The following is a 72,089-nucleotide window of genomic DNA, read 5'->3' as shown; positions in this document are numbered from 1 at the left end:
AGCGCGCTTTCTGACTTTGAATGTATCTTCTTAGGAATGAGTTGTGTGGTCAAATTAATGCTCATATGGGCTTCAGGAGGTCATCCTGAACAAAATACATGTTGAAGTGTGTGAATAAGTCCTTTGGTTTAGGTGTGACACTCAATTTGAGTTTTATTGCTTTAAATGCATTTTCAGCCCGAGCTGAGCACGTTTTGTGAGTTTGAATGTATCTTCATAGGAATGAGTTGTGTGGTCAAATTAATGCTCATTTAGGCTTCAGGTGGTCATCCTGAACTAAATACATGTTGAAGTGTGTGCATAAGTCCTTTGGTTTAGGCGTGACACTCAATTTGAGTTTTTATTGCTTTAAATCCATTTTCAGCCCGAGCTGAGCGCGCTTTCTGACTTTGAATGTATCTTCATAGGAATGAGTTGTGTGGTCAAATTATTGCTCAAATAGGCTTCAGGAGGTCATCCTGAACAAAATACATGTTGAAGTGTGTGCATAAGTCCTTTGGTTCAGGCGTGACACTCAATTTGAGTTTTTATTGCTTTAAATGCATTTTCAGCCCGAGCTGAGCACGTTTTGTGAGTTTGAATGTATCTTCATAGGAATGAGTTGTGTAGTCAAATTAATGCTCATATGGGCTTCAGGAGGTCATCCTGAACAAAATACATGTTGAAGTGTGTGCATAAGTCCTTTGGTTTAGGTGTGACACTCAATTTGAGTATTTATTGCTTTAAATGCATTTTCAGCCCAAGCTGAGCACGTTTTGTGAGTTTGAATGTATCTTCATAGGAATGAGTTGTGTGGTCAAATTAATGCTCATATGGGCTTCAGGAGGTCATCCTGAACAAAATACATGTTGAAGTGTGTGAATAAGTCCTTTGGTTTAGGTGTGACACTCAATTTGAGTTTTATTGCTTTAAATGCATTTTCAGCCCGAGCTGAGCACGTTTTGTGAGTTTGAATGTATCTTCATAGGAATGAGTTGTGTGGTCAAATTAATGCTCATTTAGGCTTCAGGTGGTCATCCTGAACTAAATACATGTTGAAGTGTGTGCATAAGTCCTTTGGTTTAGGCGTGACACTCAATTTGAGTTTTTATTGCTTTAAATCCATTTTCAGCCCGAGCTGAGCGCGCTTTCTGACTTTGAATGTATCTTCATAGGAATGAGTTGTGTGGTCAAATTATTGCTCAAATAGGCTTCAGGAGGTCATCCTGAACAAAATACATGTTGAAGTGTGTGCATAAGTCCTTTGGTTCAGGCGTGACACTCAATTTGAGTTTTTATTGCTTTAAATGCATTTTCAGCCCGAGCTGAGCACGTTTTGTGAGTTTGAATGTATCTTCATAGGAATGAGTTGTGTAGTCAAATTAATGCTCATATGGGCTTCAGGAGGTCATCCTGAACAAAATACATGTTGAAGTGTGTGCATAAGTCCTTTGGTTTAGGTGTGACACTCAATTTGAGTTTTTATTGCTTTAAATGCATTTTCAGCCCAAGCTGAGCACGTTTTGTGAGTTTGAATGTATCTTCATAGGAATGAGTTGTGTGGTCAAATTAATGCTCATTTAGGCTTCAGGTGGTCATCCTGAACTAAATACCTGTTGAAGTGTGTGCATAAGTCCTTTGGTTTAGGCGTGACACTCAATTTGAGTTTTTATTGCTTTAAATGCATTTTCAGCCCGAGCTGAGCACGTTTTGAGAGTTTGAATGTATCTTCATAGGAATGAGTTGTGTGGTCAAATTAATGCTCATTTAGGCTTCAGGTGGTCATCCTGAACTAAATACATGTTGAAGTGTGTGCATAAGTCCTTTGGTTTAGGCGTGACACTCAATTTGAGTTTTTATTGCTTTAAATGCATTTTCAGCCCGAGCTGAGCACGTTTTGTGAGTTTGAATGTATCTTCATAGGAATGAGTTGTGTGGTCAAATTAATGCTTATTTAGGCCTCAGGAGGTCATCCTGAACAAAATACATGTTAAAGTGTGTGCATAAGTCCTTTTGTTTAGGCGTGACACTCAATTTGAGTTTTTATTGCTTTAAATGCATTTTCAGCCCGAGCTGAGCACGTTTTGTGAGTTTGAATGTATCTTCATAGAATGAGTTGTGTGGTCAAATTAATGCTTATTTGGGCTTCAGGAGGTCATCCTGAACAAAATACACGGAGTGTGTGAATAAGTCATTTGGTTTAGGTGTGACACTCAATTTGAGTTTTTATTGCTTTAAATGCATTTTCAGCCCGAGCTGAGCACATTTTGAGAGTTTGAATGTATCTTCATAGGAATGAGTTGTGTGGTCAAATTAATGCTCATTTAGGCTTCAGGTGGTCATCCTGAACAAAATACATGTTGAAGTGTGTGCATAAGTCCTGTTTTCTGAGTTTGAAGTATCTTAATAGGAATGAGTTGTGTGGTCAAAATAATCCTCATTCAGGTGGTCATCCTGAACAAAATACATGTTGAAGTGTGTGCATAAGTCCTTTGGTTTAGGCGTGACACTCAATTTGAGTTTTTATTGCTTTAAATGCATTTTCAGCCCGAGCTGAGCACGTTTTGAGAGTTTGAATGTATCTTCATAGGAATGAGTTGTGTAGTCAAATTAATGCTCATATGGGCTTCAGGAAGTCATCCTGAACAAAATACATGTTGAAGTGTGTGCATAAGTCCTTTGGTTTAGGCGTGACACTCAATTTGAGTTTTTATTGCTTTAAATGCATTTTCAGCCCGAGCTGAGCGCGCTTTCTGACTTTGAATGTATCTTCATAGGAATGAGTTGTGTGGTCAAATTAATGCTAATTTAGGCTTCAGGAGGTCATCCTGAACAAAATACATGTTGAAGTGTGTGCATAAGTTCTTTGGTTTTAGCGTGACACTCAATTTGAGGTTTTATTGCTTATATGCATTTTCAGCCCGAGCTGAGCACGTTTTGTGAGTTTGAATGTATCTTGATAGGAATCAGTTGTGTGGTCAAATTAATGCTCATATAGGCTTCAGGATGACCTCCTGAACAAAATACATGTTAAAGTGTGCGCATAAGTCCTTTGGTTTAGGCGTGACACTCAATTTGAGTTTTTATTGCTTTAAATGCATTTTCAGCCCGAGCTGAGGACGTTTTGTGAGTTTGAATGTATCTTCATAGGAATGAGTTGTGTGGTCAAATTAATGCTCATATAGGCTTCAGGATGACCTCCTGAACTAAATACATGTTGAAGTGTGTGCATAAGTCCTTTGGTTTAGGCGTGACACTCAATTTGAGTTTTTATTTCTTTAAATGCATTTTCAGCCCGAGCTGAGCACGTTTTGTGAGTTTGAATGTATCTTCATAGGAATGAGTTGTGTGGTCAAATTAATGCTTATTTTGGCTTCAGGAGGTCATCCTGAACAAAATACATGTTGAAGTGTGTGCATAAGTCCTTTGGTTTAGGCGTGACACTCAATTTGAGTTTTTATTGTTTTAAATGCATTTTCAGCCCGGGCTGAGCGCGCTTTCTGACTTTGAATGTATCTTCTTAGGAATGAGTTGTGTGGTCAAATTAATGCTCATATGGGCTTCAGGAGGTCATCCTGAACAAAATACATGTTGAAGTGTGTGCATAAGTCCTTTGGTTCAGGCGTGACACTCAATTTGAGTTTTTATTGCTTTAAATGCATTTTCAGCCCGAGCTGAGCACGTTTTGTGAGTTTGAATGTATCTTCATAGGAATGAGTTGTGTAGTCAAATTAATGCTCATATGGGCTTCAGGAGGTCATCCTGAACAAAATACATGTTGAAGTGTGTGCATAAGTCCTTTGGTTTAGGTGTGACACTCAATTTGAGTTTTTATTGCTTTAAATGCATTTTCAGCCCAAGCTGAGCACGTTTTGTGAGTTTGAATGTATCTTCATAGGAATGAGTTGTGTGGTCAAATTAATGCTCATTTAGGCTTCAGGTGGTCATCCTGAACTAAATACCTGTTGAAGTGTGTGCATAAGTCCTTTGGTTTAGGCGTGACACTCAATTCGAGATTTTATTGCTTTAAATGCCTTTTCAGCCCGAGCTGAGCACGTTTTGAGAGTTTGAATGTATCTTCATAGGAATGAGTTGTGTGGTCAAATTAATGCTCATTTAGGCTTCAGGTGGTCATCCTGAACAAAATACATGTTGAAGTGTGTGCATAAGTCCTTTGGTTTAGGTGTGACACTCAATTTGAGTTTTTATTTCTTTAAATGCATTTTCAGCCCGAGCTGAGCACGTTTTGTGAGTTTGAATGTATCTTCATAGGAATGAGTTGTGTGGTCAAATTAATGCTCATTTAGGCTTCAGGTGGTCATCCTGAACTAAATACATGTTGAAGTGTGTGCATAAGTCCTTTGGTTTAGGCGTGACACTCAATTTGAGTTTTTATTGCTTTAAATGCATTTTCAGCCCGAGCTGAGCACGTTTTGTGAGTTTGAATGTATCTTGATAGGAATCAGTTGTGTGGTCAAATTAATGCTCATATAGGCTTCAGGATGACCTCCTGAACAAAATACATGTTAAAGTGTGCGCATAAGTCCTTTGGTTTAGGCGTGACACTCAATTTGAGTTTTTATTGCGAAATGCATTTTCAGGCAGAGATGAGCAAGTTTTCTGAGTTTGAAGTATCTTAATAGGAATGAGTTGTGTGGTCAAAATAATCCTCATTCAGGTGGTCATCCTGAACAAAATACATGTTGAAGTGTGTGCATAAGTCCTTTGGTTTAGGCGTGACACTCAATTTGAGTTTTTATTGCTTTAAATGCATTTTCAGCCCGAGCTGAGCACGTTTTGTGAGTTTGAATGTATCTTCATAGGAATGAGTTGTGTGGTCAAATTAATGCTTATTTAGGCCTCAGGAGGTCATCCTGAACAAAATACATGTTAAAGTGTGTGCATAAGTCCTTTTGTTTAGGCGTGACACTCAATTTGAGTTTTTATTGCTTTAAATGCATTTTCAGCCCGAGCTGAGCGCGCTTTCTGACTTTGAATGTATCTTCATAGGAATGAGTTGTGTGGTCAAATTAATGCTAATTTAGGCTTCAGGAGGTCATCCTGAACAAAATACATGTTGAAGTGTGTGCATAAGTTCTTTGGTTTTAGCGTGACACTCAATTTGAGGTTTTATTGCTTATATGCATTTTCAGCCCGAGCTGAGCACGTTTTGTGAGTTTGAATGTATCTTGATAGGAATCAGTTGTGTGGTCAAATTAATGCTCATATAGGCTTCAGGATGACCTCCTGAACAAAATACATGTTAAAGTGTGCGCATAAGTCCTTTGGTTTAGGCGTGACACTCAATTTGAGTTTTTATTGCTTTAAATGCATTTTCAGCCCGAGCTGAGGACGTTTTGTGAGTTTGAATGTATCTTCATAGGAATGAGTTGTGTGGTCAAATTAATGCTCATATAGGCTTCAGGATGACCTCCTGAACTAAATACATGTTGAAGTGTGTGCATAAGTCCTTTGGTTTAGGCGTGACACTCAATTTGAGTTTTTATTTCTTTAAATGCATTTTCAGCCCGAGCTGAGCACGTTTTGTGAGTTTGAATGTATCTTCATAGGAATGAGTTGTGTGGTCAAATTAATGCTTATTTTGGCTTCAGGAGGTCATCCTGAACAAAATACATGTTGAAGTGTGTGCATAAGTCCTTTGGTTTAGGCGTGACACTCAATTTGAGTTTTTATTGTTTTAAATGCATTTTCAGCCCGGGCTGAGCGCGCTTTCTGACTTTGAATGTATCTTCTTAGGAATGAGTTGTGTGGTCAAATTAATGCTCATATGGGCTTCAGGAGGTCATCCTGAACAAAATACATGTTGAAGTGTGTGCATAAGTCCTTTGGTTCAGGCGTGACACTCAATTTGAGTTTTTATTGCTTTAAATGCATTTTCAGCCCGAGCTGAGCACGTTTTGTGAGTTTGAATGTATCTTCATAGGAATGAGTTGTGTAGTCAAATTAATGCTCATATGGGCTTCAGGAGGTCATCCTGAACAAAATACATGTTGAAGTGTGTGCATAAGTCCTTTGGTTTAGGTGTGACACTCAATTTGAGTTTTTATTGCTTTAAATGCATTTTCAGCCCAAGCTGAGCACGTTTTGTGAGTTTGAATGTATCTTCATAGGAATGAGTTGTGTGGTCAAATTAATGCTCATTTAGGCTTCAGGTGGTCATCCTGAACTAAATACCTGTTGAAGTGTGTGCATAAGTCCTTTGGTTTAGGCGTGACACTCAATTCGAGATTTTATTGCTTTAAATGCCTTTTCAGCCCGAGCTGAGCACGTTTTGAGAGTTTGAATGTATCTTCATAGGAATGAGTTGTGTGGTCAAATTAATGCTCATTTAGGCTTCAGGTGGTCATCCTGAACAAAATACATGTTGAAGTGTGTGCATAAGTCCTTTGGTTTAGGTGTGACACTCAATTTGAGTTTTTATTTCTTTAAATGCATTTTCAGCCCGAGCTGAGCACGTTTTGTGAGTTTGAATGTATCTTCATAGGAATGAGTTGTGTGGTCAAATTAATGCTCATTTAGGCTTCAGGTGGTCATCCTGAACTAAATACATGTTGAAGTGTGTGCATAAGTCCTTTGGTTTAGGCGTGACACTCAATTTGAGTTTTTATTGCTTTAAATGCATTTTCAGCCCGAGCTGAGCACGTTTTGTGAGTTTGAATGTATCTTGATAGGAATCAGTTGTGTGGTCAAATTAATGCTCATATAGGCTTCAGGATGACCTCCTGAACAAAATACATGTTAAAGTGTGCGCATAAGTCCTTTGGTTTAGGCGTGACACTCAATTTGAGTTTTTATTGCGAAATGCATTTTCAGGCAGAGATGAGCAAGTTTTCTGAGTTTGAAGTATCTTAATAGGAATGAGTTGTGTGGTCAAAATAATCCTCATTCAGGTGGTCATCCTGAACAAAATACATGTTGAAGTGTGTGCATAAGTCCTTTGGTTTAGGCGTGACACTCAATTTGAGTTTTTATTGCTTTAAATGCATTTTCAGCCCGAGCTGAGCACGTTTTGTGAGTTTGAATGTATCTTCATAGGAATGAGTTGTGTGGTCAAATTAATGCTTATTTAGGCCTCAGGAGGTCATCCTGAACAAAATACATGTTAAAGTGTGTGCATAAGTCCTTTTGTTTAGGCGTGACACTCAATTTGAGTTTTTATTGCTTTAAATGCATTTTCAGCCCGAGCTGAGCACGTTTTGTGAGTTTGAATGTATCTTCATAGAATGAGTTGTGTGGTCAAATTAATGCTTATTTGGGCTTCAGGAGGTCATCCTGAACAAAATACACGTTGGAGTGTGTGAATAAGTCCTTTGGTTTAGGTGTGACACTCAATTTGAGTTTTATTGCTTTAAATGCATTTTCAGCCCGAGCTGAGCACGTTTTGTGAGTTTGAATGTATCTTCATAGGAATTAGTTGTGTGGTCAAATTAATGCTCATTTAGGCTTCAGGTGGTCATCCTGAACAAAATACATGTTGAAGTGTGTGCATAAGTCCTTTGGTTTAGGCGTGACACTCAATTTGAGTTTTTATTGCTTTAAATGCATTTTCAGCCCGAGCTGAGCACATTTTGAGAGTTTGAATGTATCTTCATAGGAATGAGTTGTGTGGTCAAATTAATGCTCATATGGGCTTCAGGAGGTAATCCTGAACTAAATACATGTGTCACGCCTAAAAAAGGACTTATCACAATAAGTCCTTTTTTAGGCGTGACACTCAATTTGAGTTTTTATTGCTTTAAATGCATTTTCAGCCCGAGCTGAGCACGTTTTGTGAGTTTGAATGTATCTTCATAGGAATGAGTTGTGTAGTCAAATTAATGCCCATATGGGCTTCAGGAAGTCATCCTGAACAAAATACATGTTGAAGTGTGTGCATAAGTCATTTGGTTTAGGTGTGACACTCAATTTAAGTTTTTATTTCTTTAAATGCATTTTCAGCCCGAGCTGAGCACGTTTTGTGAGTTTGAATGTATCTTGATAGGAATGAGTTGTGTGGTCAAATTAATGCTTATTTAGGCTTCAGGAGGTCATCCTGAACAAAATACATGTTGAAGTGTGTGCATAAGTCCTTTGGTTTAGGTGTGACACTCAATTTGAGTTTTATTGCTTTAAATGCATTTTCAGCCCGAGCTGAGCACGTTTTGTGAGTTTGAATGTATCTTTATAGGAATGAGTTGTGTGGTCAAATTAATGCTCATTTAGGCTTCAGGTGGTTATCCTGAACTAAATACATGTTGAAGTGTGTGCATAAGTCCTTTGGTTTAGGCGTGACACTCAATTTGAGTTTTTATTGCTTTAAATGCATTTTCCGCCCGAGCTGAGCGCGCTTTCTGACTTTGAATGTATCTTCATAGGAATGAGTTGTGTGGTCAAATTAATGCTCATATGGGCTTCAGGAGGTAATCCTGAACTAAATACATGATGAAGTGTGTGCATAAGTCCTTTTTTAGGCGTGACACTCAATTTGAGTTTTTATTGCTTTAAATGCATTTTCAGCCCGAGCTGAGCACGTTTTGTGAGTTTGAATGTATCTTCATAGAATGAGTTGTGTGGTCAAATTAATGCTTATTTGGGCTTCAGGAGGTCATCCTGAACAAAATACACGTTGGAGTGTGTGCATAAGTCCTTTGGTTTAGGTGTGACACTCAATTTGAGTTTTTATTGCTTTAAATGCATTTTCAGCCCGAACTGAGCACGTTTTGTGAGTTTGAATGTATCTTCATAGGAATGAGTTGTGTGGTCAAATTAATGCTCATTTAGGCTTCAGGTGGTCATCCTGAACTAAATACATGTTGAAGTGTGTGCATAAGTCCTTTGGTTTAGGCGTGACACTCAATTTGAGTTTTTATTGCTTTAAATGCATTTTCAGCCCGAGCTGAGCGCGCTTTCTGACTTTGAATGTATCTTCATAGGAATGAGTTGTGTGGTCAAATTATTGCTCAAATAGGCTTCAGGAGGTCATCCTGAACAAAATACATGTTGAAGTGTGTGCATAAGTCCTTTGGTTCAGGCGTGACACTCAATTTGAGTTTTTATTGCTTTAAATACATTTTCAGCCCGAGCTGAGCACGTTTTGTGAGTTTGAATGTATCTTCATAGGAATGAGTTGTGTGGTCAAATTAATGCTCATTTAGGCTTCAGGTGGTCATCCTGAACAAAATACATGTTGAAGTGTGTGCATAAGTCCTTTGGTTTAGGCGTGACACTCAATTTGAGTTTTTATTGCTTTAAATGCATTTTCAGCCCGAGCTGAGCACTTTTTGAGAGTTTGAATGTATCTTCATAGGAATGAGTTGTGTAGTCAAATTAATGCTCATATGGGCTTCAGGAAGTCATCCTGAACAAAATACATGTTGAAGTGTGTGCATAAGTCCTTTGGTTTAGGTGTGACACTCAATTTGAGGTTTTATTTCTTTAAATGCATTTTCAGCCCGAGCTGAGCACGTTTTGTGAGTTTGAATGTATCTTGATAGGAATGAGTTGTGTGGTCAAATTAATGCTCATATAGGCTTCAGGATGACCTCCTGAACTAAATACATGTTGAAGTGTGTGCATAAGTCCTTTGGTTTAGGCGTGACACTCAATTTGAGTTTTTATTGCTTTAAATGCATTTTCAGCCCGAGCTGAGGACGTTTTGTGAGTTTGAATGTATCTTCATAGGAATGAGTTGTCTGGTCAAATTAATTCTCATATGGACTTCAGGAGGTCATCCTGAACAAAATACATGTTGAAGTGTGTGCATAAGTCCTTTGGTTTAGGTGTGACACTCAATTTGAGTTTTTATTGCTTTAAATGCATTTTCAGCCCGAGCTGAGCACTTTTTGAGAGTTTGAATGTATCTTCATAGGAATGAGTTGTGTAGTCAAATTAATGCTCATATGGGCTTCAGGAAGTCATCCTGAACAAAATACATGTTGAAGTGTGTGCATAAGTCCTTTGGTTTAGGTGTGACACTCAATTTGAGTTTTTATTGCTTTAAATGCATTTTCAGCCCGAGCTGAGCATGTTTTGTGAGTTTGAATGTATCTTCAAAGGAATCAGTTGTGTGGTCAAATTAATGCTCATATAGGCTTCAGGATGACCTCCTGAACTAAATACATGTTGAAGTGTGTGCATAAGTCCTTTGGTTTAGGCGTGACACTCAATTTGAGTTTTTTTTACTTTAAATGCATTTTCAGCCCGAGCTGAGCACGTTTTGTGAGTTTGAATGTATCTTCATAGGAATGAGTTGTGTGGTCAAATTAATGCTCATTTAGGCGTCAGGTGGTCATCCTGAACAAAATACATGTTGAAGTGTGTGCATAAGTCCTTTGGTTTAGGCGTGACACTCAATTTGAGTTTTTATTGCTTTAAATGCATTTTCAGCACGAGCTGAGCACGTTTTGTGAGTTTGAATGTATCTTCATAGGAATGAGTTGTGTGGTCAAATTAATGCTCATTTAGGCTTCAGGTGGTCATCCTGAACAAAATACATGTTGAAGTGTGTGCATAAGTCCTTTGGTTTAGGCGTGACACTCAATTTGAGTTTTTATTGCTTTAAATGCATTTTCAGCCCGAGCTGAGCGCGCTTTCATACTTTGAATGTATCTTCATAGGAATGAGTTGTGTGGTCAAATTATTGCTCATTTAGGCTTCAGGAGGTCATCCTGAACAAAATACATGTTGAAGTGTGTGCATAAGTCCTTTGGTTTAGGTGTGACACTCAATTTGAGTTTTTATTGCTTTAAATGCATTTTCAGCCCGAGCTGAGCACGTTTTGTGAGTTTGAATGTATCTCCATAGGAATGAGTTGTGTGGTCAAATTAATGCTCATGTGGGCTTCAGGAGGTCATCCTGAACAAAATACATGTTGAAGTGTGTGCATAAGTCCTTTGGTTTAGGTGTGACACTCAATTTGAGTTGTTATTGCTTTAAATGCATTTTCAGCCCGAGCTGAGCACGTTTTGTGAGTTTGAATGTATCTTCATAGGAATGAGTTGTGTGGTCAAATTAATGCTCATTTAGGCTTCAGGTGGTCATCCTGAACTAAATACATGTTGAATGTGTGCATAAGTCCTTTGGTTTAGGCGTGACACTCAATTTGAGTTTTTATTGCTTTAAATGCTTTTTCAGCCCGAGCTGAGCGCGCTTTCTGACTTTGAATGTATCTTCATAGGAATGAGTTGTGTGGTCAAATTAATGCTCATTTAGGCTTCAGGTGGTCATCCTGAACAAAATACATGTTGAAGTGTGTGCATAAGTCCTTTGGTTTAGGCGTGACACTCAATTTGAGTTTTTATTGCTTTAAATGCATTTTCAGCCCGAACTGAGCACGTTTTGTGAGTTTGAATGTATCTTCATAGGAATGAGTTGTGTGGTCAAATTAATGCTCCTTTAGGCTTCAGGTGGTCATCCTGAACAAAATACATGTTGAAGTGTGTGCATAAGTCCTTTGGTTTAGGCGTGACACTCAATTTGAGTTTTTATTGCTTTAAATGCATTTCAGCCCGAGCTGAGCGCACTTTCTGACTTTGAATGTATATCTTCATAGGAATGAGTTGTGTAGTCAAATTATTGCTCATTTAGGCTTCAGGAGGTCATCCTGAACAAAATACATGTTGAAGTGTGTGCATAAGTCTTTTGGTTTAGGCGTGACACTCAGTTTGAGTTTTTATTGCTTTAATTGCATTTTCAGCCCGAGCTGAGCATGTTTTGTGAGTTTGAATGTATCTTCATAGGAATCAGTTGTGTGGTCAAATTAATGCTAATTTGGCTTCAGGATGACCTCCTGAACTAAATACATGTTGAAGTGTGTGCATAAGTCCTTTGGTTTAGGCGTGACACTCAATTTGAGTTTTTTTTACTTTAAATGCATTTTCAGCCCGAGCTGAGCACGTTTTGTGAGTTTGAATGTATCTTCATAGGAATGAGTTGTGTGGTCAAATTAATGCTCATTTAGGCGTCAGGTGGTCATCCTGAACAAAATACATGTTGAAGTGTGTGCATAAGTCCTTTGGTTTAGGCGTGACACTCAATTTGAGTTTTTATTGCTTTAAATGCATTTTCAGCACGAGCTGAGCACGTTTTGTGAGTTTGAATGTATCTTCATAGGAATGAGTTGTGTGGTCAAATTAATGCTCATTTAGGCTTCAGGTGGTCATCCTGAACAAAATACATGTTGAAGTGTGTGCATAAGTCCTTTGGTTTAGGCGTGACACTCAATTTGAGTTTTTATTGCTTTAAATGCATTTTCAGCCCGAGCTGAGCGCGCTTTCATACTTTGAATGTATCTTCATAGGAATGAGTTGTGTGGTCAAATTAATGCTCATATGGGCTTCAGGAGGTAATCCTGAACTAAATACATGATGAAGTGTGTGCATAAGTCCTTTTTTAGGCGTGACACTCAATTTGAGTTTTTATTGCTTTAAATGCATTTTCAGCCCGAGCTGAGCACGTTTTGTGAGTTTGAATGTATCTTCATAGAATGAGTTGTGTGGTCAAATTAATGCTTATTTGGGCTTCAGGAGGTCATCCTGAACAAAATACACGTTGGAGTGTGTGCATAAGTCCTTTGGTTTAGGTGTGACACTCAATTTGAGTTTTTATTGCTTTAAATGCATTTTCAGCCCGAACTGAGCACGTTTTGTGAGTTTGAATGTATCTTCATAGGAATGAGTTGTGTGGTCAAATTAATGCTCATTTAGGCTTCAGGTGGTCATCCTGAACTAAATACATGTTGAAGTGTGTGCATAAGTCCTTTGGTTTAGGCGTGACACTCAATTTGAGTTTTTATTGCTTTAAATGCATTTTCAGCCCGAGCTGAGCGCGCTTTCTGACTTTGAATGTATCTTCATAGGAATGAGTTGTGTGGTCAAATTATTGCTCAAATAGGCTTCAGGAGGTCATCCTGAACAAAATACATGTTGAAGTGTGTGCATAAGTCCTTTGGTTCAGGCGTGACACTCAATTTGAGTTTTTATTGCTTTAAATACATTTTCAGCCCGAGCTGAGCACGTTTTGTGAGTTTGAATGTATCTTCATAGGAATGAGTTGTGTGGTCAAATTAATGCTCATTTAGGCTTCAGGTGGTCATCCTGAACAAAATACATGTTGAAGTGTGTGCATAAGTCCTTTGGTTTAGGCGTGACACTCAATTTGAGTTTTTATTGCTTTAAATGCATTTTCAGCCCGAGCTGAGCACTTTTTGAGAGTTTGAATGTATCTTCATAGGAATGAGTTGTGTAGTCAAATTAATGCTCATATGGGCTTCAGGAAGTCATCCTGAACAAAATACATGTTGAAGTGTGTGCATAAGTCCTTTGGTTTAGGTGTGACACTCAATTTGAGGTTTTATTTCTTTAAATGCATTTTCAGCCCGAGCTGAGCACGTTTTGTGAGTTTGAATGTATCTTGATAGGAATGAGTTGTGCGGTCAAATTAATGCTCATATAGGCTTCAGGATGACCTCCTGAACTAAATACATGTTGAAGTGTGTGCATAAGTCCTTTGGTTTAGGCGTGACACTCAATTTGAGTTTTTATTGCTTTAAATGCATTTTCAGCCCGAGCTGAGGACGTTTTGTGAGTTTGAATGTATCTTCATAGGAATGAGTTGTCTGGTCAAATTAATTCTCATATGGACTTCAGGAGGTCATCCTGAACAAAATACATGTTGAAGTGTGTGCATAAGTCCTTTGGTTTAGGTGTGACACTCAATTTGAGTTTTTATTGCTTTAAATGCATTTTCAGCCCGAGCTGAGCACTTTTTGAGAGTTTGAATGTATCTTCATAGGAATGAGTTGTGTAGTCAAATTAATGCTCATATGGGCTTCAGGAAGTCATCCTGAACAAAATACATGTTGAAGTGTGTGCATAAGTCCTTTGGTTTAGGTGTGACACTCAATTTGAGTTTTTATTGCTTTAAATGCATTTTCAGCCCGAGCTGAGCATGTTTTGTGAGTTTGAATGTATCTTCATAGGAATCAGTTGTGTGGTCAAATTAATGCTCATATAGGCTTCAGGATGACCTCCTGAACTAAATACATGTTGAAGTGTGTGCATAAGTCCTTTGGTTTAGGCGTGACACTCAATTTGAGTTTTTTTTACTTTAAATGCATTTTCAGCCCGAGCTGAGCACGTTTTGTGAGTTTGAATGTATCTTCATAGGAATGAGTTGTGTGGTCAAATTAATGCTCATTTAGGCATCAGGTGGTCATCCTGAACAAAATACATGTTGAAGTGTGTGCATAAGTCCTTTGGTTTAGGCGTGACACTCAATTTGAGTTTTTATTGCTTTAAATGCATTTTCAGCACGAGCTGAGCACGTTTTGTGAGTTTGAATGTATCTTCATAGGAATGAGTTGTGTGGTCAAATTAATGCTCATTTAGGCTTCAGGTGGTCATCCTGAACAAAATACATGTTGAAGTGTGTGCATAAGTCCTTTGGTTTAGGCGTGACACTCAATTTGAGTTTTTATTGCTTTAAATGCATTTTCAGCCCGAGCTGAGCGCGCTTTCATACTTTGAATGTATCTTCATAGGAATGAGTTGTGTGGTCAAATTATTGCTCATTTAGGCTTCAGGAGGTCATCCTGAACAAAATACATGTTGAAGTGTGTGCATAAGTCCTTTGGTTTAGGTGTGACACTCAATTTGAGTTTTTATTGCTTTAAATGCATTTTCAGCCCGAGCTGAGCACGTTTTGTGAGTTTGAATGTATCTCCATAGGAATGAGTTGTGTGGTCAAATTAATGCTCATGTGGGCTTCAGGAGGTCATCCTGAACAAAATACATGTTGAAGTGTGTGCATAAGTCCTTTGGTTTAGGTGTGACACTCAATTTGAGTTGTTATTGCTTTAAATGCATTTTCAGCCCGAGCTGAGCACGTTTTGTGAGTTTGAATGTATCTTCATAGGAATGAGTTGTGTGGTCAAATTAATGCTCATTTAGGCTTCAGGTGGTCATCCTGAACTAAATACATGTTGAATGTGTGCATAAGTCCTTTGGTTTAGGCGTGACACTCAATTTGAGTTTTTATTGCTTTAAATGCTTTTTCAGCCCGAGCTGAGCGCGCTTTCTGACTTTGAATGTATCTTCATAGGAATGAGTTGTGTGGTCAAATTAATGCTCATTTAGGCTTCAGGTGGTCATCCTGAACAAAATACATGTTGAAGTGTGTGCATAAGTCCTTTGGTTTAGGCGTGACACTCAATTTGAGTTTTTATTGCTTTAAATGCATTTTCAGCCCGAACTGAGCACGTTTTGTGAGTTTGAATGTATCTTCATAGGAATGAGTTGTGTGGTCAAATTAATGCTCCTTTAGGCTTCAGGTGGTCATCCTGAACAAAATACATGTTGAAGTGTGTGCATAAGTCCTTTGGTTTAGGCGTGACACTCAATTTGAGTTTTTATTGCTTTAAATGCATTTCAGCCCGAGCTGAGCGCGCTTTCTGACTTTGAATGTATATCTTCATAGGAATGAGTTGTGTAGTCAAATTATTGCTCATTTAGGCTTCAGGAGGTCATCCTGAACAAAATACATGTTGAAGTGTGTGCATAAGTCTTTTGGTTTAGGCGTGACACTCAATTTGAGTTTTTATTGCTTTAAATGCATTTCAGCCCGAGCTGAGCACGCTTTCTGACTTTGAATGTATATCTTCATAGGAATGAGTTGTGTAGTCAAATTATTGCTCATTTAGGCTTCAGGAGGTCATCCTGAACAAAATACATGTTGAAGTGTGTGCATAAGTCTTTTGGTTTAGGCGTGACACTCAGTTTGAGTTTTTATTGCTTTAATTGCATTTTCAGCCCGAGCTGAGCATGTTTTGTGAGTTTGAATGTATCTTCATAGGAATCAGTTGTGTGGTCAAATTAATGCTAATTTGGCTTCAGGATGACCTCCTGAACTAAATACATGTTGAAGTGTGTGCATAAGTCCTTTGGTTTAGGCGTGACACTCAATTTGAGTTTTTTTTACTTTAAATGCATTTTCAGCCCGAGCTGAGCACGTTTTGTGAGTTTGAATGTATCTTCATAGGAATGAGTTGTGTGGTCAAATTAATGCTCATTTAGGCGTCAGGTGGTCATCCTGAACAAAATACATGTTGAAGTGTGTGCATAAGTCCTTTGGTTTAGGCGTGACACTCAATTTGAGTTTTTATTGCTTTAAATGCATTTTCAGCACGAGCTGAGCACGTTTTGTGAGTTTGAATGTATCTTCATAGGAATGAGTTGTGTGGTCAAATTAATGCTCATTTAGGCTTCAGGTGGTCATCCTGAACAAAATACATGTTGAAGTGTGTGCATAAGTCCTTTGGTTTAGGCGTGACACTCAATTTGAGTTTTTATTGCTTTAAATGCATTTTCAGCCCGAGCTGAGCGCGCTTTCATACTTTGAATGTATCTTCATAGGAATGAGTTGTGTGGTCAAATTATTGCTCATTTAGGCTTCAGGAGGTCATCCTGAACAAAATACATGTTGAAGTGTGTGCATAAGTCCTTTGGTTTAGGTGTGACCCTCAATTTGAGTTTTTATTGCTTTAAATGCATTTTCAGCCCGAGCTGAGCACGTTTTGTGAGTTTGAATGTATCTTCATAGGAATGAGTTGTGTGGTCAAATTAATGCTCATGTGGGCTTCAGGAGGTCATCCTGAACAAAATACATGTTGATGTGTGTGCATAAGTCCTTTGGTTTAGGTGTGACACTCAATTTGAGTTGTTATTGCTTTAAATGCATTTTCAGCCCGAGCTGAGCACGTTTTGTGAGTTTGAATGTATCTTCATAAGAATGAGTTGTGTGGTCAAATTAATGCTCATTTAGGCTTCAGGTGGTCATCCTGAACTAAATACATGTTGAATGTGTGCATAAGTCCTTTGGTTTAGGCGTGACACTCAATTTGAGTTTTTATTGCTTTAAATGCTTTTTCAGCCCGAGCTGAGCGCGCTTTCTGACTTTGAATGTATCTTCATAGGAATGAGTTGTGTGGTCAAATTAATGCTCATTTAGGCTTCAGGTGGTCATCCTGAACAAAATACATGTTGAAGTGTGTGCATAAGTCCTTTGGTTTAGGCGTGACACTCAATTTGAGTTTTTATTGCTTTAAATGCATTTTCAGCCCGAGTTGAGCACGTTTTGTGAGTTTGAATGTATCTTCATAGGAATGAGTTGTTTGGTCAAATTAATGCTCATTTAGGCTTCAGGTGGTCATCCTGAACAAAATACATGTTGAAGTGTGTGCATAAGTCCTTTGGTTTAGGCGTGACACTCAATTTGAGTTTTTATTGCTTTAAATGCATTTTCAGCCCGAGCTGAGCACGTTTTGTGAGTTTGAATGTATCTTCATAGGAATGAGTTGTGTGGTCAAATTAATGCTCATATGGGCTTCAGGAGGTCATCCTGAACAAAATACATGTTGAAGTGTGTGCATAAGTCCTTTGGTTTAGGCGTGACACTCAATTTGAGTTCTTATTGCTTTAAATGCATTTTCAGCCCGAGCTGAGCACGTTTTGTGAGTTTGAATGTATCTTCATAGGAATGAGTTGTGTGGTCAAATTAATGCTCATTTAGGCTTCAGGTGGTCATCCTGAACTAAATACCTGTTGAAGTGTGTGCATAAGTCCTTTGGTTTAGGCGTGACACTCAATTTGAGTTTTTATTGCTTTAAATGCTTTTTCAGCCCGAGCTGAGCGCGCTTTCTGACTTTGAATGTATCTTCATAGGAATGAGTTGTGTGGTCAAATTATTGCTCATTTAGGCGTCAGGTGGTCATCCTGAACAAAATACATGTTGAAGTGTGTGCATAAGTCCTTTGGTTTAGGCGTGACACTCAATTTGAGTTTTTATTGCTTTAAATGCATTTTCAGCCCGAGCTGAGCACGTTTTGTGAGTTTGAATGTATCTTCATAGGAATGAGTTGTGTGGTCAAATTAATGCTCATATGGGCTTCAGGAGGTCATCCTGAACAAAATACATGTTGAAGTGTGTGCATAAGTCCTTTGGTTTAGGCGTGACACTCAATTTGAGTTTTTATTGCTTTAAATGCATTTTCAGCCCGAGCTGAGCACGTTTTGTGAGTTTGAATGTATCTTCATAGGAATGAGTTGTTCAGTCAAATTAATGCTCATATGGGCTTCAGGAGGTCATCCTGAACAAAATACATGTTGAAGTGTGTGCATAAGTCCTTTGGTTTAGGCGTGACACTCAATTTGAGTTTTTATTGCTTTAAATGCATTTTCAGCCCGAGCTGAGCACGTTTTGTGAGTTTGAATGTATCTTCATAGGAATGAGTTGTGTGGTCAAATTAATGCTCATATGGGCTTCAGGAGGTCATCCTGAACAAAATACATGTTGAAGTGTGTGCATAAGTCCTTTGGTTTAGGCGTGACACTCAATTTGAGTTTTTATTGCTTTAAATGCATTTTCAGCCCGAGCTGAGCACGTTTTGTGAGTTTGAATGTATCTTCATAGGAATGAGTTGTGTGGTCAAATGAATGCTCATTTAGGCTTCAGGTGGTCATCCTGAACTAAATACCTGTTGAAGTGTGTGCATAAGTCCTTTGGTTTAGGCGTGACAATCAATTTGAGTTTTTATTGCTTTAAATGCTTTTTCAGCCCGAGCTGAGCGCGCTTTCTGACTTTGAATGTATCTTCATAGGAATGAGTTGTGTGGTCAAATTAATGCTCATTTAGGCTTCAGGTGGTCATCCTGAACAAAATACATGTTGAAGTGTGTGCATAAGTCCTTTGGTTTAGGCGTGAGACTCAATTTGAGTTTTTATTGCTTTAAATGCATTTTCAGCCCGAGCTGAGCACGTTTTGTGAGTTTGAATGTATCTTCATAGGAATGAGTTGTGTGGTCAAATTAATGCTCATATGTGCTTCAGGAGGTCATCCTGAACAAAATACATGTTGAAGTGTGTGCATAAGTCCTTTGGTTTAGGCGTGACACTCAATTTGAGTTTTTATTGCTTTAAATGCATTTTCAGCCCGAGCTGAGCACGTTTTGTGAGTTTGAATGTATCTTCATAGGAATGAGTTGTGTGGTCAAATTAATGCTCATATGGGCTTCAGGAGGTCATCCTGAACAAAATACATGTTGAAAATGTGTGCATAAGTCCTTTGGTTTAGGCGTGACACTCAATTTGAGTTTTTATTGCTTTAAATGCATTTTCAGCCCGAGCTGAGCACGTTTTGTGAGTTTGAATGTATCTTCATAGGAATGAGTTGTGTGGTCAAATTAATGCTCATTTAGGCTTCAGGTGGTCATCCTGAACTAAATACCTGTTGAAGTGTGTGCATAAGTCCTTTGGTTTAGGCGTGACAATCAATTTGAGTTTTTATTGCTTTAAATGCTTTTTCAGCCCGAGCTGAGCGCGCTTTCTGACTTTGAATGTATCTTCATAGGAATGAGTTGTGTGGTCAAATTATTGCTCATTTAGGCGTCAGGTGGTCATCCTGAACAAAATACATGTTGAAGTGTGTGCATAAGTCCTTTGGTTTAGGCGTGACACTCAATTTGAGTTTTTATTGCTTTAAATGCATTTTCAGCCCGAGCTGAGCACGTTTTGTGAGTTTGAATGTATCTTCATAGAAATGAGTTGTGTGGTCAAATTAATGCTCATTTAGGCTTCAGGTGGTCATCCTAAACTAAATACATGTTGAAGTGTGTGCATAAGTCCTTTGGTTTAGGCGTGACACTCAATTTGAGTTTTTATTGCTTTAAATGCATTTTCAGCCCGAGCTGAGCACGTTTTGTGAGTTTGAATGTATCTTCATAGGAATGAGTTGTTTGGTCAAATTAATGCTCATATGGGCTTCAGGAGGTCATCTTGAACAAAATACATGTTGAAGTGTGTGCAAAAGTCCTTTGGTTTAGGTGTGACACTCAATTTGAGTTTTTATTGCTTTAATTGCATTTTCAGCCCGAGCTGAGCACGTTTTGTGAGTTTGAATGTATCTTCATAGGAATGAGTTGTGTGGTCAAATTAATGCTCATTTAGGCTTCAGGTGGTCATCCTGAACTAAATACATGTTGAATATGTGCATAAGTCCTTTGGTTTAGGCGTGACACTCAATTTGAGTTTTTATTGCTTTAAATGCTTTTTCAGCCCGAGCTGAGCGCGCTTTCTGACTTTGAATGTATCTTCATAGGAATGAGTTGTGTGGTCAAATTATTGCTCATTTAGGCTTCAGGAGGTCATCCTGAACAAAATACATGTTGAAGTGTGTGCATAAGTCCTTTGCTTTAGGCGTGACACTCAGTTTGAGTTTTTATTGCTTTAAATGCATTTTCAGCCCGAGCTGAGCATGTTTTGTGAGTTTGAATGTATCTTCATAGGAATGAGTTGTGTGGTCAAATTAATGCTCATTTAGGCTTCAGATGGTCATCCTGAACAAAATGCATGTTGAACTGTGTGCATAAGTCCTTTGGTTTAGGTGTGACACTCAATTTGAGTTTTTATTCCGAATCGCATTTTCAGGCAGAGCTGAGCAAGTTTTCTGAGTTTGAAGTATCTTCATAGGAATTCAGTTGTGTGGTCAAAGCAATGCTAATTTAGGCTTCGGGAGGTCATCCTGAACAAAATACATGTTGAAGTGAGTGCATAAGTCCTTTGGTTTAGGCGTGCCACTCAATTTGAGGTTTTATTGCTTTGAATGCATTTTCAGCCCGAGCTGAGCACGTTTTGTGAGTTTGATTGTATCTTCTTAGGAATGAGTTGTGTGGTCAAAATAATCCTCATACAGGCTTCAGGATGTCCTCCTGAACTAAATACATGTTGAAGTGTGTGCATAAGTCCTTTGGTTTAGGCGTGACACTCAATTTGAGTTTTTATTGCTTTAAATGCATTTTCAGCCCGAGCTGAGCACGTTTTGTGAGTTTGAATGTATCTTGATAGGAATGAGTTGTGTGGTCAAATTAATGCTCATATAGGCTTCAGGATGACCTCCTGAACTAAATACATGAAGTGTGTGCATAAGTCCTTTGGTTTAGACTCAATTTGAGTTTTTATTGCTTTAAATGCATTTTCAGCCCGAGCTTAGCACGTTTTGTGAGTTTGAATGTATCTTCATAGGAATGAGTTGTGTGGTCAAATTAATGCTCATTTAGGCTTCAGGTGGTCATCCTGAACAAAATACATGTTGAAGTGTGTGCATAAGTCCTTTGGTTTAGGCGTGAGACTCAATTTGAGTTTTTATTGCTTTAAATGCATTTTCAGCCCGAGCTGAGCACGTTTTGTGAGTTTGAATGTATCTTCATAGGAATGAGTTGTGTAGTCAAATTAATGCTCATATGGGCTTCAGGAGGTCATCCTGAACAAAACACATGTTGAAGTGTGTGCATAAGTCCTTTGGTTTAGGCGTGACACTCAATTTGAGTTTTTATTGCTTTAAATGCATTTTCAGCCCGAGCTGAGCGCGCTTTCTGACTTTGAATGTATCTTCATAGGAATGAGTTGTGTGGTCAAATTATTGCTCATTTAGGCTTCAGGAGGTCATCCTGAACAAAATACATGTTGAAGTGTGTGCATAAGTCCTTTGGTTTAGGCGTGACACTCAATTTGAGTTTTTATTGCTTTAAATGCATTTTCAGCCCGAGCTGAGCACGTTTTGTGTGTTTGAATGTATCTTCATAGGAATGAGTTGTGTGGTCAAATTAATGCTCATATGTGCTTCCGGAGGTCATCCTGAACAAAATACATGTTGAAGTGTGTGCATAAGTCCTTTGGTTTAGGCGTGACACTCAATTTGAGTTTTTATTGCTTTAAATGCATTTTCAGCACGAGTTGAGCACGTTTTGTGAGTTTGAATGTATCTTCATAGGAATGAGTTGTGTGGTCAAATTAATGCTCATTTAGGCTTCAGGTGGTCATCCTGAACAAAATACATGTTGAAGTGTGTGCATAAGTCCTTTGGTTTAGGCGTGACACTCAATTTGAGTTTTTATTGCTTTAAATGCATTTTCAGCCCGAGCTGAGCACGTTTTGTGTGTTTGAATGTATCTTCATAGGAATGAGTTGTGTGGTCAAATTAATGCTCATATGTGCTTCCGGAGGTCATCCTGAACAAAATACATGTTGAAGTGTGTGCATAAGTCCTTTGGTTTAGGCGTGACACTCAATTTGAGTTTTTATTGCTTTAAATGCATTTTCAGCACGAGTTGAGCACGTTTTGTGAGTTTGAATGTATCTTCATAGGAATGAGTTGTGTGGTCAAATTAATGCTCATTTAGGCTTCAGGTGGTCATCCTGAACAAAATACATGTTGAAGTGTGTGCATAAGTCCTTTGGTTTAGGCGTGACACTCAATTTGAGTTTTTATTGCTTTAAATGCATTTTCAGCCCGAGTTGAGCACGTTTTGTGAGTTTGAATGTATCTTCATAGGAATGAGTTGTGTGGTCAAATTAATGCTCATTTAGGCTTCAGGTGGTCATCCTGAACTAAATACATGTTGAAGTGTGTGCATAAGTCCTTTGGTTTAGGCGTGACACTCAATTTGAGTTTTTATTGCTTTAAATGCATTTTCAGGCCGAGCTGATCACGTTTCGTGAGTTTGAATGTATCTTCATAGGAATGAGTTGTGTAGTCAAATTAATGCTCATATGGGCTTCAGGAGGTCATCCTGAACAAAATACATGTTGAAGTGTGTGCATAAGTCCTTTGGTTTAGGCGTGACACTCAATTTGAGTTTTTATTGCTTTAAATGCATTTTCAGCCCGAGCTGAGCACGTTTTGTGAGTTTGAATGTATCTTCATAGGAATGAGTTGTGTGGTCAAATTATTGCTCATATGGGCTTCAGGTGGTCATCCTGAACAAAATACATGTTGAAGTGTGTGCATAAGTCCTTTGGTTTAGGCGTGACACTCAATTTGAGTTTTTATTGCTTTAAATGCATTTTCAGCCCGAGCTGAGCACGTTTTGTGTGTTTGAATGTATCTTCATAGGAATGAGTTGTGTGGTCAAATTAATGCTCATATGTGCTTCCGGAGGTCATCCTGAACAAAATACATGTTGAAGTGTGTGCATAAGTCCTTTGGTTTAGGCGTGACACTCAATTTGAGTTTTTATTGCTTTAAATGCATTTTCAGCCCGAGTTGAGCACGTTTTGTGAGTTTGAATGTATCTTCATAGGAATGAGTTGTGTGGTCAAATTAATGCTCATTTAGGCTTCAGGTGGTCATCCTGAACTAAATACATGTTGAAGTGTGTGCATAAGTCCTTTGGTTTAGGCGTGACACTCAATTTGAGTTTTTATTGCTTTAAATGCATTTTCAGGCCGAGCTGATCACGTTTCGTGAGTTTGAATGTATCTTCATAGGAATGAGTTGTGTAGTCAAATTAATGCTCATATGGGCTTCAGGAGGTCATCCTGAACAAAATACATGTTGAAGTGTGTGCATAAGTCCTTTGGTTTAGGCGTGACACTCAATTTGAGTTTTTATTGCTTTAAATGCATTTTCAGCCCGAGCTGAGCACGTTTTGTGAGTTTGAATGTATCTTCATAGGAATGAGTTGTGTGGTCAAATTAATGCTTATTTAGGCCTCAGGAGGTCATCCTGAACAAAATACATGTTAAAGTGTGTGCATAAGTTCTTTGGTTTTGGCGTGACACTCAATTTGAGGTTTTATTGCTTATATGCATTTTCAGCCCGAGCTGAGCACGTTTTGTGAGTTTGAATGTATCTTGATAGGAATCAGTTGTGTGGTCAAATTAATGCTCATATAGGCTTCAGGATGACCTCCTGAACAAAATACATGTTAAAATGTGCGCATAAGTCCTTTGGTTTAGGCGTGACACTCAATTTGAGTTTTTATTGCTTTAAATGCATTTTCAGCCCGAGCTGAGGACGTTTTGTGAGTTTGAATGTATCTTCATAGGAATGAGTTGTGTGGTCAAATTAATGCTCATATAGGCTTCAGGATGACCTCCTGAACTAAATACATGTTGAAGTGTGTGCATAAGTCCTTTGGTTTAGGCGTGACACTCAATTTGAGTTTTTATTTCTTTAAATGCATTTTCAGCCCGAGCTGAGCACGTTTTGTGAGTTTGAATGTATCTTCATAGGAATGAGTTGTGTGGTCAAATTAATGCTTATTTTGGCTTCAGGAGGTCATCCTGAACAAAATACATGTTGAAGTGTGTGCATAAGTCCTTTGGTTTAGGCGTGACACTCAATTTGAGTTTTTATTGTTTTAAATGCATTTTCAGCCCGGGCTGAGCGCGCTTTCTGACTTTGAATGTATCTTCTTAGGAATGAGTTGTGTGGTCAAATTAATGCTCATATGGGCTTCAGGAGGTCATCCTGAACAAAATACATGTTGAAGTGTGTGAATAAGTCCTTTGGTTTAGGTGTGACACTCAATTTGAGTTTTATTGCTTTAAATGCATTTTCAGCCCGATCTGAGCGCGCTTTCTGACTTTGAATGTATCTTCATAGGAATGAGTTGTGTGGTCAAATTATTGCTCAAATAGGCTTCAGGAGGTCATCCTGAACAAAATACATGTTGAAGTGTGTGCATAAGTCCTTTGGTTCAGGCGTGACACTCAATTTGAGTTTTTATTGCTTTAAATGCATTTTCAGCCCGAGCTGAGCACGTTTTGTGAGTTTGAATGTATCTTCATAGGAATGAGTTGTGTAGTCAAATTAATGCTCATATGGGCTTCAGGAGGTCATCCTGAACAAAATACATGTTGAAGTGTGTGCATAAGTCCTTTGGTTTAGGTGTGACACTCAATTTGAGTTTTTATTGCTTTAAATGCATTTTCAGCCCAAGCTGAGCACGTTTTGTGAGTTTGAATGTATCTTCATAGGAATGAGTTGTGTGGTCAAATTAATGCTCATTTAGGCTTCAGGTGGTCATCCTGAACTAAATACCTGTTGAAGTGTGTGCATAAGTCCTTTGGTTTAGGCGTGACACTCAATTTGAGATTTTATTGCTTTAAATGCATTTTCAGCCCGAGCTGAGCACGTTTTGAGAGTTTGAATGTATCTTCATAGGAATGAGTTGTGTGGTCAAATTAATGCTCATTTAGGCTTCAGGTGGTCATCCTGAACAAAATACATGTTGAAGTGTGTGCATAAGTCCTTTGGTTTAGGTGTGACACTCAATTTGAGTTTTTATTTCTTTAAATGCATTTTCAGCCCGAGCTGAGCACGTTTTGTGAGTTTGAATGTATCTTCATAGGAATGAGTTGTGTGGTCAAATTAATGCTCATTTAGGCTTCAGGTGGTCATCCTGAACTAAATACATGTTGAAGTGTGTGCATAAGTCCTTTGGTTTAGGCGTGACACTCAATTTGAGTTTTTATTGCTTTAAATGCATTTTCAGCCCGAGCTGAGCACGTTTTGTGAGTTTGAATGTATCTTCATAGGAATGAGTTGTGTGGTCAAATTAATGCTTATTTAGGCCTCAGGAGGTCATCCTGAACAAAATACATGTTAAAGTGTGTGCATAAGTCCTTTTGTTTAGGCGTGACACTCAATTTGAGTTTTTATTGCTTTAAATGCATTTTCAGCCCGAGCTGAGCACGTTTTGTGAGTTTGAATGTATCTTCATAGAATGAGTTGTGTGGTCAAATTAATGCTTATTTGGGCTTCAGGAGGTCATCCTGAACAAAATACACGTTGGAGTGTGTGAATAAGTCCTTTGGTTTAGGTGTGACACTCAATTTGAGTTTTATTGCTTTAAATGCATTTTCAGCCCGAGCTGAGCACGTTTTGTGAGTTTGAATGTATCTTCATAGGAATTAGTTGTGTGGTCAAATTAATGCTCATATGGGCTTCAGGAAGTTATCCTGAACAAAATACATGTTGAGGTGTGTGCATAAGTCCTTTGGTTTAGGTGTGACACTCAATTTGAGTTTTTATTGCTTTAAATGCATTTTCAGCCCGAGCTGAGCACATTTTGTGAGTTTGAATGTATCTTCATAGGAATGAGTTGTGTGGTCAAATTAATGCTCATATGGGCTTCAGGAGGTAATCCTGAACTAAATACATGTGCAAGTGTGTGATAAGTCCTTTTTTAGGCGTGACACTCAATTTGAGTTTTTATTGCTTTAAATGCATTTTCAGCCCGAGCTGAGCACGTTTTGTGAGTTTGAATGTATCTTCATAGGAATGAGTTGTGTAGTCAAATTAATGCTCATATGGGCTTCAGGAAGTCATCCTGAACAAAATACATGTTGAAGTGTGTGCATAGGTCCTTTGGTTTAGGTGTGACACTCAATTTAAGTTTTTATTTCTTTAAATGCATTTTCAGCCCGAGCTGAGCACGTTTTGTGAGTTTGAATGTATCTTGATAGGAATGAGTTGTGTGGTCAAATTAATGCTTATTTAGGCTTCAGGAGGTCATCCTGAACTAAATACATGTTGAAGTGTGTGCATAAGTCCTTTGGTTTAGGCGTGACACTCAATTTGAGTTTTTATTGCTTTAAATGCATTTTCCGCCCGAGCTGAGCGCGCTTTCTGACTTTGAATGTATCTTCATAGGAATGAGTTGTGTGGTCAAATTAATGCTCATATGGGCTTCAGGAGGTAATCCTGAACTAAATACATGATGAAGTGTGTGCATAAGTCCTTTTTTAGGCGTGACACTCAATTTGAGTTTTTATTGCTTTAAATGCATTTTCAGCCCGAGCTGAGCACGTTTTGTGAGTTTGAATGTATCTTCATAGGAATGAGTTGTGTGGTCAAATTAATGCTTATTTAGGCTTCAGGTGGTCATCCTGAACAAAATACATGTTGAAGTGTGTTCATAAGTCCTTTTGTTTAGGCGTGACACTCAATTTGAGGTTTTTTTGCTTATATGCATTTTCAGCCCGAGCTGAGCACATTTTGAGAGTTTGAATGTATCTTCATAGGAATGAGTTGTGTGGTCAAATTAATGCTAATTTAGGCTTCAGGAGGTCATCCTGAACAAAATACATGCTGAAGTGTGTGCATAAGTTCTTTGGTTTTGGCGTGACACTCAATTTGAGGTTTTATTGCTTATATGCATTTTCAGCCCGAGCTGAGCACGTTTTGTGAGAGTGAATGTATCTTGATAGGAATCAGTTGTGTGGTCAAATTAATGCTCATATAGGCTTCAGGATGACCTCCTGAACAAAATACATGTTAAAGTGTGCGCATAAGTCCTTTGGTTTAGGCGTGACACTCAATTTGAGTTTTTATTGCTTTAAATGCATTTTCAGCCCGAGCTGAGGACGTTTTGTGAGTTTGAATGTATCTTCATAGGAATGAGTTGTGTGGTCAAATTAATGCTCATATAGGCTTCAGGATGACCTCCTGAACTAAATACATGTTGAAGTGTGTGCATAAGTCCTTTGGTTTAGGCGTGACACTCAATTTGAGTTTTTATTTCTTTAAATGCATTTTCAGCCCGAGCTGAGCACGTTTTGTGAGTTTGAATGTATCTTCATAGGAATGAGTTGTGTGGTCAAATTAATGCTTATTTTGGCTTCAGGAGGTCATCCTGAACAAAATACACGTTGAAGTGTGTGCATAAGTCCTTTGGTTTAGGCGTGACACTCAATTTGAGTTTTTATTGTTTTAAATGCATTTTCAGCCCGGGCTGAGCGCGCTTTCTGACTTTGAATGTATCTTCTTAGGAATGAGTTGTGTGGTCAAATTAATGCTCATATGGGCTTCAGGAGGTCATCCTGAACAAAATACATGTTGAAGTGTGTGAATAAGTCCTTTGGTTTAGGTGTGACACTCAATTTGAGTTTTATTGCTTTAAATGCATTTTCAGCCCGAGCTGAGCACGTTTTGTGAGTTTGAATGTATCTTCATAGGAATGAGTTGTGTGGTCAAATTAATGCTCATATAGGCTTCAGGATGACCTCCTGAACTAAATACATGTTGAAGTGTGTGCATAAGTCCTTTGGTTTAGGCGTGACACTCAATTTGAGTTTTTATTGCTTTAAATGCATTTTCAGCCCGAGCTGAGCACGTTTTGTGAGTTTGAATGTATCTTGATAGGAATCAGTTGTGTGGTCAGATTAATGCTCATATAGGCTTCAGGATGACCTCCTGAACAAAATACATGTTAAAGTGTGCGCATAAGTCCTTTGGTTTAGGCGTGACACTCAATTTGAGTTTTTATTGCGAAATGCATTTTCAGGCAGAGATGAGCAAGTTTTCTGAGTTTGAAGTATCTTAATAGGAATGAGTCGTGTGGTCAAAATAATCCTCATTCAGGTGGTCATCCTGAACAAAATACATGTTGAAGTGTGTGCATAAGTCCTTTGGTTTAGGCGTGACACTCAATTTGAGTTTTTATTGCTTTAAATGCATTTTCAGCCCGAGCTGAGCACGTTTTGAGAGTTTGAATGTATCTTCATAGGAATGAGTTGTGTAGTCAAATTAATGCTCATATGGGCTTCAGGAAGTCATCCTGAACAAAATACATGTTGAAGTGTGTGCATAAGTCCTTTGGTTTAGGCGTGACACTCAATTTGAGTTTTAATTGCTTTAAATGCATTTTCAGCCCGAGCTGAGCGCGCTTTCTGACTTTGAATGTATCTTCATAGGAATTAGTTGTGTGGTCAAATTAATGCTAATTTAGGCTTCAGGAGGTCATCCTGAACAAAATACATGTTGAAGTGTGTGCATAAGTTCTTTGGTTTTGGCGTGACACTCAATTTGAGGTTTTATTGCTTATATGCATTTTCAGCCCGAGCTGAGCACGTTTTGTGAGTTTGAATGTATCTTGATAGGAATCAGTTGTGTGGTCAAATTAATGCTCATATAGGCTTCAGGATGACCTCCTGAACAAAATACATGTTAAAGTGTGCGCATAAGTCCTTTGGTTTAGGCGTGACACTCAATTTGAGTTTTTATTGCTTTAAATGCATTTTCAGCCCGAGCTGAGGACGTTTTGTGAGTTTGAATGTATCTTCATAGGAATGAGTTGTGTGGTCAAATTAATGCTCATATAGGCTTCAGGATGACCTCCTGAACTAAATACATGTTGAAGTGTGTGCATAAGTCCTTTGGTTTAGGCGTGACACTCAATTTGAGTTTTTATTTCTTTAAATGCATTTTCAGCCCGAGCTGAGCACGTTTTGTGAGTTTGAATGTATCTTCATAGGAATGAGTTGTGTGGTCAAATTAATGCTTATTTTGGCTTCAGGAGGTCATCCTGAACAAAATACATGTTGAAGTGTGTGCATAAGTCCTTTGGTTTAGGCGTGACACTCAATTTGAGTTTTTATTGTTTTAAATGCATTTTCAGCCCGGGCTGAGCGCGCTTTCTGACTTTGAATGTATCTTCTTAGGAATGAGTTGTGTGGTCAAATTAATGCTCATATGGGCTTCAGGAGGTCATCCTGAACAAAATACATGTTGAAGTGTGTGAATAAGTCCTTTGGTTTAGGTGTGACACTCAATTTGAGTTTTATTGCTTTAAATGCATTTTCAGCCCGAGCTGAGCACGTTTTGTGAGTTTGAATGTATCTTCATAGGAATGAGTTGTGTGGTCAAATTAATGCTCATTTAGGCTTCAGGTGGTCATCCTGAACTAAATACATGTTGAAGTGTGTGCATAAGTCCTTTGGTTTAGGCGTGACACTCAATTTGAGTTTTTATTGCTTTAAATCCATTTTCAGCCCGAGCTGAGCGCGCTTTCTGACTTTGAATGTATCTTCATAGGAATGAGTTGTGTGGTCAAATTATTGCTCAAATAGGCTTCAGGAGGTCATCCTGAACAAAATACATGTTGAAGTGTGTGCATAAGTCCTTTGGTTCAGGCGTGACACTCAATTTGAGTTTTTATTGCTTTAAATGCATTTTCAGCCCGAGCTGAGCACGTTTTGTGAGTTTGAATGTATCTTCATAGGAATGAGTTGTGTAGTCAAATTAATGCTCATATGGGCTTCAGGAGGTCATCCTGAACAAAATACACGTTGAAGTGTGTGCATAAGTCCTTTGGTTTAGGTGTGACACTCAATTTGAGTTTTTATTGCTTTAAATGCATTTTCAGCCCAAGCTGAGCACGTTTTGTGAGTTTGAATGTATCTTCATAGGAATGAGTTGTGTGGTCAAATTAATGCTCATTTAGGCTTCAGGTGGTCATCCTGAACTAAATACCTGTTGAAGTGTGTGCATAAGTCCTTTGGTTTAGGCGTGACACTCAATTTGAGTTTTTATTGCTTTAAATGCATTTTCAGCCCGAGCTGAGCACGTTTTGAGAGTTTGAATGTATCTTCATAGGAATGAGTTGTGTGGTCAAATTAATGCTCATTTAGGCTTCAGGTGGTCATCCTGAACTAAATACATGTTGAAGTGTGTGCATAAGTCCTTTGGTTTAGGCGTGACACTCAATTTGAGTTTTTATTGCTTTAAATGCATTTTCAGCCCGAGCTGAGCACGTTTTGTGAGTTTGAATGTATCTTCATAGGAATGAGTTGTGTGGTCAAATTAATGCTTATTTAGGCCTCAGGAGGTCATCCTGAACAAAATACATGTTGAAGTGTGTGCATAAGTCCTTTGGTTTAGGCGTGACACTCAATTTGAGTTTTTATTGCTTTAAATGCATTTTCAGCCCGAGCTGAGCACGTTTTGAGAGTTTGAATGTATCTTCATAGGAATGAGTTGTGTAGTCAAATTAATGCTCATATGGGCTTCAGGAAGTCATCCTGAACAAAATACATGTTGAAGTGTGTGCATAAGTCCTTTGGTTTAGGCGTGACACTCAATTTGAGTTTTAATTGCTTTAAATGCATTTTCAGCCCGAGCTGAGCGCGCTTTCTGACTTTGAATGTATCTTCATAGGAATTAGTTGTGTGGTCAAATTAATGCTAATTTAGGCTTCAGGAGGTCATCCTGAACAAAATACATGTTGAAGTGTGTGCATAAGTTCTTTGGTTTTGGCGTGACACTCAATTTGAGGTTTTATTGCTTATATGCATTTTCAGCCCGAGCTGAGCACGTTTTGTGAGTTTGAATGTATCTTGATAGGAATCAGTTGTGTGGTCAAATTAATGCTCATATAGGCTTCAGGATGACCTCCTGAACAAAATACATGTTAAAGTGTGCGCATAAGTCCTTTGGTTTAGGCGTGACACTCAATTTGAGTTTTTATTGCTTTAAATGCATTTTCAGCCCGAGCTGAGGACGTTTTGTGAGTTTGAATGTATCTTCATAGGAATGAGTTGTGTGGTCAAATTAATGCTCATATAGGCTTCAGGATGACCTCCTGAACTAAATACATGTTGAAGTGTGTGCATAAGTCCTTTGGTTTAGGCGTGACACTCAATTTGAGTTTTTATTTCTTTAAATGCATTTTCAGCCCGAGCTGAGCACGTTTTGTGAGTTTGAATGTATCTTCATAGGAATGAGTTGTGTGGTCAAATTAATGCTTATTTTGGCTTCAGGAGGTCATCCTGAACAAAATACATGTTGAAGTGTGTGCATAAGTCCTTTGGTTTAGGCGTGACACTCAATTTGAGTTTTTATTGTTTTAAATGCATTTTCAGCCCGGGCTGAGCGCGCTTTCTGACTTTGAATGTATCTTCTTAGGAATGAGTTGTGTGGTCAAATTAATGCTCATATGGGCTTCAGGAGGTCATCCTGAACAAAATACATGTTGAAGTGTGTGAATAAGTCCTTTGGTTTAGGTGTGACACTCAATTTGAGTTTTATTGCTTTAAATGCATTTTCAGCCCGAGCTGAGCACGTTTTGTGAGTTTGAATGTATCTTCATAGGAATGAGTTGTGTGGTCAAATTAATGCTCATTTAGGCTTCAGGTGGTCATCCTGAACTAAATACATGTTGAAGTGTGTGCATAAGTCCTTTGGTTTAGGCGTGACACTCAATTTGAGTTTTTATTGCTTTAAATCCATTTTCAGCCCGAGCTGAGCGCGCTTTCTGACTTTGAATGTATCTTCATAGGAATGAGTTGTGTGGTCAAATTATTGCTCAAATAGGCTTCAGGAGGTCATCCTGAACAAAATACATGTTGAAGTGTGTGCATAAGTCCTTTGGTTCAGGCGTGACACTCAATTTGAGTTTTTATTGCTTTAAATGCATTTTCAGCCCGAGCTGAGCACGTTTTGTGAGTTTGAATGTATCTTCATAGGAATGAGTTGTGTAGTCAAATTAATGCTCATATGGGCTTCAGGAGGTCATCCTGAACAAAATACACGTTGAAGTGTGTGCATAAGTCCTTTGGTTTAGGTGTGACACTCAATTTGAGTTTTTATTGCTTTAAATGCATTTTCAGCCCAAGCTGAGCACGTTTTGTGAGTTTGAATGTATCTTCATAGGAATGAGTTGTGTGGTCAAATTAATGCTCATTTAGGCTTCAGGTGGTCATCCTGAACTAAATACCTGTTGAAGTGTGTGCATAAGTCCTTTGGTTTAGGCGTGACACTCAATTTGAGTTTTTATTGCTTTAAATGCATTTTCAGCCCGAGCTGAGCACGTTTTGAGAGTTTGAATGTATCTTCATAGGAATGAGTTGTGTGGTCAAATTAATGCTCATTTAGGCTTCAGGTGGTCATCCTGAACTAAATACATGTTGAAGTGTGTGCATAAGTCCTTTGGTTTAGGCGTGACACTCAATTTGAGTTTTTATTGCTTTAAATGCATTTTCAGCCCGAGCTGAGCACGTTTTGTGAGTTTGAATGTATCTTCATAGGAATGAGTTGTGTGGTCAAATTAATGCTTATTTAGGCCTCAGGAGGTCATCCTGAACAAAATACATGTTGAAGTGTGTGCATAAGTCCTTTGGTTTAGGCGTGACACTCAATTTGAGTTTTTATTGCTTTAAATGCATTTTCAGCCCGAGCTGAGCACGTTTTGAGAGTTTGAATGTATCTTCATAGGAATGAGTTGTGTAGTCAAATTAATGCTCATATGGGCTTCAGGAAGTCATCCTGAACAAAATACATGTTGAAGTGTGTGCATAAGTCCTTTGGTTTAGGCGTGACACTCAATTTGAGTTTTAATTGCTTTAAATGCATTTTCAGCCCGAGCTGAGCGCGCTTTCTGACTTTGAATGTATCTTCATAGGAATTAGTTGTGTGGTCAAATTAATGCTAATTTAGGCTTCAGGAGGTCATCCTGAACAAAATACATGTTGAAGTGTGTGCATAAGTTCTTTGGTTTTGGCGTGACACTCAATTTGAGGTTTTATTGCTTATATGCATTTTCAGCCCGAGCTGAGCACGTTTTGTGAGTTTGAATGTATCTTGATAGGAATCAGTTGTGTGGTCAAATTAATGCTCATATAGGCTTCAGGATGACCTCCTGAACAAAATACATGTTAAAGTGTGCGCATAAGTCCTTTGGTTTAGGCGTGACACTCAATTTGAGTTTTTATTGCTTTAAATGCATTTTCAGCCCGAGCTGAGGACGTTTTGTGAGTTTGAATGTATCTTCATAGGAATGAGTTGTGTGGTCAAATTAATGCTCATATAGGCTTCAGGATGACCTCCTGAACTAAATACATGTTGAAGTGTGTGCATAAGTCCTTTGGTTTAGGCGTGACACTCAATTTGAGTTTTTATTTCTTTAAATGCATTTTCAGCCCGAGCTGAGCACGTTTTGTGAGTTTGAATGTATCTTCATAGGAATGAGTTGTGTGGTCAAATTAATGCTTATTTTGGCTTCAGGAGGTCATCCTGAACAAAATACATGTTGAAGTGTGTGCATAAGTCCTTTGGTTTAGGCGTGACACTCAATTTGAGTTTTTATTGTTTTAAATGCATTTTCAGCCCGGGCTGAGCGCGCTTTCTGACTTTGAATGTATCTTCTTAGGAATGAGTTGTGTGGTCAAATTAATGCTCATATGGGCTTCAGGAGGTCATCCTGAACAAAATACATGTTGAAGTGTGTGAATAAGTCCTTTGGTTTAGGTGTGACACTCAATTTGAGTTTTATTGCTTTAAATGCATTTTCAGCCCGAGCTGAGCACGTTTTGTGAGTTTGAATGTATCTTCATAGGAATGAGTTGTGTGGTCAAATTAATGCTCATTTAGGCTTCAGGTGGTCATCCTGAACTAAATACATGTTGAAGTGTGTGCATAAGTCCTTTGGTTTAGGCGTGACACTCAATTTGAGTTTTTATTGCTTTAAATCCATTTTCAGCCCGAGCTGAGCGCGCTTTCTGACTTTGAATGTATCTTCATAGGAATGAGTTGTGTGGTCAAATTATTGCTCAAATAGGCTTCAGGAGGTCATCCTGAACAAAATACATGTTGAAGTGTGTGCATAAGTCCTTTGGTTCAGGCGTGACACTCAATTTGAGTTTTTATTGCTTTAAATGCATTTTCAGCCCGAGCTGAGCACGTTTTGTGAGTTTGAATGTATCTTCATAGGAATGAGTTGTGTGGTCAAATTAATGCTCATATAGGCTTCAGGATGACCTCCTGAACTAAATACATGTTGAAGTGTGTGCATAAGTCCTTTGGTTTAGGCGTGACACTCAATTTGAGTTTTTATTTCTTTAAATGCATTTTCAGCCCGAGCTGAGCACGTTTTGTGAGTTTGAATGTATCTTCATAGGAATGAGTTGTGTGGTCAAATTAATGCTTATTTTGGCTTCAGGAGGTCATCCTGAACAAAATACATGTTGAAGTGTGTGCATAAGTCCTTTGGTTTAGGCGTGACACTCAATTTGAGTTTTTATTGTTTTAAATGCATTTTCAGCCCGGGCTGAGCGCGCTTTCTGACTTTGAATGTATCTTCTTAGGAATGAGTTGTGTGGTCAAATTAATGCTCATATGGGCTTCAGGAGGTCATCCTGAACAAAATACATGTTGAAGTGTGTGAATAAGTCCTTTGGTTTAGGTGTGACACTCAATTTGAGTTTTATTGCTTTAAATGCATTTTCAGCCCGAGCTGAGCACGTTTTGTGAGTTTGAATGTATCTTCATAGGAATGAGTTGTGTGGTCAAATTAATGCTCATTTAGGCTTCAGGTGGTCATCCTGAACTAAATACATGTTGAAGTGTGTGCATAAGTCCTTTGGTTTAGGCGTGACACTCAATTTGAGTTTTTATTGCTTTAAATCCATTTTCAGCCCGAGCTGAGCGCGCTTTCTGACTTTGAATGTATCTTCATAGGAATGAGTTGTGTGGTCAAATTATTGCTCAAATAGGCTTCAGGAGGTCATCCTGAACAAAATACATGTTGAAGTGTGTGCATAAGTCCTTTGGTTCAGGCGTGACACTCAATTTGAGTTTTTATTGCTTTAAATGCATTTTCAGCCCGAGCTGAGCACGTTTTGTGAGTTTGAATGTATCTTCATAGGAATGAGTTGTGTAGTCAAATTAATGCTCATATGGGCTTCAGGAGGTCATCCTGAACAAAATACATGTTGAAGTGTGTGCATAAGTCCTTTGGTTTAGGTGTGACACTCAATTTGAGTTTTTATTGCTTTAAATGCATTTTCAGCCCAAGCTGAGCACGTTTTGTGAGTTTGAATGTATCTTCATAGGAATGAGTTGTGTGGTCAAATTAATGCTCATTTAGGCTTCAGGTGGTCATCCTGAACTAAATACCTGTTGAAGTGTGTGCATAAGTCCTTTGGTTTAGGCGTGACACTCAATTTGAGTTTTTATTGCTTTAAATGCATTTTCAGCCCGAGCTGAGCACGTTTTGAGAGTTTGAATGTATCTTCATAGGAATGAGTTGTGTGGTCAAATTAATGCTCATTTAGGCTTCAGGTGGTCATCCTGAACTAAATACATGTTGAAGTGTGTGCATAAGTCCTTTGGTTTAGGCGTGACACTCAATTTGAGTTTTTATTGCTTTAAATGCATTTTCAGCCCGAGCTGAGCACGTTTTGTGAGTTTGAATGTATCTTCATAGGAATGAGTTGTGTGGTCAAATTAATGCTTATTTAGGCCTCAGGAGGTCATCCTGAACAAAATACATGTTAAAGTGTGTGCATAAGTCCTTTTGTTTAGGCGTGACACTCAATTTGAGTTTTTATTGCTTTAAATGCATTTTCAGCCCGAGCTGAGCACGTTTTGTGAGTTTGAATGTATCTTCATAGAATGAGTTGTGTGGTCAAATTAATGCTTATTTGGGCTTCAGGAGGTCATCCTGAACAAAATACACGTTGGAGTGTGTGAATAAGTCATTTGGTTTAGGTGTGACACTCAATTTGAGTTTTTATTGCTTTAAATGCATTTTCAGCCCGAGCTGAGCACATTTTGAGAGTTTGAATGTATCTTCATAGGAATGAGTTGTGTGGTCAAATTAATGCTCATTTAGGCTTCAGGTGGTCATCCTGAACAAAATACATGTTGAAGTGTGTGAATAAGTCCTTTGGTTTAGGTGTGACACTCAATTTGAGTTTTATTGCTTTAAATGCATTTTCAGCCCGAGCTGAGCACGTTTTGTGAGTTTGAATGTATCTTCATAGGAATGAGTTGTGTAGTCAAATTAATGCTCATATGGGCTTCAGGAAGTCATCCTGAACAAAATACATGTTGAAGTGTGTGCATAAGTCCTTTGGTTTAGGCGTGACACTCAATTTGAGTTTTTATTGCTTTAAATGCATTTTCCGCCCGAGCTGAGCGCGCTTTCTGACTTTGAATGTATCTTCATAGGAATGAGTTGTGTGGTCAAATTAATGCTCATATGGGCTTCAGGAGGTAATCCTGAACTAAATACATGTTGAAGTGTGTGCATAAGTCCTTTGGTTTAGGCGTCACACTCAATTTGAGGTTTTATTGCTTTAAATGCATTTTCAGCCCGAGCTGAGCACGTTTTGTGAGTTTGAATGTATCTTCATACGAATGAGTTGTGTGGTCAAATTAATGCTAATATAGGCTTCAGGATGACCTCCTGAACTAAATACATGTTGAAGTGTGTGCATAAGTCCTTTGGTTTAGGCGTGACACTCAATTTGAGTTTTTATTGCTTTAAATGCATTTTCAGCCCGAGCTGAGCACGTTTTGTGAGTTTGAATGTATCTTCATAGGAATGAGTTGTGTGGTCAAATTAATGCTCATATAGGCTTCAGGATGACCTCCTGAACTAAATACATGTTGAAGTGTGTGCATAAGTCCTTTGGTTTAGGCGTGACACTCAATTTGAGTTTTTATTGCTTTAAATGCATTTTCAGCCCGAGCTGAGCACGTTTTGTGAGTTTGAATGTATCTTGATAGGAATCAGTTGTGTGGTCAAATTAATGCTCATATAGGCTTCAGGATGACCTCCTGAACAAAATACATGTTAAAGTGTGCGCATAAGTCCTTTGGTTTAGGCGTGACACTCAATTTGAGTTTTTATTGCGAAATGCATTTTCAGGCAGAGATGAGCGCGCTTTCTGACTTTGAATGTATCTTCATAGGAATGAGTTGTGTGGTCAAATTAATGCTAATTTAGGCTTCAGGAGGTCATCCTGAACAAAATACATGTTGAAGTGTGTGCATAAGTTCTTTGGTTTTAGCGTGACACTCAATTTGAGGTTTTATTGCTTATATGCATTTTCAGCCCGAGCTGAGCACGTTTTGTGAGTTTGAATGTATCTTGATAGGAATCAGTTGTGTGGTCAAATTAATGCTCATATAGGCTTCAGGATGACCTCCTGAACAAAATACATGTTAAAGTGTGCGCATAAGTCCTTTGGTTTAGGCGTGACATTCAATTTGAGTTTTTATTGCTTTAAATGCATTTTCAGCCCGAGCTGAGGACGTTTTGTGAGTTTGAATGTATCTTCATAGGAATGAGTTGTGTGGTCAAATTAATGCTCATATAGGCTTCAGGATGACCTCCTGAACTAAATACATGTTGAAGTGTGTGCATAAGTCCTTTGGTTTAGGCGTGACACTCAATTTGAGTTTTTATTTCTTTAAATGCATTTTCAGCCCGAGCTGAGCACGTTTTGTGAGTTTGAATGTATCTTCATAGGAATGAGTTGTGTGGTCAAATTAATGCTTATTTTGGCTTCAGGAGGTCATCCTGAACAAAATACATGTTGAAGTGTGTGCATAAGTCCTTTGGTTTAGGCGTGACACTCAATTTGAGTTTTTATTGTTTTAAATGCATTTTCAGCCCGGGCTGAGCGCGCTTTCTGACTTTGAATGTATCTTCTTAGGAATGAGTTGTGTGGTCAAATTAATGCTCATATGGACTTCAGGAGGTCATCCTGAACAAAATACATGTTGAAGTGTGTGCATAAGTCCTTTGGTTCAGGCGTGACACTCAATTTGAGTTTTTATTGCTTTAAATGCATTTTCAGCCCGAGCTGAGCACGTTTTGTGAGTTTGAATGTATCTTCTTAGGAATGAGTTGTGTAGTCAAATTAATGCTCATATGGGCTTCAGGAGGTCATCCTGAACAAAATACATGTTGAAGTGTGTGCATAAGTCCTTTGGTTTAGGTGTGACACTCAATTTGAGTTTTTATTGCTTTAAATGCATTTTCAGCCCAAGCTGAGCACGTTTTGTGAGTTTGAATGTATCTTCATAGGAATGAGTTGTGTGGTCAAATTAATGCTCATTTAGGCTTCAGGTGGTCATCCTGAACTAAATACCTGTTGAAGTGTGTGCATAAGTCCTTTGGTTTAGGCGTGACACTCAATTTGAGTTTTTATTGCTTTAAATGCATTTTCAGCACGAGCTGAGCACGTTTTGAGAGTTTGAATGTATCTTCATAGGAATGAGTTGTGTGGTCAAATTAATGCTCATTTAGGCTTCAGGTGGTCATCCTGAACAAAATACATGTTGAAGTGTGTGCATAAGTCCTTTGGTTTAGGTGTGACACTCAATTTGAGTTTTTATTTCTTTAAATGCATTTTCAGCCCGAGCTGAGCACGTTTTGTGAGTTTGAATGTATCTTCATAGGAATGAGTTGTGTGGTCAAATTAATGCTCATTTAGGCTTCAGGTGGTCATCCTGAACTAAATACATGTTGAAGTGTGTGCATAAGTCCTTTGGTTTAGGCGTGACACTCAATTTGAGTTTTTATTGCTTTAAATGCATTTTCAGCCCGAGCTGAGCACGTTTTGTGAGTTTGAATGTATCTTCATAGGAATGAGTTGTGTGGTCAAATTAATGCTCATTTAGGCTTCAGGTGGTCATCCTGAACTAAATACATGTTGAAGTGTGTGCATAAGTCCTTTGGTTTAGGCGTGACACTCAATTTGAGTTTTTATTGCTTTAAATGCATTTTCAGCCCGAGCTGAGCACGTTTTGAGAGTTTGAATGTATCTTCATAGGAATGAGTTGTGTGGTCAAATTAATGCTCATTTAGGCTTCAGGTGGTCATCCTGAACAAAATACATGTTGAAGTGTGTGCATAAGTCCTTTGGTTTAGGTGTGACACTCAATTTGAGTTTTTATTTCTTTAAATGCATTTTCAGCCCGAGCTGAGCACGTTTTGTGAGTTTGAATGTATCTTCATAGGAATGAGTTGTGTGGTCAAATTAATGCTCATTTAGGCTTCAGGTGGTCATCCTGAACTAAATACATGTTGAAGTGTGTGCATAAGTCCTTTGGTTTAGGCGTGACACTCAATTTGAGTTTTTATTGCTTTAAATGCATTTTCAGCCCGAGCTGAGCACGTTTTGTGAGTTTGAATGTATCTTCATAGGAATGAGTTGTGTGGTCAAATTAATGCTCATTTAGGCTTCAGGTGGTCATCCTGAACTAAATACATGTTGAAGTGTGTGCATAAGTCCTTTGGTTTAGGCGTGACACTCAATTTGAGTTTTTATTGCTTTAAATGCATTTTCAGCCCGAGCTGAGCACGTTTTGTGAGTTTGAATGTATCTTCATAGGAATGAGTTGTGTGGTCAAATTAATGCTCATTTAGGCTTCAGGTGGTCATCCTGAACTAAATACATGTTGAAGTGTGTGCATAAGTCCTTTGGTTTAGGCGTGACACTCAATTTGAGTTTTTATTGCTTTAAAAGCATTTTCAGCCCGAGCTGAGCACGTTTTGTGTGTTTGAATGTATCTTCATAGGAATGAGTTGTGTGGTCAAATTAATGCTCATATGTGCTTCAGGATGACCTCCTGAACTAAATACATGTTGAAGTGTGTGCATAAGTCCTTTGGTTTAGGCGTGACACTCAATTTGAGTTTTTATTGCTTTAAATGCATTTTCAGCCCGAGCTGAGCACGTTTTGTGAGTTTGAATGTATCTTCATAGGAATGAGTTGTGTGGTCAAATTAATGCTCATATAGGCTTCAGGATGACCTCCTGAACTAAATACATGTTGAAGTGTGTGCATAAGTCCTTTGGTTTAGGCGTGACACTCAATTTGAGTTTTTATTGCTTTAAATGCATTTTCAGCCCGAGCTGAGCACGTTTTGTGAGTTTGAATGTATCTTGATAGGAATCAGTTGTGTGGTCAAATTAATGCTCATATAGGCTTCAGGATGACCTCCTGAACAAAATACATGTTAAAGTGTGCGCATAAGTCCTTTGGTTTAGGCGTGACACTCAATTTGAGTTTTTATTGCGAAATGCATTTTCAGGCAGAGATGAGCAAGTTTTCTGAGTTTGAAGTATCTTAATAGGAATGAGTTGTTTGGTCAAAATAATCCTCATTCAGGTGGTCATCCTGAACAAAATACATGTTGAAGTGTGTGCATAAGTCCTTTGGTTTAGGCGTGACACTCAATTTGAGTTTTTATTGCTTTAAATGCATTTTCAGCCCGAGCTGAGCACGTTTTGAGAGTTTGAATGTATCTTCATAGGAATGAGTTGTGTAGTCAAATTAATGCTCATATGGGCTTCAGGAAGTCATCCTGAACAAAATACATGTTGAAGTGTGTGCATAAGTCCTTTGGTTTAGGCGTGACACTCAATTTGAGTTTTTATTGCTTTAAATGCATTTTCAGCCCGAGCTGAGCGCGCTTTCTGACTTTGAATGTATCTTCATAGGAATGAGTTGTGTGGTCAAATTAATGCTAATTTAGGCTTCAGGAGGTCATCCTGAACAAAATACATGTTGAAGTGTGTGCATAAGTTCTTTGGTTTTAGCGTGACACTCAATTTGAGGTTTTGCTTATATGCATTTTCAGCCCGAGCTGAGCACGTTTTGTGAGTTTGAATGTATCTTGATAGGAATCAGTTGTGTGGTCAAATTAATGCTCATATAGGCTTCAGGATGACCTCCTGAACAAAATACATGTTAAAGTGTGCGCATAAGTCCTTTGGTTTAGGCGTGACATTCAATTTGAGTTTTTATTGCTTTAAATGCATTTTCAGCCCGAGCTGAGGACGTTTTGTGAGTTTGAATGTATCTTCATAGGAATGAGTTGTGTGGTCAAATTAATGCTCATATAGGCTTCAGGATGACCTCCTGAACTAAATACATGTTGAAGTGTGTGCATAAGTCCTTTGGTTTAGGCGTGACACTCAATTTGAGTTTTTATTTCTTTAAATGCATTTTCAGCCCGAGCTGAGCACGTTTTGTGAGTTTGAATGTATCTTCATAGGAATGAGTTGTGTGGTCAAATTAATGCTTATTTTGGCTTCAGGAGGTCATCCTGAACAAAATACATGTTGAAGTGTGTGCATAAGTCCTTTGGTTTAGGCGTGACACTCAATTTGAGTTTTTATTGTTTTAAATGCATTTTCAGCCCGGGCTGAGCGCGCTTTCTGACTTTGAATGTATCTTCTTAGGAATGAGTTGTGTGGTCAAATTAATGCTCATATGGGCTTCAGGAGGTCATCCTGAACAAAATACATGTTGAAGTGTGTGCATAAGTCCTTTGGTTCAGGCGTGACACTCAATTTGAGTTTTTATTGCTTTAAATGCATTTTCAGCCCGAGCTGAGCACGTTTTGTGAGTTTGAATGTATCTTCATAGGAATGAGTTGTGTAGTCAAATTAATGCTCATATGGGCTTCAGGAGGTCATCCTGAACAAAATACATGTTGAAGTGTGTGCATAAGTCCTTTGGTTTAGGTGTGACACTCAATTTGAGTTTTTATTGCTTTAAATGCATTTTCAGCCCAAGCTGAGCACGTTTTGTGAGTTTGAATGTATCTTCATAGGAATGAGTTGTGTGGTCAAATTAATGCTTATTTAGGCCTCAGGAGGTCATCCTGAACAAAATACATGTTAAAGTGTGTGCATAAGTCCTTTTGTTTAGGCGTGACACTCAATTTGAGTTTTTATTGCTTTAAATGCATTTTCAGCCCGAGCTGAGCACGTTTTGTGAGTTTGAATGTATCTTCATAGGAATGAGTTGTGTGGTCAAATTAATGCTCATTTAGGCTTCAGGTGGTCATCCTGAACTAAATACATGTTGAAGTGTGTGCATAAGTCCTTTGGTTTAGGCGTGACACTCAATTTGAGTTTTTATTGCTTTAAATGCATTTTCAGCCCGAGCTGAGCACGTTTTGTGAGTTTGAATGTATCTTCATAGGAATGAGTTGTGTGGTCAAATTAATGCTTATTTAGGCCTCAGGAGGTCATCCTGAACAAAATACATGTTAAAGTGTGTGCATAAGTCCTTTTGTTTAGGCGTGACACTCAATTTGAGTTTTTATTGCTTTAAATGCATTTTCAGCCCGAGCTGAGCACGTTTTGTGAGTTTGAATGTATCTTCATAGAATGAGTTGTGTGGTCAAATTAATGCTTATTTGGGCTTCAGGAGGTCATCCTGAACAAAATACACGTTGGAGTGTGTGAATAAGTCCTTTGGTTTAGGTGTGACACTCAATTTGAGTTTTATTGCTTTAAATGCATTTTCAGCCCGAGCTGAGCACGTTTTGTGAGTTTGAATGTATCTTCATAGGAATTAGTTGTGTGGTCAAATTAATGCTCATTTAGGCTTCAGGTGGTCATCCTGAACAAAATACATGTTGAAGTGTGTGCATAAGTCCTTTGGTTTAGGCGTGACACTCAATTTGAGTTTTTATTGCTTTAAATGCATTTTCAGCCCGAGCTGAGCACATTTTGAGAGTTTGAATGTATCTTCATAGGAATGAGTTGTGTGGTCAAATTAATGCTCATATGGGCTTCAGGAGGTAATCCTGAACTAAATACATGTGCAAGTGTGTGATAAGTCCTTTTTTAGGCGTGACACTCAATTTGAGTTTTTATTGCTTTAAATGCATTTTCAGCCCGAGCTGAGCACGTTTTGTGAGTTTGAATGTATCTTCATAGGAATGAGTTGTGTAGTCAAATTAATGCTCATATGGGCTTCAGGAAGTCATCCTGAACAAAATACATGTTGAAGTGTGTGCATAAGTCCTTTGGTTTAGGTGTGACACTCAATTTAAGTTTTTATTTCTTTAAATGCATTTTCAGCCCGAGCTGAGCACGTTTTGTGAGTTTGAATGTATCTTGATAGGAATGAGTTGTGTGGTCAAATTAATGCTTATTTAGGCTTCAGGAGGTCATCCTGAACAAAATACATGTTGAAGTGTGTGCATAAGTCCTTTGGTTTAGGTGTGACACTCAATTTGAGTTTTATTGCTTTAAATGCATTTTCAGCCCGAGCTGAGCACGTTTTGTGAGTTTGAATGTATCTTTATAGGAATGAGTTGTGTGGTCAAATTAATGCTCATTTAGGCTTCAGGTGGTCATCCTGAACTAAATACATGTTGAAGTGTGTGCATAAGTCCTTTGGTTTAGGCGTGACACTCAATTTGAGTTTTTATTGCTTTAAATGCATTTTCAGCCCGAGCTGAGCACGTTTTGTGAGTTTGAATGTATCTTCATAGAATGAGTTGTGTGGTCAAATTAATGCTTATTTGGGCTTCAGGAGGTCATCCTGAACAAAATACACGTTGGAGTGTGTGCATAAGTCCTTTGGTTTAGGTGTGACACTCAATTTGAGTTTTTATTGCTTTAAATGCATTTTCAGCCCGAACTGAGCACGTTTTGTGAGTTTGAATGTATCTTCATAGGAATGAGTTGTGTGGTCAAATTAATGCTCATTTAGGCTTCAGGTGGTCATCCTGAACTAAATACATGTTGAAGTGTGTGCATAAGTCCTTTGGTTTAGGCGTGACACTCAATTTGAGTTTTTATTGCTTTAAATGCATTTTCAGCCCGAGCTGAGCGCGCTTTCTGACTTTGAATGTATCTTCATAGGAATGAGTTGTGTGGTCAAATTATTGCTCAAATAGGCTTCAGGAGGTCATCCTGAACAAAATACATGTTGAAGTGTGTGCATAAGTCCTTTGGTTCAGGCGTGACACTCAATTTGAGTTTTTATTGCTTTAAATACATTTTCAGCCCGAGCTGAGCACGTTTTGTGAGTTTGAATGTATCTTCATAGGAATGAGTTGTGTGGTCAAATTAATGCTCATTTAGGCTTCAGGTGGTCATCCTGAACAAAATACATGTTGAAGTGTGTGCATAAGTCCTTTGGTTTAGGCGTGACACTCAATTTGAGTTTTTATTGCTTTAAATGCATTTTCAGCCCGAGCTGAGCACTTTTTGAGAGTTTGAATGTATCTTCATAGGAATGAGTTGTGTAGTCAAATTAATGCTCATATGGGCTTCAGGAAGTCATCCTGAACAAAATACATGTTGAAGTGTGTGCATAAGTCCTTTGGTTTAGGTGTGACACTCAATTTGAGGTTTTATTTCTTTAAATGCATTTTCAGCCCGAGCTGAGCACGTTTTGTGAGTTTGAATGTATCTTGATAGGAATGAGTTGTGTGGTCAAATTAATGCTCATATAGGCTTCAGGATGACCTCCTGAACTAAATACATGTTGAAGTGTGTGCATAAGTCCTTTGGTTTAGGCGTGACACTCAATTTGAGTTTTTATTGCTTTAAATGCATTTTCAGCCCGAGCTGAGGACGTTTTGTGAGTTTGAATGTATCTTCATAGGAATGAGTTGTCTGGTCAAATTAATTCTCATATGGACTTCAGGAGGTCATCCTGAACAAAATACATGTTGAAGTGTGTGCATAAGTCCTTTGGTTTAGGTGTGACACTCAATTTGAGTTTTTATTGCTTTAAATGAATTTTCAGCCCGAACTGAGCACGTTTTGTGAGTTTGAATGTATCTTCATAGGAATGAGTTGTGTGGTCAAATTAATGCTCCTTTAGGCTTCAGGTGGTCATCCTGAACAAAATACATGTTGAAGTGTGTGCATAAGTCCTTTGGTTTAGGCGTGACACTCAATTTGAGTTTTTATTGCTTTAAATGCATTTCAGCCCGAGCTGAGCGCGCTTTCTGACTTTGAATGTATATCTTCATAGGAATGAGTTGTGTAGTCAAATTATTGCTCATTTAGGCTTCAGGAGGTCATCCTGAACAAAATACATGTTGAAGTGTGTGCATAAGTCCTTTGGTTTAGGTGTGACACTCAATTTGAGTTTTTATTGCTTTAAATGCATTTTCAGCCCAAGCTGAGCACGTTTTGTGAGTTTGAATGTATCTTCATAGGAATGAGTTGTGTGGTCAAATTAATGCTCATTTAGGCTTCAGGTGGTCATCCTGAACTAAATACCTGTTGAAGTGTGTGCATAAGTCCTTTGGTTTAGGCGTGACACTCAATTTGAGTTTTTATTGCTTTAAATGCATTTTCAGCCCGAGCTGAGCACGTTTTGTGAGTTTGAATGTATCTTCATAGGAATGAGTTGTGTGGTCAAATTAATGCTCATTTAGGCTTCAGGTGGTCATCCTGAACTAAATACATGTTGAAGTGTGTGCATAAGTCCTTTGGTTTAGGCGTGACACTCAATTTGAGTTTTTATTGCTTTAAATGCATTTTCAGCCCGAGCTGAGCACGTTTTGTGAGTTTGAATGTATCTTCATAGGAATGAGTTGTGTGGTCAAATTAATGCTTATTTAGGCCTCAGGAGGTCATCCTGAACAAAATACATGTTAAAGTGTGTGCATAAGTCCTTTTGTTTAGGCGTGACACTCAATTTGAGTTTTTATTGCTTTAAATGCATTTTCAGCCCGAGCTGAGCACGTTTTGTGAGTTTGAATGTATCTTCATAGAATGAGTTGTGTGGTCAAATTAATGCTTATTTGGGCTTCAGGAGGTCATCCTGAACAAAATACACGTTGGAGTGTGTGAATAAGTCCTTTGGTTTAGGTGTGACACTCAATTTGAGTTTTATTGCTTTAAATGCATTTTCAGCCCGAGCTGAGCACGTTTTGTGAGTTTGAATGTATCTTCATAGGAATTAGTTGTGTGGTCAAATTAATGCTCATTTAGGCTTCAGGTGGTCATCCTGAACAAAATACATGTTGAAGTGTGTGCATAAGTCCTTTGGTTTAGGCGTGACACTCAATTTGAGTTTTTATTGCTTTAAATGCATTTTCAGCCCGAGCTGAGCACATTTTGAGAGTTTGAATGTATCTTCATAGGAATGAGTTGTGTGGTCAAATTAATGCTCATATGGGCTTCAGGAGGTAATCCTGAACTAAATACATGTGCAAGTGCGTGATAAGTCCTTTTTTAGGCGTGACACTCAATTTGAGTTTTTATTGCTTTAAATGCATTTTCAGCCCGAGCTGAGCACGTTTTGTGAGTTTGAATGTATCTTCATAGGAATGAGTTGTGTAGTCAAATTAATGCTCATATGGGCTTCAGGAAGTCATCCTGAACAAAATACATGTTGAAGTGTGTGCATAAGTCCTTTGGTTTAGGTGTGACACTCAATTTAAGTTTTTATTTCTTTAAATGCATTTTGAGCCCGAGCTGAGCACGTTTTGTGAGTTTGAATGTATCTTGATAGGAATGAGTTGTGTGGTCAAATTAATGCTTATTTAGGCTTCAGGAGGTCATCCTGAACAAAATACATGTTGAAGTGTGTGCATAAGTCCTTTGGTTTAGGTGTGACACTCAATTTGAGTTTTATTGCTTTAAATGCATTTTCAGCCCGAGCTGAGCACGTTTTGTGAGTTTGAATGTATCTTTATAGGAATGAGTTGTGTGGTCAAATTAATGCTCATTTAGGCTTCAGGTGGTTATCCTGAACTAAATACATGTTGAAGTGTGTGCATAAGTCCTTTGGTTTAGGTGTGACACTCAATTTGAGTTTTTATTGCTTTAAATGCATTTTCCGCCCGAGCTGAGCGCGCTTTCTGACTTTGAATGTATCTTCATAGGAATGAGTTGTGTGGTCAAATTAATGCTCATATGGGCTTCAGGAGGTAATCCTGAACTAAATACATGATGAAGTGTGTGCATAAGTCCTTTTTTAGGCGTGACACTCAATTTGAGTTTTTATTGCTTTAAATGCATTTTCAGCCCGAGCTGAGCACGTTTTGTGAGTTTGAATGTATCTTCATAGAATGAGTTGTGTGGTCAAATTAATGCTTATTTGGGCTTCAGGAGGTCATCCTGAACAAAATACACGTTGGAGTGTGTGCATAAGTCCTTTGGTTTAGGTGTGACACTCAATTTGAGTTTTTATTGCTTTAAATGCATTTTCAGCCCGAACTGAGCACGTTTTGTGAGTTTGAATGTATCTTCATAGGAATGAGTTGTGTGGTCAAATTAATGCTCATTTAGGCTTCAGGTGGTCATCCTGAACTAAATACATGTTGAAGTGTGTGCATAAGTCCTTTGGTTTAGGCGTGACACTCAATTTGAGTTTTTATTGCTTTAAATGCATTTTCAGCCCGAGCTGAGCGCGCTTTCTGACTTTGAATGTATCTTCATAGGAATGAGTTGTGTGGTCAAATTATTGCTCAAATAGGCTTCAGGAGGTCATCCTGAACAAAATACATGTTGAAGTGTGTGCATAAGTCCTTTGGTTCAGGCGTGACACTCAATTTGAGTTTTTATTGCTTTAAATACATTTTCAGCCCGAGCTGAGCACGTTTTGTGAGTTTGAATGTATCTTCATAGGAATGAGTTGTGTGGTCAAATTAATGCTCATTTAGGCTTCAGGTGGTCATCCTGAACAAAATACATGTTGAAGTGTGTGCATAAGTCCTTTGGTTTAGGCGTGACACTCAATTTGAGTTTTTATTGCTTTAAATGCATTTTCAGCCCGAGCTGAGCACTTTTTGAGAGTTTGAATGTATCTTCATAGGAATGAGTTGTGTAGTCAAATTAATGCTCATATGGGCTTCAGGAAGTCATCCTGAACAAAATACATGTTGAAGTGTGTGCATAAGTCCTTTGGTTTAGGTGTGACACTCAATTTGAGGTTTTATTTCTTTAAATGCATTTTCAGCCCGAGCTGAGCACGTTTTGTGAGTTTGAATGTATCTTGATAGGAATGAGTTGTGTGGTCAAATTAATGCTCATAAAGGCTTCAGGATGACCTCCTGAACTAAATACATGTTGAAGTGTGTGCATAAGTCCTTTGGTTTAGGCGTGACACTCAATTTGAGTTTTTATTGCTTTAAATGCATTTTCAGCCCGAGCTGAGGACGTTTTGTGAGTTTGAATGTATCTTCATAGGAATGAGTTGTCTGGTCAAATTAATTCTCATATGGACTTCAGGAGGTCATCCTGAACAAAATACATGTTGAAGTGTGTGCATAAGTCCTTTGGTTTAGGTGTGACACTCAATTTGAGTTTTTATTGCTTTAAATGAATTTTCAGCCCGAACTGAGCACGTTTTGTGAGTTTGAATGTATCTTCATAGGAATGAGTTGTGTGGTCAAATTAATGCTCCTTTAGGCTTCAGGTGGTCATCCTGAACAAAATACATGTTGAAGTGTGTGCATAAGTCCTTTGGTTTAGGCGTGACACTCAATTTGAGTTTTTATTGCTTTAAATGCATTTCAGCCCGAGCTGAGCGCGCTTTCTGACTTTGAATGTATATCTTCATAGGAATGAGTTGTGTAGTCAAATTATTGCTCATTTAGGCTTCAGGAGGTCATCCTGAACAAAATACATGTTGAAGTGTGTGCATAAGTCTTTTGGTTTAGGCGTGACACTCAATTTGAGTTTTTGTTGCTTTAAATGCATTTCAGCCCGAGCTGAGCACGCTTTCTGACTTTGAATGTATATCTTCATAGGAATGAGTTGTGTAGTCAAATTATTGCTCATTTAGGCTTCAGGAGGTCATCCTGAACAAAATACATGTTGAAGTGTGTGCATAAGTCTTTTGGTTTAGGCGTGACACTCAGTTTGAGTTTTTATTGCTTTAATTGCATTTTCAGCCCGAGCTGAGCATGTTTTGTGAGTTTGAATGTATCTTCATAGGAATCAGTTGTGTGGTCAAATTAATGCTCATATAGGCTTCAGGATGACCTCCTGAACTAAATACATGTTGAAGTGTGTGCATAAGTCCTTTGGTTTAGGCGTGACACTCAATTTGAGTTTTTTTTACTTTAAATGCATTTTCAGCCCGAGCTGAGCACGTTTTGTGAGTTTGAATGTATCTTCATAGGAATGAGTTGTGTGGTCAAATTAATGCTCATTTAGGCGTCAGGTGGTCATCCTGAACAAAATACATGTTGAAGTGTGTGCATAAGTCCTTTGGTTTAGGCGTGACACTCAATTTGAGTTTTTATTGCTTTAAATGCATTTTCAGCACGAGCTGAGCACGTTTTGTGAGTTTGAATGTATCTTCATAGGAATGAGTTGTGTGGTCAAATTAATGCTCATTTAGGCTTCAGGTGGTCATCCTGAACAAAATACATGTTGAAGTGTGTGCATAAGTCCTTTGGTTTAGGCGTGACACTCAATTTGAGTTTTTATTGCTTTAAATGCATTTTCAGCCCGAGCTGAGCACGTTTTGTGAGTTTGAATGTATCTTCATAGGAATTAGTTGTGTGGTCAAATTAATGCTCATTTAGGCTTCAGGTGGTCATCCTGAACAAAATACATGTTGAAGTGTGTGCATAAGTCCTTTGGTTTAGGCGTGACACTCAATTTGAGTTTTTATTGCTTTAAATGCATTTTCAGCCCGAGCTGAGCACGTTTTGTGAGTTTGAATGTATCTTCATAGAATGAGTTGTGTGGTCAAATTAATGCTTATTTGGGCTTCAGGAGGTCATCCTGAACAAAATACACGTTGGAGTGTGTGAATAAGTCCTTTGGTTTAGGTGTGACACTCAATTTGAGTTTTATTGCTTTAAATGCATTTTCAGCCCGAGCTGAGCACGTTTTGTGAGTTTGAATGTATCTTCATAGGAATTAGTTGTGTGGTCAAATTAATGCTCATTTAGGCTTCAGGTGGTCATCCTGAACAAAATACATGTTGAAGTGTGTGCATAAGTCCTTTGGTTTAGGCGTGACACTCAATTTGAGTTTTTATTGCTTTAAATGCATTTTCAGCCCGAGCTGAGCACATTTTGAGAGTTTGAATGTATCTTCATAGGAATGAGTTGTGTGGTCAAATTAATGCTCATATGGGCTTCAGGAGGTAATCCTGAACTAAATACATGTGCAAGTGTGTGATAAGTCCTTTTTTAGGCGTGACACTCAATTTGAGTTTTTATTGCTTTAAATGCATTTTCAGCCCGAGCTGAGCACGTTTTGTGAGTTTGAATGTATCTTCATAGGAATGAGTTGTGTAGTCAAATTAATGCTCATATGGGCTTCAGGAAGTCATCCTGAACAAAATACATGTTGAAGTGTGTGCATAAGTCCTTTGGTTTAGGTGTGACACTCAATTTAAGTTTTTATTTCTTTAAATGCATTTTCAGCCCGAGCTGAGCACGTTTTGTGAGTTTGAATGTATCTTGATAGGAATGAGTTGTGTGGTCAAATTAATGCTTATTTAGGCTTCAGGAGGTCATCCTGAACAAAATACATGTTGAAGTGTGTGCATAAGTCCTTTGGTTTAGGTGTGACACTCAATTTGAGTTTTATTGCTTTAAATGCATTTTCAGCCCGAGCTGAGCACGTTTTGTGAGTTTGAATGTATCTTTATAGGAATGAGTTGTGTGGTCAAATTAATGCTCATTTAGGCTTCAGGTGGTCATCCTGAACTAAATACATGTTGAAGTGTGTGCATAAGTCCTTTGGTTTAGGCGTGACACTCAATTTGAGTTTTTATTGCTTTAAATGCATTTTCAGCCCGAGCTGAGCACGTTTTGTGAGTTTGAATGTATCTTCATAGAATGAGTTGTGTGGTCAAATTAATGCTTATTTGGGCTTCAGGAGGTCATCCTGAACAAAATACACGTTGGAGTGTGTGCATAAGTCCTTTGGTTTAGGTGTGACACTCAATTTGAGTTTTTATTGCTTTAAATGCATTTTCAGCCCGAACTGAGCACGTTTTGTGAGTTTGAATGTATCTTCATAGGAATGAGTTGTGTGGTCAAATTAATGCTCATTTAGGCTTCAGGTGGTCATCCTGAACTAAATACATGTTGAAGTGTGTGCATAAGTCCTTTGGTTTAGGCGTGACACTCAATTTGAGTTTTTATTGCTTTAAATGCATTTTCAGCCCGAGCTGAGCGCGCTTTCTGACTTTGAATGTATCTTCATAGGAATGAGTTGTGTGGTCAAATTATTGCTCAAATAGGCTTCAGGAGGTCATCCTGAACAAAATACATGTTGAAGTGTGTGCATAAGTCCTTTGGTTCAGGCGTGACACTCAATTTGAGTTTTTATTGCTTTAAATACATTTTCAGCCCGAGCTGAGCACGTTTTGTGAGTTTGAATGTATCTTCATAGGAATGAGTTGTGTGGTCAAATTAATGCTCATTTAGGCTTCAGGTGGTCATCCTGAACAAAATACATGTTGAAGTGTGTGCATAAGTCCTTTGGTTTAGGCGTGACACTCAATTTGAGTTTTTATTGCTTTAAATGCATTTTCAGCCCGAGCTGAGCACTTTTTGAGAGTTTGAATGTATCTTCATAGGAATGAGTTGTGTAGTCAAATTAATGCTCATATGGGCTTCAGGAAGTCATCCTGAACAAAATACATGTTGAAGTGTGTGCATAAGTCCTTTGGTTTAGGTGTGACACTCAATTTGAGGTTTTATTTCTTTAAATGCATTTTCAGCCCGAGCTGAGCACGTTTTGTGAGTTTGAATGTATCTTGATAGGAATGAGTTGTGTGGTCAAATTAATGCTCATATAGGCTTCAGGATGACCTCCTGAACTAAATACATGTTGAAGTGTGTGCATAAGTCCTTTGGTTTAGGCGTGACACTCAATTTGAGTTTTTATTGCTTTAAATGCATTTTCAGCCCGAGCTGAGGACGTTTTGTGAGTTTGAATGTATCTTCATAGGAATGAGTTGTCTGGTCAAATTAATTCTCATATGGACTTCAGGAGGTCATCCTGAACAAAATACATGTTGAAGTGTGTGCATAAGTCCTTTGGTTTAGGTGTGACACTCAATTTGAGTTTTTATTGCTTTAAATGAATTTTCAGCCCGAACTGAGCACGTTTTGTGAGTTTGAATGTATCTTCATAGGAATGAGTTGTGTGGTCAAATTAATGCTCCTTTAGGCTTCAGGTGGTCATCCTGAACAAAATACATGTTGAAGTGTGTGCATAAGTCCTTTGGTTTAGGCGTGACACTCAATTTGAGTTTTTATTGCTTTAAATGCATTTCAGCCCGAGCTGAGCGCGCTTTCTGACTTTGAATGTATATCTTCATAGGAATGAGTTGTGTAGTCAAATTATTGCTCATTTAGGCTTCAGGAGGTCATCCTGAACAAAATACATGTTGAAGTGTGTGCATAAGTCCTTTGGTTTAGGTGTGACACTCAATTTGAGTTTTTATTGCTTTAAATGCATTTTCAGCCCAAGCTGAGCACGTTTTGTGAGTTTGAATGTATCTTCATAGGAATGAGTTGTGTGGTCAAATTAATGCTCATTTAGGCTTCAGGTGGTCATCCTGAACTAAATACCTGTTGAAGTGTGTGCATAAGTCCTTTGGTTTAGGCGTGACACTCAATTTGAGTTTTTATTGCTTTAAATGCATTTTCAGCCCGAGCTGAGCACGTTTTGTGAGTTTGAATGTATCTTCATAGGAATGAGTTGTGTGGTCAAATTAATGCTCATTTAGGCTTCAGGTGGTCATCCTGAACTAAATACATGTTGAAGTGTGTGCATAAGTCCTTTGGTTTAGGCGTGACACTCAATTTGAGTTTTTATTGCTTTAAATGCATTTTCAGCCCGAGCTGAGCACGTTTTGTGAGTTTGAATGTATCTTCATAGGAATGAGTTGTGTGGTCAAATTAATGCTTATTTAGGCCTCAGGAGGTCATCCTGAACAAAATACATGTTAAAGTGTGTGCATAAGTCCTTTTGTTTAGGCGTGACACTCAATTTGAGTTTTTATTGCTTTAAATGCATTTTCAGCCCGAGCTGAGCACGTTTTGTGAGTTTGAATGTATCTTCATAGAATGAGTTGTGTGGTCAAATTAATGCTTATTTGGGCTTCAGGAGGTCATCCTGAACAAAATACACGTTGGAGTGTGTGAATAAGTCCTTTGGTTTAGGTGTGACACTCAATTTGAGTTTTATTGCTTTAAATGCATTTTCAGCCCGAGCTGAGCACGTTTTGTGAGTTTGAATGTATCTTCATAGGAATTAGTTGTGTGGTCAAATTAATGCTCATTTAGGCTTCAGGTGGTCATCCTGAACAAAATACATGTTGAAGTGTGTGCATAAGTCCTTTGGTTTAGGCGTGACACTCAATTTGAGTTTTTATTGCTTTAAATGCATTTTCAGCCCGAGCTGAGCACATTTTGAGAGTTTGAATGTATCTTCATAGGAATGAGTTGTGTGGTCAAATTAATGCTCATATGGGCTTCAGGAGGTAATCCTGAACTAAATACATGTGCAAGTGCGTGATAAGTCCTTTTTTAGGCGTGACACTCAATTTGAGTTTTTATTGCTTTAAATGCATTTTCAGCCCGAGCTGAGCACGTTTTGTGAGTTTGAATGTATCTTCATAGGAATGAGTTGTGTAGTCAAATTAATGCTCATATGGGCTTCAGGAAGTCATCCTGAACAAAATACATGTTGAAGTGTGTGCATAAGTCCTTTGGTTTAGGTGTGACACTCAATTTAAGTTTTTATTTCTTTAAATGCATTTTGAGCCCGAGCTGAGCACGTTTTGTGAGTTTGAATGTATCTTGATAGGAATGAGTTGTGTGGTCAAATTAATGCTTATTTAGGCTTCAGGAGGTCATCCTGAACAAAATACATGTTGAAGTGTGTGCATAAGTCCTTTGGTTTAGGTGTGACACTCAATTTGAGTTTTATTGCTTTAAATGCATTTTCAGCCCGAGCTGAGCACGTTTTGTGAGTTTGAATGTATCTTTATAGGAATGAGTTGTGTGGTCAAATTAATGCTCATTTAGGCTTCAGGTGGTTATCCTGAACTAAATACATGTTGAAGTGTGTGCATAAGTCCTTTGTTTTAGGTGTGACACTCAATTTGAGTTTTTATTGCTTTAAATGCATTTTCCGCCCGAGCTGAGCGCGCTTTCTGACTTTGAATGTATCTTCATAGGAATGAGTTGTGTGGTCAAATTAATGCTCATATGGGCTTCAGGAGGTAATCCTGAACTAAATACATGATGAAGTGTGTGCATAAGTCCTTTTTTAGGCGTGACACTCAATTTGAGTTTTTATTGCTTTAAATGCATTTTCAGCCCGAGCTGAGCACGTTTTGTGAGTTTGAATGTATCTTCATAGAATGAGTTGTGTGGTCAAATTAATGCTTATTTGGGCTTCAGGAGGTCATCCTGAACAAAATACACGTTGGAGTGTGTGCATAAGTCCTTTGGTTTAGGTGTGACACTCAATTTGAGTTTTTATTGCTTTAAATGCATTTTCAGCCCGAACTGAGCACGTTTTGTGAGTTTGAATGTATCTTCATAGGAATGAGTTGTGTGGTCAAATTAATGCTCATTTAGGCTTCAGGTGGTCATCCTGAACTAAATACATGTTGAAGTGTGTGCATAAGTCCTTTGGTTTAGGCGTGACACTCAATTTGAGTTTTTATTGCTTTAAATGCATTTTCAGCCCGAGCTGAGCGCGCTTTCTGACTTTGAATGTATCTTCATAGGAATGAGTTGTGTGGTCAAATTATTGCTCAAATAGGCTTCAGGAGGTCATCCTGAACAAAATACATGTTGAAGTGTGTGCATAAGTCCTTTGGTTCAGGCGTGACACTCAATTTGAGTTTTTATTGCTTTAAATACATTTTCAGCCCGAGCTGAGCACGTTTTGTGAGTTTGAATGTATCTTCATAGGAATGAGTTGTGTGGTCAAATTAATGCTCATTTAGGCTTCAGGTGGTCATCCTGAACAAAATACATGTTGAAGTGTGTGCATAAGTCCTTTGGTTTAGGCGTGACACTCAATTTGAGTTTTTATTGCTTTAAATGCATTTTCAGCCCGAGCTGAGCACTTTTTGAGAGTTTGAATGTATCTTCATAGGAATGAGTTGTGTAGTCAAATTAATGCTCATATGGGCTTCAGGAAGTCATCCTGAACAAAATACATGTTGAAGTGTGTGCATAAGTCCTTTGGTTTAGGTGTGACACTCAATTTGAGGTTTTATTTCTTTAAATGCATTTTCAGCCCGAGCTGAGCACGTTTTGTGAGTTTGAATGTATCTTGATAGGAATGAGTTGTGTGGTCAAATTAATGCTCATAAAGGCTTCAGGATGACCTCCTGAACTAAATACATGTTGAAGTGTGTGCATAAGTCCTTTGGTTTAGGCGTGACACTCAATTTGAGTTTTTATTGCTTTAAATGCATTTTCAGCCCGAGCTGAGGACGTTTTGTGAGTTTGAATGTATCTTCATAGGAATGAGTTGTCTGGTCAAATTAATTCTCATATGGACTTCAGGAGGTCATCCTGAACAAAATACATGTTGAAGTGTGTGCATAAGTCCTTTGGTTTAGGTGTGACACTCAATTTGAGTTTTTATTGCTTTAAATGAATTTTCAGCCCGAACTGAGCACGTTTTGTGAGTTTGAATGTATCTTCATAGGAATGAGTTGTGTGGTCAAATTAATGCTCCTTTAGGCTTCAGGTGGTCATCCTGAACAAAATACATGTTGAAGTGTGTGCATAAGTCCTTTGGTTTAGGCGTGACACTCAATTTGAGTTTTTATTGCTTTAAATGCATTTCAGCCCGAGCTGAGCGCGCTTTCTGACTTTGAATGTATATCTTCATAGGAATGAGTTGTGTAGTCAAATTATTGCTCATTTAGGCTTCAGGAGGTCATCCTGAACAAAATACATGTTGAAGTGTGTGCATAAGTCTTTTGGTTTAGGCGTGACACTCAATTTGAGTTTTTGTTGCTTTAAATGCATTTCAGCCCGAGCTGAGCACGCTTTCTGACTTTGAATGTATATCTTCATAGGAATGAGTTGTGTAGTCAAATTATTGCTCATTTAGGCTTCAGGAGGTCATCCTGAACAAAATACATGTTGAAGTGTGTGCATAAGTCTTTTGGTTTAGGCGTGACACTCAGTTTGAGTTTTTATTGCTTTAATTGCATTTTCAGCCCGAGCTGAGCATGTTTTGTGAGTTTGAATGTATCTTCATAGGAATCAGTTGTGTGGTCAAATTAATGCTCATATAGGCTTCAGGATGACCTCCTGAACTAAATACATGTTGAAGTGTGTGCATAAGTCCTTTGGTTTAGGCGTGACACTCAATTTGAGTTTTTTTTACTTTAAATGCATTTTCAGCCCGAGCTGAGCACGTTTTGTGAGTTTGAATGTATCTTCATAGGAATGAGTTGTGTGGTCAAATTAATGCTCATTTAGGCGTCAGGTGGTCATCCTGAACAAAATACATGTTGAAGTGTGTGCATAAGTCCTTTGGTTTAGGCGTGACACTCAATTTGAGTTTTTATTGCTTTAAATGCATTTTCAGCACGAGCTGAGCACGTTTTGTGAGTTTGAATGTATCTTCATAGGAATGAGTTGTGTGGTCAAATTAATGCTCATTTAGGCTTCAGGTGGTCATCCTGAACAAAATACATGTTGAAGTGTGTGCATAAGTCCTTTGGTTTAGGCGTGACACTCAATTTGAGTTTTTATTGCTTTAAATGCATTTTCAGCCCGAGCTGAGCGCGCTTTCATACTTTGAATGTATCTTCATAGGAATGAGTTGTGTGGTCAAATTATTGCTCATTTAGGCTTCAGGAGGTCATCCTGAACAAAATACATGTTGAAGTGTGTGCATAAGTCCTTTGGTTTAGGTGTGACACTCAATTTGAGTTTTTATTGCTTTAAATGCATTTTCAGCCCGAGCTGAGCACGTTTTGTGAGTTTGAATGTATCTCCATAGGAATGAGTTGTGTGGTCAAATTAATGCTCATGTGGGCTTCAGGAGGTCATCCTGAACAAAATACATGTTGAAGTGTGTGCATAAGTCCTTTGGTTTAGGTGTGACACTCAATTTGAGTTGTTATTGCTTTAAATGCATTTTCAGCCCGAGCTGAGCACGTTTTGTGAGTTTGAATGTATCTTCATAGGAATGAGTTGTGTGGTCAAATTAATGCTCATTTAGGCTTCAAGTGGTCATCCTGAACTAAATACATGTTGAATGTGTGCATAAGTCCTTTGGTTTAGGCGTGACACTAAATTTGAGTTTTTATTGCTTTAAATGCTTTTTCAGCCCGAGCTGAGCGCGCTTTCTGACTTTGAATGTATCTTCATAGGAATGAGTTGTGTGGTCAAATTAATGCTCATTTAGGCTTCAGGTGGTCATCCTGAACAAAATACATGTTGAAGTGTGTGCATAAGTCCTTTGGTTTAGGCGTGACACTCAATTTGAGTTTTTATTGCTTTAAATGCATTTTCAGCCCGAACTGAGCACGTTTTGTGAGTTTGAATGTATCTTCATAGGAATGAGTTGTGTGGTCAAATTAATGCTCCTTTAGGCTTCAGGTGGTCATCCTGAACAAAATACATGTTGAAGTGTGTGCATAAGTCCTTTGGTTTAGGCGTGACACTCAATTTGAGTTTTTATTGCTTTAAATGCATTTCAGCCCGAGCTGAGCGCGCTTTCTGACTTTGAATGTATATCTTCATAGGAATGAGTTGTGTAGTCAAATTATTGCTCATTTAGGCTTCAGGAGGTCATCCTGAACAAAATACATGTTGAAGTGTGTGCATAAGTCTTTTGGTTTAGGCGTGACACTCAATTTGAGTTTTTATTGCTTTAAATGCATTTCAGCCCGAGCTGAGCACGCTTTCTGACTTTGAATGTATATCTTCATAGGAATGAGTTGTGTAGTCAAATTATTGCTCATTTAGGCTTCAGGAGGTCATCCTGAACAAAATACATGTTGAAGTGTGTGCATAAGTCTTTTGGTTTAGGCGTGACACTCAGTTTGAGTTTTTATTGCTTTAATTGCATTTTCAGCCCGAGCTGAGCATGTTTTGTGAGTTTGAATGTATCTTCATAGGAATCAGTTGTGTGGTCAAATTAATGCTAATTTGGCTTCAGGATGACCTCCTGAACTAAATACATGTTGAAGTGTGTGCATAAGTCCTTTGGTTTAGGTGTGACACTCAATTTGAGTTGTTATTGCTTTAAATGCATTTTCAGCCCGAGCTGAGCACGTTTTGTGAGTTTGAATGTATCTTCATAGGAATGAGTTGTGTGGTCAAATTAATGCTCATTTAGGCTTCAGGTGGTCATCCTGAACTAAATACATGTTGAATGTGTGCATAAGTCCTTTGGTTTAGGCGTGACACTCAATTTGAGTTTTTATTGCTTTAAATGCATTTTCAGCCCGAGCTGAGCGCGCTTTCATACTTTGAATGTATCTTCATAGGAATGAGTTGTGTGGTCAAATTAATGCTCATTTAGGCTTCAGGTGGTCATCCTGAACAAAATACATGTTGAAGTGTGTGCATAAGTCCTTTGGTTTAGGCGTGACACTCAATTTGAGTTTTTATTGCTTTAAATGCATTTTCAGCCCGAGTTGAGCACGTTTTGTGAGTTTGAATGTATCTTCATAGGAATGAGTTGTTTGGTCAAATTAATGCTCATTTAGGCTTCAGGTGGTCATCCTGAACAAAATACATGTTGAAGTGTGTGCATAAGTCCTTTGGTTTAGGCGTGACACTCAATTTGAGTTCTTATTGCTTTAAATGCATTTTCAGCCCGAGCTGAGCACGTTTTGTGAGTTTGAATGTATCTTCATAGGAATGAGTTGTGTGGTCAAATTAATGCTCATTTAGGCTTCAGGTGGTCATCCTGAACTAAATACCTGTTGAAGTGTGTGCATAAGTCCTTTGGTTTAGGCGTGACACTCAATTTGAGTTTTTATTGCTTTAAATGCTTTTTCAGCCCGAGCTGAGCGCGCTTTCTGACTTTGAATGTATCTTCATAGGAATGAGTTGTGTGGTCAAATTATTGCTCATTTAGGCGTCAGGTGGTCATCCTGAACAAAATACATGTTGAAGTGTGTGCATAAGTCCTTTGGTTTAGGCGTGACACTCAATTTGAGTTTTTATTGCTTTAAATGCATTTTCAGCCCGAGCTGAGCACGTTTTGTGAGTTTGAATGTATCTTCATAGGAATGAGTTGTGTGGTCAAATTAATGCTCATATGGGCTTCAGGAGGTCATCCTGAACAAAATACATGTTGAAGTGTGTGCATAAGTCCTTTGGTTTAGGCGTGACACTCAATTTGAGTTTTTATTGCTTTAAATGCATTTTCAGCCCGAGCTGAGCACGTTTTGTGAGTTTGAATGTATCTTCATAGGAATGAGTTGTTCAGTCAAATTAATGCTCATATGGGCTTCAGGAGGTCATCCTGAACAAAATACATGTTGAAGTGTGTGCATAAGTCCTTTGGTTTAGGCGTGACACTCAATTTGAGTTTTTATTGCTTTAAATGCATTTTCAGCCCGAGCTGAGCACGTTTTGTGAGTTTGAATGTATCTTCATAGGAATGAGTTGTGTGGTCAAATTAATGCTCATATGGGCTTCAGGAGGTCATCCTGAACAAAATACATGTTGAAGTGTGTGCATAAGTCCTTTGGTTTAGGCGTGACACTCAATTTGAGTTTTTATTGCTTTAAATGCATTTTCAGCCCGAGCTGAGCACGTTTTGTGAGTTTGAATGTATCTTCATAGGAATGAGTTGTGTGGTCAAATGAATGCTCATTTAGGCTTCAGGTGGTCATCCTGAACTAAATACCTGTTGAAGTGTGTGCATAAGTCCTTTGGTTTAGGCGTGACAATCAATTTGAGTTTTTATTGCTTTAAATGCTTTTTCAGCCCGAGCTGAGCGCGCTTTCTGACTTTGAATGTATCTTCATAGGAATGAGTTGTGTGGTCAAATTAATGCTCATTTAGGCTTCAGGTGGTCATCCTGAACAAAATACATGTTGAAGTGTGTGCATAAGTCCTTTGGTTTAGGCGTGAGACTCAATTTGAGTTTTTATTGCTTTAAATGCATTTTCAGCCCGAGCTGAGCACGTTTTGTGAGTTTGAATGTATCTTCATAGGAATGAGTTGTGTGGTCAAATTAATGCTCATATGTGCTTCAGGAGGTCATCCTGAACAAAATACATGTTGAAGTGTGTGCATAAATCCTTTGGTTTAGGCGTGACACTCAATTTGAGTTTTTATTGCTTTAAATGCATTTTCAGCCCGAGCTGAGCACGTTTTGTGAGTTTGAATGTATCTTCATAGGAATGAGTTGTGTGGTCAAATTAATGCTCATATGGGCTTCAGGAGGTCATCCTGAACAAAATACATGTTGAAGTGTGTGCATAAGTCCTTTGGTTTAGGCGTGACACTCAATTTGAGTTTTTATTGCTTTAAATGCATTTTCAGCCCGAGCTGAGCACGTTTTGTGAGTTTGAATGTATCTTCATAGGAATGAGTTGTGTGGTCAAATTAATGCTCATTTAGGCTTCAGGTGGTCATCCTGAACTAAATACCTGTTGAAGTGTGTGCATAAGTCCTTTGGTTTAGGCGTGACAATCAATTTGAGTTTTTATTGCTTTAAATGCTTTTTCAGCCCGAGCTGAGCGCGCTTTCTGACTTTGAATGTATCTTCATAGGAATGAGTTGTGTGGTCAAATTATTGCTCATTTAGGCGTCAGGTGGTCATCCTGAACAAAATACATGTTGAAGTGTGTGCATAAGTCCTTTGGTTTAGGCGTGACACTCAATTTGAGTTTTTATTGCTTTAAATGCATTTTCAGCCCGAGCTGAGCACGTTTTGTGAGTTTGAATGTATCTTCATAGAAATGAGTTGTGTGGTCAAATTAATGCTCATTTAGGCTTCAGGTGGTCATCCTAAACTAAATACATGTTGAAGTGTGTGCATAAGTCCTTTGGTTTAGGCATGACACTCAATTTGAGTTTTTATTGCTTTAAATGCATTTTCAGCCCGAGCTGAGCACGTTTTGTGAGTTTGAATGTATCTTCATAGGAATGAGTTGTTTGGTCAAATTAATGCTCATATGGGCTTCAGGAGGTCATCTTGAACAAAATACATGTTGAAGTGTGTGCAAAAGTCCTTTGGTTTAGGTGTGACACTCAATTTGAGTTTTTATTGCTTTAAATGCATTTTCAGCCCGAGCTGAGCACGTTTTGTGAGTTTGAATGTATCTTCATAGGAATGAGTTGTGTGGTCAAATTAATGCTCATTTAGGCTTCAGGTGGTCATCCTGAACTAAATACATGTTGAATATGTGCATAAGTCCTTTGGTTTAGGCGTGACACTCAATTTGAGTTTTTATTGCTTTAAATGCTTTTTCAGCCCGAGCTGAGCGCGCTTTCTGACTTTGAATGTATCTTCATAGGAATGAGTTGTGTGGTCAAATTATTGCTCATTTAGGCTTCAGGAGGTCATCCTGAACAAAATACATGTTGAAGTGTGTGCATAAGTCCTTTGCTTTAGGCGTGACACTCAGTTTGAGTTTTTATTGCTTTAAATGCATTTTCAGCCCGAGCTGAGCATGTTTTGTGAGTTTGAATGTATCTTCATAGGAATGAGTTGTGTGGTCAAATTAATGCTCATTTAGGCTTCAGATGGTCATCCTGAACAAAATGCATGTTGAACTGTGTGCATAAGTCCTTTGGTTTAGGTGTGACACTCAATTTGAGTTTTTATTCCGAATCGCATTTTCAGGCAGAGCTGAGCAAGTTTTCTGAGTTTGAAGTATCTTCATAGGAATTCAGTTGTGTGGTCAAAGCAATGCTAATTTAGGCTTCGGGAGGTCATCCTGAACAAAATACATGTTGAAGTGAGTGCATAAGTCCTTTGGTTTAGGCGTGCCACTCAATTTGAGGTTTTATTGCTTTGAATGCATTTTCAGCCCGAGCTGAGCACGTTTTGTGAGTTTGATTGTATCTTCTTAGGAATGAGTTGTGTGGTCAAAATAATCCTCATACAGGCTTCAGGATGTCCTCCTGAACTAAATACATGTTGAAGTGTGTGCATAAGTCCTTTGGTTTAGGCGTGACACTCAATTTGAGTTTTTATTGCTTTAAATGCATTTTCAGCCCGAGCTGAGCACGTTTTGTGAGTTTGAATGTATCTTGATAGGAATGAGTTGTGTGGTCAAATTAATGCTCATATAGGCTTCAGGATGACCTCCTGAACTAAATACATGTTGAAGTGTGTGCATAAGTCCTTTGGTTTAGACTCAATTTGAGTTTTTATTGCTTTAAATGCATTTTCAGCCCGAGCTTAGCACGTTTTGTGAGTTTGAATGTATCTTCATAGGAATGAGTTGTGTGGTCAAATTAATGCTCATTTAGGCTTCAGGTGGTCATCCTGAACAAAATACATGTTGAAGTGTGTGCATAAGTCCTTTGGTTTAGGCGTGAGACTTAATTTGAGTTTTTATTGCTTTAAATGCATTTTCAGCCCGAGCTGAGCACGTTTTGTGAGTTTGAATGTATCTTCATAGGAATGAGTTGTGTAGTCAAATTAATGCTCATATGGGCTTCAGGAGGTCATCCTGAACAAAACACATGTTGAAGTGTGTGCATAAGTCCTTTGGTTTAGGCGTGACACTCAATTTGAGTTTTTATTGCTTTAAATGCATTTTCAGCCCGAGCTGAGCGCGCTTTCTGACTTTGAATGTATCTTCATAGGAATGAGTTGTGTGGTCAAATTATTGCTCATTTAGGCTTCAGGAGGTCATCCTGAACAAAATACATGTTGAAGTGTGTGCATAAGTCCTTTGGTTCAGGCGTGACACTCAATTTGAGTTTTTATTGCTTTAAATGCATTTTCAGCCCGAGCTGAGCACGTTTTGTGTGTTTGAATGTATCTTCATAGGAATGAGTTGTGTGGTCAAATTAATGCTCATATGTGCTTCCGGAGGTCATCCTGAACAAAATACATGTTGAAGTGTGTGCATAAGTCCTTTGGTTTAGGCGTGACACTCAATTTGAGTTTTTATTGCTTTAAATGCATTTTCAGCACGAGTTGAGCACGTTTTGTGAGTTTGAATGTATCTTCATAGGAATGAGTTGTGTGGTCAAATTAATGCTCATTTAGGCTTCAGGTGGTCATCCTGAACAAAATACATGTTGAAGTGTGTGCATAAGTCCTTTGGTTTAGGCGTGACACTCAATTTGAGTTTTTATTGCTTTAAATGCATTTTCAGCCCGAGCTGAGCACGTTTTGTGTGTTTGAATGTATCTTCATAGGAATGAGTTGTGTGGTCAAATTAATGCTCATATGTGCTTCCGGAGGTCATCCTGAACAAAATACATGTTGAAGTGTGTGCATAAGTCCTTTGGTTTAGGCGTGACACTCAATTTGAGTTTTTATTGCTTTAAATGCATTTTCAGCACGAGTTGAGCACGTTTTGTGAGTTTGAATGTATCTTCATAGGAATGAGTTGTGTGGTCAAATTAATGCTCATTTAGGCTTCAGGTGGTCATCCTGAACAAAATACATGTTGAAGTGTGTGCATAAGTCCTTTGGTTTAGGCGTGACACTCAATTTGAGTTTTTATTGCTTTAAATGCATTTTCAGCCCGAGTTGAGCACGTTTTGTGAGTTTGAATGTATCTTCATAGGAATGAGTTGTGTGGTCAAATTAATGCTCATTTAGGCTTCAGGTGGTCATCCTGAACTAAATACATGTTGAAGTGTGTGCATAAGTCCTTTGGTTTAGGCGTGACACTCAATTTGAGTTTTTATTGCTTTAAATGCATTTTCAGGCCGAGCTGATCACGTTTCGTGAGTTTGAATGTATCTTCATAGGAATGAGTTGTGTAGTCAAATTAATGCTCATATGGGCTTCAGGAGGTCATCCTGAACAAAATACATGTTGAAGTGTGTGCATAAGTCCTTTGGTTTAGGCGTGACACTCAATTTGAGTTTTTATTGCTTTAAATGCATTTTCAGCCCGAGCTGAGCGCGCTTTCTGACTTTGAATGTATCTTCATAGGAATGAGTTGTGTGGTCAAATTAATGCTCATTTAGGCTTCAGGTGGTCATCCTGAACAAAATACATGTTGAAGTGTGTGCATAAGTTCTTTGGTTTAGGCGTGACACTAAATTTGAGTTTTTATTGCTTTAAATGCATTTTCAGCCCGAGCTGAGCACGTTTTGTGAGTTTGAATGTATCTTCATAGGAATGAGTTGTGTGGTCAAATTATTGCTCATATGGGCTTCAGGTGGTCATCCTGAACAAAATACATGTTGAAGTGTGTGCATAAGTCCTTTGGTTTAGGCGTGACACTCAATTTGAGTTTTTATTGCTTTAAATGCATTTTCAGCCCGAGCTGAGCACGTTTTGTGTGTTTGAATGTATCTTCATAGGAATGAGTTGTGTGGTCAAATTAATGCTCATATGTGCTTCCGGAGGTCATCCTGAACAAAATACATGTTGAAGTGTGTGCATAAGTCCTTTGGTTTAGGCGTGACACTCAATTTGAGTTTTTATTGCTTTAAATGCATTTTCAGCCCGAGTTGAGCACGTTTTGTGAGTTTGAATGTATCTTCATAGGAATGAGTTGTGTGGTCAAATTAATGCTCATTTAGGCTTCAGGTGGTCATCCTGAACTAAATACATGTTGAAGTGTGTGCATAAGTCCTTTGGTTTAGGCGTGACACTCAATTTGAGTTTTTATTGCTTTAAATGCATTTTCAGGCCGAGCTGATCACGTTTCGTGAGTTTGAATGTATCTTCATAGGAATGAGTTGTGTAGTCAAATTAATGCTCATATGGGCTTCAGGAGGTCATCCTGAACAAAATACATGTTGAAGTGTGTGCATAAGTCCTTTGGTTTAGGCGTGACACTCAATTTGAGTTTTTATTGCTTTAAATGCATTTTCAGCCCGAGCTGAGCGCGCTTTCTGACTTTGAATGTATCTTCATAGGAATGAGTTGTGTGGTCAAATTAATGCTCATTTAGGCTTCAGGTGGTCATCCTGAACAAAATACATGTTGAAGTGTGTGCATAAGTTCTTTGGTTTAGGCGTGACACTAAATTTGAGTTTTTATTGCTTTAAATGCATTTTCAGCCCGAGCTGAGCACGTTTTGTGAGTTTGAATGTATCTTCATAGGAATGAGTTGTGTGGTCAAATTAATGCTCATATGGGCTTCAGGAGGTCATCCTGAACAAAATACATGTTGAAGTGTGTGCATAAGTCCTTTGGTTTAGGCGTGAGACTCAATTTGAGTTTTTATTGCTTTAAATGCATTTTCAGCCCGAGCTGAGCACGTTTTGTGAGTTTGAATGTATCTTCATAGGAATGAGTTGTTCAGTCAAATTAATGCTCATTTAGGCTTCAGGTGGTCATCCTGAACTAAATACATGTTGAAGTGTGTGCATAAATCCTTTGGTTTAGGCGTGACACTCAATTTGAGTTTTTATTGCTTTAAATGCTTTTTCAGCCCGAGCTGAGCGCGCTTTCTGACTTTGAATGTATCTTCATAGGAATGAGTTGTGTGGTCAAATTATTGCTCATTTAGGCGTCAGGTGGTCATCCTAAACAAAATACATGTTGAAGTGTGTGCATAAGTCCTTTGGTTTAGGCGTGACACTCAATTTGAGTTTTTATTGCTTTAAATGCATTTTCAGCCCGAGCTGAGCACGTTTTGTGAGTTTGAATGTATCTTCATAGGAATGAGTTGTGTGGTCAAATTAATGCTAATTTAGGCTTCAGGTGGTCATCCTGAACAAAATACATGTTGAAGTGTGTGCATAAGTCCTTTGGTTTAGGCGTGAGACTCAATTTGAGTTTTTATTGCTTTAAATGCTTTTTCAGCCCGAGCTGAGCGCGCTTTCTGACTTTGAATGTATCTTCATAGGAATGAGTTGTGTGGTCAAATTATTGCTCATTTAGGCGTCAGGTGGTCATCCTAAACAAAATACATGTTGAAGTGTGTGCATAAGTCCTTTGGTTTAGGCGTGACACTCAATTTGAGTTTTTATTGCTTTAAATGCATTTTCAGCCCGAGCTGAGCACGTTTTGTGAGTTTGAATGTATCTTGATAGGAATCAGTTGTGTGGTCAAATTAATGCTCATTTAGGCTTCAGGTGGTCATCCTGAACTAAATACATGTTGAAGTGTGGGCATAAGTCCTTTGGTTTAGGCGTGACACTCAATTTGAGTTTTTATTGCTTTAAATGCATTTTCAGCCCGAGCTGAGCGCGCTTTCTGACTTTGAATGTATCTTCATAGGAATGAGTTGTGTGGTCAAATTAATGCTCATATGTGCTTCCGGAGGTCATCCTGAACAAAATACATGTTGAAGTGTGTGCATAAGTCCTTTGGTTTAGGCGTGACACTCAATTTGAGTTTTTATTGCTTTAAATGCATTTTCAGCACGAGTTGAGCACGTTTTGTGAGTTTGAATGTATCTTCATAGGAATGAGTTGTGTGGTCAAATTAATGCTCATTTAGGCTTCAGGTGGTCATCCTGAACAAAATACATGTTGAAGTGTGTGCATAAGTCCTTTGGTTTAGGCGTGACACTCAATTTGAGTTTTTATTGCTTTAAATGCATTTTCAGCCCGAGTTGAGCACGTTTTGTGAGTTTGAATGTATCTTCATAGGAATGAGTTGTGTGGTCAAATTAATGCTCATTTAGGCTTCAGGTGGTCATCCTGAACTAAATACATGTTGAAGTGTGTGCATAAGTCCTTTGGTTTAGGCGTGACACTCAATTTGAGTTTTTATTGCTTTAAATGCATTTTCAGGCCGAGCTGATCACGTTTCGTGAGTTTGAATGTATCTTCATAGGAATGAGTTGTGTAGTCAAATTAATGCTCATATGGGCTTCAGGAGGTCATCCTGAACAAAATACATGTTGAAGTGTGTGCATAAGTCCTTTGGTTTAGGCGTGACACTCAATTTGAGTTTTTATTGCTTTAAATGCATTTTCAGCCCGAGCTGAGCGCGCTTTCTGACTTTGAATGTATCTTCATAGGAATGAGTTGTGTGGTCAAATTAATGCTCATTTAGGCTTCAGGTGGTCATCCTGAACAAAATACATGTTGAAGTGTGTGCATAAGTTCTTTGGTTTAGGCGTGACACTAAATTTGAGTTTTTATTGCTTTAAATGCATTTTCAGCCCGAGCTGAGCACGTTTTGTGAGTTTGAATGTATCTTCATAGGAATGAGTTGTGTGGTCAAATTATTGCTCATATGGGCTTCAGGTGGTCATCCTGAACAAAATACATGTTGAAGTGTGTGCATAAGTCCTTTGGTTTAGGCGTGACACTCAATTTGAGTTTTTATTGCTTTAAATGCATTTTCAGCCCGAGCTGAGCACGTTTTGTGTGTTTGAATGTATCTTCATAGGAATGAGTTGTGTGGTCAAATTAATGCTCATATGTGCTTCCGGAGGTCATCCTGAACAAAATACATGTTGAAGTGTGTGCATAAGTCCTTTGGTTTAGGCGTGACACTCAATTTGAGTTTTTATTGCTTTAAATGCATTTTCAGCCCGAGTTGAGCACGTTTTGTGAGTTTGAATGTATCTTCATAGGAATGAGTTGTGTGGTCAAATTAATGCTCATTTAGGCTTCAGGTGGTCATCCTGAACTAAATACATGTTGAAGTGTGTGCATAAGTCCTTTGGTTTAGGCGTGACACTCAATTTGAGTTTTTATTGCTTTAAATGCATTTTCAGGCCGAGCTGATCACGTTTCGTGAGTTTGAATGTATCTTCATAGGAATGAGTTGTGTAGTCAAATTAATGCTCATATGGGCTTCAGGAGGTCATCCTGAACAAAATACATGTTGAAGTGTGTGCATAAGTCCTTTGGTTTAGGCGTGACACTCAATTTGAGTTTTTATTGCTTTAAATGCATTTTCAGCCCGAGCTGAGCGCGCTTTCTGACTTTGAATGTATCTTCATAGGAATGGGTTGTGTGGTCAAATTAATGCTCATTTAGGCTTCAGGTGGTCATCCTGAACAAAATACATGTTGAAGTGTGTGCATAAGTTCTTTGGTTTAGGCGTGACACTAAATTTGAGTTTTTATTGCTTTAAATGCATTTTCAGCCCGAGCTGAGCACGTTTTGTGAGTTTGAATGTATCTTCATAGGAATGAGTTGTGTGGTCAAATTAATGCTCATATGGGCTTCAGGAGGTCATCTTGAACAAAATACATGTTGAAGTGTGTGCATAAGTCCTTTGGTTTAGGCGTGAGACTCAATTTGAGTTTTTATTGCTTTAAATGCATTTTCAGCCCGAGCTGAGCACGTTTTGTGAGTTTGAATGTATCTTCATAGGAATGAGTTGTTCAGTCAAATTAATGCTCATTTAGGCTTCAGGTGGTCATCCTGAACTAAATACATGTTGAAGTGTGTGCATAAATCCTTTGGTTTAGGCGTGACACTCAATTTGAGTTTTTATTGCTTTAAATGCTTTTTCAGCCCGAGCTGAGCGCGCTTTCTGACTTTGAATGTATCTTCATAGGAATGAGTTGTGTGGTCAAATTATTGCTCATTAAGCGTCAGGTGGTCATCCTAAACAAAATACATGTTGAAGTGTGTGCATAAGTCCTTTGGTTTAGGCGTGACACTCAATTTGAGTTTTTATTGCTTTAAATGCATTTTCAGCCCGAGCTGAGCACGTTTTGTGAGTTTGAATGTATCTTCATAGGAATGAGTTGTGTGGTCAAATTAATGCTAATTTAGGCTTCAGGTGGTCATCCTGAACAAAATACATGTTGAAGTGTGTGCATAAGTCCTTTGGTTTAGGCGTGAGACTCAATTTGAGTTTTTATTGCTTTAAATGCATTTTCAGCCCGAGCTGAGCACGTTTTGTGAGTTTGAATGTATCTTCATAGGAATGAGTTGTTCAGTCAAATTAATGCTCATTTAGGCTTCAGGTGGTCATCCTGAACTAAATACATGTTGAAGTGTGTGCATAAATCCTTTGGTTTAGGCGTGACACTCAATTTGAGTTGTTATTGCTTTAAATGCTTTTTCAGCCCGAGCTGAGCGCGCTTTCTGACTTTGAATGTATCTTCATAGGAATGAGTTGTGTGGTCAAATTATTGCTCATTTAGGCGTCAGGTGGTCATCCTAAACAAAATACATGTTGAAGTGTGTGCATAAGTCCTTTGGTTTAGGCGTGACACTCAATTTGAGTTTTTATTGCTTTAAATGCATTTTCAGCCCGAGCTGAGCACGTTTTGTGAGTTTGAATGTATCTTCATAGGAATGAGTTGTGTGGTCAAATTAATGCTAATTTAGGCTTCAGGTGGTCATCCTGAACAAAATACATGTTGAAGTGTGTGCATAAGTCCTTTGGTTTAGGCGTGAGACTCAATTTGAGTTTTTATTGCTTTAAATGCTTTTTCAGCCCGAGCTGAGCGCGCTTTCTGACTTTGAATGTATCTTCATAGGAATGAGTTGTGTGGTCAAATTATTGCTCATTTAGGCGTCAGGTGGTCATCCTAAACAAAATACATGTTGAAGTGTGTGCATAAGTCCTTTGGTTTAGGCGTGACACTCAATTTGAGTTTTTATTGCTTTAAATGCATTTTCAGCCCGAGCTGAGCACGTTTTGTGAGTTTGAATGTATCTTCATAGGAATGAGTTGTTCAGTCAAATTAATGCTCATATGGGCTTCAGGAGGTAATCCTGAACAAAATTCATGTTTAAGTGTGTGCATAAGTCCTTTGGTTTAGGCGTGACACTCAATTTGAGTTTTTATTGCTTTAAATGCATTTTCAGCACGAGTTGAGCACGTTTTGTGAGTTTGAATGTATCTTCATAGGAATGAGTTGTGTGGTCAAATTATTGCTCATTTAGGCTTCAGGAGTTCATCCTGAACAAAATACATGTTGAAGTGTGTGCATAAGTCCTTTGGTTTAGGCGTGACACTCAATTTGAGTTTTTATTGCTTTTAATGCATTTTCAGCCCGAGCTGAGCGCGCTTTCTGACTTTGAATGTATCTTCATAGGAATGAGTTGTGTGGTCAAATTAATGCTCATTTAGGCTTCAGGTGGTCATCCTGAACAAAATACATGTTGAAGTGTGTGCATAAGTCCTTTGGTTTAGGCGTGACACTCAATTTGAGTTTTTATTGCTTTAAATGCATTTTCAGCCCGAGCTGAGCGCGCTTTCTGACTTTGAACTTATCTTCATAGGAAGGAGTTGTGTGGTCAAATTAATGCTCATATGGGCTTCAGGAGGTCATCCTGAACAAAATACATGTTGAAGTGTGTGCATAAGTCCTTTGGTTTAGGCGTGACACTCAATTTGAGTTTTTATTGCTTTAAATGCATTTTCAGCCCGAGCTGAGCACGTTTTGTGAGTTTGAATGTATCTTCATAGGAATGAGTTGTGTGGTCAAATTAATGCTCATTTAGGCTTCAGGTGGTCATCCTGAACAAAATACATGTTGAAGTGTGTGCATAAGTCCTTTGGTTTAGGCGTGACACTCAATTTGAGTTTTTATTGCTTTAAATGCATTTTCAGCCCAAGCTGAGCACGTTTTGTGAGTTTGAATGTATCTTCATAGGAATGAGTTGTGTGGTCAAATTAATGCTCATTTAGGCGTCAGGTGGTCATCCTGAACAAAATACATGTTGAAGTGTGTGCATAAGTCCTTTGGTTTAGGCGTGACACTCAATTTGAGTTTTTATTGCTTTAAATGCATTTTCAGCCCGAGCTGAGCACGTTTTGTGAGTTTGAATGTATCTTCATAGGAATGAGTTGTGTAGTCAAATTAATGCTCATATGGGCTTCAGGAGGTCATCCTGAACAAAATACATGTTGAAGTGTGTGCATAAGTCCTTTGGTTTAGGCGTGACACTCAATTTGAGTTTTTATTGCTTTAAATGCATTTTCAGCCCGAGCTGAGCACGTTTTGTGAGTTTGAATGTATCTTCATAGGAATGAGTTGTGTGGTCAAATTAATGCTCATTTAGGCTTCAGGTGGTCATCCTGAACAAAATACATGTTGAAGTGTGTGCATAAGTCCTTTGGTTTAGGCGTGACACTCAATTTGAGTTTTTATTGCTTTAAATGCATTTTCAGCCCGAGCTGAGCACATTTTGTTAGTTTGAATGTATCTTCATAGGAATGAGTTCTGTGGTCAAATTAATGCTCATTTAGGCGTCAGGTGGTCATCCTGAAAAAAATACATGTTGAAGTGTGTGCATAAGTCCTTTGGTTTGGGCGTGACACTCAATTAATTTTTTATTGCTTTAAATGCATTTTCAGCCCGAGTTGAGCGCGCTTTCTGACTTTGAATGTATCTTCATAGGAATGAGTTGTGTGGTCAAATTAATGCTTATATGCTCTTCAGGAGGTCATCCTGAACAAAATACATGTTGAAGTGTGTGCATAAGTCCTTTGGTTTAGGCGTGACACTCAATTTGAGTTTTTATTGCTTTTAATGCATTTTCAGCCCGAGCTGAGCGCGCTTTCTGACTTTGAATGTATCTTCATAGGAATGAGTTGTGTGGTCAAATTAATGCTCATTTAGGCTTCAGGTGGTCATCCTGAACAAAATACATGTTGAAGTGTGTGCATAAGTCCTTTGGTTTAGGCGTGACACTCAATTTGAGTTTTTATTGCTTTAAATGCATTTTCAGCCCGAGCTGAGCACATTTTGTTAGTTTGAATGTATCTTCATAGGAATGAGTTCTGTGGTCAAATTAATGCTCATTTAGGCTTCAGGTGGTCATCCTGAACAAAATACATGTTGAAGTGTGTGCATAAGTCCTTTGGTTTAGGCGTGACACTCAATTTGAGTTTTTATTGCTTTAAATGCATTTTCAGCCCAAGCTGAGCACGTTTTGTGAGTTTGAATGTATCTTCATAGGAATGAGTTGTGTGGTCAAATTAATGCTCATTTAGGCGTCAGGTGGTCATCCTGAACAAAATACATGTTGAAGTG

The sequence above is a fragment of the Hippocampus guttulatus genome, chromosome 10 (genome assembly GCF_054856545.1).
Source record: "Hippocampus guttulatus isolate MCC_2025c chromosome 10, RoL_Hgut_1.0, whole genome shotgun sequence".
Classification (NCBI taxonomy): Eukaryota; Metazoa; Chordata; class Actinopteri; order Syngnathiformes; family Syngnathidae; genus Hippocampus; species Hippocampus guttulatus.
Note: the sequence above shows the minus strand (reverse complement) of the source record.